Genomic DNA, 67423 nt, shown 5'->3' with positions numbered 1-67423 from the left:
GAAAAACATTGTATCCGTACCATTGAGTAGGGCAGGCAAAGTCTTCCCTCCTATTCACTATACAGTCCACAATGCACCCACTATCTAGAAAGTCAAAAGGCAAAAAGGAGGGAACAAAAAGAAAGAAAATCCTTCCCTTGTGGCCAAAGAGAGAGAGGGCGCAGTTGATGCTACAACTTGCAAACCAAGCAAACCGGTTTCATCCAATATCATCACAACTCCCTTGAGCCCCGACCTTGTTGACCCTACATTTACCACCCTCCCTTTTTACACAAAACCCCCCATCTTTCTTTTCTAATGTTTTCTTTAAAAAAAGATCAAGATAATTTTATTGACGGAACAAAACAATCTGATGATAAGTTAACATGGGACGAACAAATTCAGACAATAAGGTTTAATTTCTTTCAAGCAGCATATTCTTTTTCCACTCAGAGCAATTGAAGCAAACCAAACTCCTATCTCCTTAAATGCACCAAGATCATAATGTGCGAATTACAATCCTCACTATAAAACTTGTTAAAATGAAGTTTTTATTTTTTATTCAAAATGGTCTCTGAAATTGGCGTAACTCGTCACTTGGGTTTCTAAGATTTAAAATCAATAGAAATAGTTTTGTGATTGTTCACCGTCAACCGTTTAAGCTAAAAGCCCAAAATGAATCAACCCAAAGGCATTTCCGTCTGTTGAGAATAAAAAAGGAGTTGAACGCAATTACCGCCCGGGGGAGACCAAAGCCGCATTAATTAAGGTGATAATTTTGGTCACTTTTGGACAGTTGTTTCTCTTCAACTTTGTTCATAAATACCACCCCACCCCCCTCTGCTTTCTCCTCACACCCAAACCCTCCACAGCCGAAAACCCCCACCTCTCTCTCTCTCTCTCTCTCTCTAGAAAACAATGGCCGCCATGGCTCCTCTGCTCTGCATTGTTTCTCTCATGGCACTGGCGAGTACCATTGTAGTCGACGCCAGAATTCCTGGTGTTTACACTGGCGCCGCGTGGCAGGATGCCCATGCTACTTTCTATGGCGGCAGTGATGCCTCTGGAACTATGGGTAAGCCCAAAACATTTCATGACCCCATGCATTTTTCTAAGCATAACATACCATAAAGTTCATTCCTTTTGGATTTACACCCCCAATTTCAAAGACCCACATCAAAATTTCCCAATTTGTTTAACAATATTTTAATTTAGTCCACTCATTTTGATTGCTTTTGTGTGTATATAGGAGGAGCTTGTGGGTACGGAAATCTGTACAGCCAGGGCTACGGAGTGAACACGGCTGCGCTGAGCACGGCTCTCTTTAACAACGGCTTGAGCTGTGGAGCTTGCTTCGAACTCAAGTGCGCAAATCAGCCACAGTGGTGCAAATCTGGCAGTCCCTCCATTTTTGTCACGGCCACAAACTTTTGCCCCCCAAACTTCGCCCAACCCAGCGACAATGGCGGCTGGTGCAACCCGCCTCGCACCCACTTCGATCTCGCCATGCCCATGTTCCTCAAGATCGCTGAGTACCGCGCCGGCATTGTCCCCGTTTCTTACCGCCGGTGAGCTCGCTCTCTCTGTTTCTCTCTATTTTTCTTTTGTTCGAAAATACATTAGCAATGCTTCTTGAATTTTGTCCTCAACTTTTAATTTGGTTCTAAGCCTTTTAATGTTTTAAAACACGAGGATTAAAATTTCTCAAATTTTCTGTCAAATTAAGACTATTTTTGTCCTTTGAAATACGGAAACCTAAAAGTTAATGTGATAAGTTTAACGTCTAATAATCAAATTGAAAGTCGAATGGACAAGTTAGAATTAAATTTGGATCACATTTTTTGTTAGTTTTTCTTATTTGAATGATAAAAACAATCCGTTATTAGTCAAAATTGACAAATTTAAGTTTACTGAACAAATTAACATGTTTTAAAAGATTACGAGAGTTTGAACTAAAGCAGAGATCGTGAGGGTAAATTAGTAAAAATGAAGGTTTTAAGAGTAGGGGGCATTGTTTAATTTTTCCTCTTTTTTGTAAAGTTGTGAATAGCCAATGGACTAAAATGCCCTTTTTTACGCAGAGTGCCATGCCGGAAGCAAGGTGGAATCAGGTTCACAATCAACGGTCACAAGTACTTCAACTTGGTTCTGATCCACAACGTCGCGGGCGCAGGGGATATAGTGAAGGCGTACGTTAAAGGGACGAACACTCCGTGGATGAGCCTGAGCCGCAACTGGGGTCAGAACTGGCAGTCAAACTCAGTCCTGGTTGGACAGTCACTCTCCTTCAGGGTGACAGGCAGTGACCGACGCACCTCCACCTCCTGGAACATCGTCCCTTCCAACTGGCAGTTCGGCCAAACCTTCACCGGCAAGAACTTCAGGGTCTAATTATTCAATTTTCCCGCTTTTTAATACATCTGGTTTCAAAAGAGAGAGTGGGAAAGTAAAAGTATGCTTTGAGGGTGGGGTTAAAGTTAGAACTTTTTTTTTTACTGCTGGTCGGTGGAGGAGTGAAAAAAGCTCAAAGCCAGAAAGTGAAAGTTGTAAGCAGCTGAGGTGGCTGTAAAGGTCGTGTAGCCCGCTGCTTTGGTTATCTGATCATGATTATAATTAATATACTTTAATTTTATAGACCATTAGACACGATCAAGTATTTTTCTGTTTTCTGTTTTTTGCTTTTGATTTTGTTCTGCGTTTTGTGCTTTTCGGTGCGATGCTCTGCAAATTGCAACTTTGCATTTGGGGTGTTGTTTTACCGGCAATCATAGACTTTGAAGGGATGTCTGCCACCAGCGGCGGAATAAGAATAAACATTTTGCCCGATTCGTGTTTGTTTCACATTTCACTCGAGGAGATTTTAGATCAAAATGCCTGATCACGTGTCTTGTTCGATCATTTAATAAAATGTCATTACATCGTCACTTACTTTCATATCGATTTATCTTGACAAATATATTGACACAATATCAAGGAATCAATGTGTTGATCCTAAAAATTACAAAACCTACGTGGCGCGCAGGCCGAGTAACTAATAAGCTAACTACGTCCTTCGGTCGAATGCGGGGCGTGCCAACTCGTCGGCCGAGCCTGGCCAAGGAGTAAAATCTGTTGATGTAGCTTTGAGCGCGTTGCTGACTTCTTTAACTTGCGATTGCGACCGAGGAAGGAACACTCTCGGTCTCTGGGTTCTACAGCCTGAAGACAAGGCTGCTACTTCTGCGGAGTTCACAAATCGTCCGAGCCCGATTCGGTCACTGTGATTATATTCGTGAGAGTATAAGCACGTCGAATCGAGACCAAGGTGTATGGGCACAGGTACTCGAACGTGATATATGTCTTGATGGTAAACGTAGTTCGGCCGTCGGAATGCCGAACCCTGAAACTCACCTGTGAGTATCCAATCATAAAACCACTCGGCAACCAGTACGCCGAGCAATGTAATTCGTAACACCTGACTATGCCGAGAAAGCTTAGTAAGGTGACCTCTGCCAACAAAGGTTCGAAAACCTTCCTCGACCGAGACTTGGATAGATAATCGGTCGGCCTCGACGCAGTGCTGTTTATCCAAACTGAAGATGCTTCTTGGTCGGCTGATTCTGCGGCAGCAGTGCTGTTTATCCAAACTGAAGGTGCTCGCCGGTTGCTTCCACAGTGCTGTTTATCCAAACTGAAGGTGTGTCGGCAAGAAAAAGAAAAGGAAAAATCTCAAGGTGATTGAGAGGTTTTGCGCAGGGCAATTGTATGCTGAGTTGAAGGTCCCTCTCCGTTTGCATGATTTCTTGTATTTATAGTGCCCCATTCCTTGAATCTGACTCCGATTTGGATTGGGAGTCCTTGTCCCACTTCGCCTCTTCCTCGAACAAACCTACTCCCACTGGGATTCTGAATTTTCCTTCTTTTCGGGACTTCATTCCTTGCTGGTCGAGAATCCTAGTTGTACCAGGACTTCCTCGACCTTTCTATTTATCTGGACTTTTTAGGATTTGGCTGACCCTGCCAGCTGGCCCGGGCCTTATTATTCGGCCCATATTATTTGTCATCACCTTGGGCCGAGCGCATCCTGCTGCTCGGCCCAGCAATAATATTTTAGGCCCAAACATTGCCCCCTCGCTTCTGAGGTCGCCGACTGTTAACTCTTGGTCGGGCCTCGACCTTGAAGAAGCGAAAACGTTTATTGCTTTTTGGATTTTACTTCCTTAATGACCGTTATTCCTGCGCATTTATGAGACATGATTGCACTTTCCTCGTTGCCCCCAACGCGTGGCCACGTGTCGATTCTCCGCTGCTCTTAAAACTTTCAATCGTGAGCCTCGAAACCGTGCCCTAACTGGAACGTCTTATCCTCATTAATGCTTTGAAACTGGCGCCGCACGCGATCGTGCGTCCTGGATTTTCGACTCCTCGATCCCCTCTTCGCAGGTTCCCAACATATCCGAAATGATTGGAATCTTTCCGGGTTAAGTTTCCCCCAAAATTAAACCAGTGCTTTTTTAATTCCAGCGCCTTCCGAATTTCAGACGTTTGATATTTATTCTGAAAAGCCTATAAATACCCACTTTTCCACCATTCGCATCTTACTCTTTCAGAAACTCCAAAATCCCAATTCTCTCAGACCTGTTCAAGCCAAAACCCTTCCCGTTCTTCATTCTGCGATTTCTTCACCAGTTTTCCAAACTATCTCCTATCACCTTTCCAAATGGCCTCCTTTATCTCGAAGCTCTCTGACGAGATCAACAAATGCAAAGATTTCATTGATCGGAATGCGATCAAAACACTACGCTTTGAGAATGACATGGCTACCTCTCATCAGATTCTGGGCCCCCTCTTCAGGGATGCAGTGCCGTCGTGTATCACCAATCTTCTCAAAGAGCAATGCCTAACACCCCTGCTCCAGGGGTTCGACTGGTCCAAATGGTGCTTGGCTCGGCCTCAAGGAGCTTGGCCCTCGACCACTACAGCCTGGGCTGCCTGGGTGGATCGAATGAGATCAACCTTCGGTGAGGAATGGAAAGCCCTCGGCATCTATGATGCCATCCTGTTATCGACCATGGAGATTACCATGGATAAGGAGCTGCTTATGGCGGCCTTGACTCTATGGTGCTCGGCCACCAACACCATGGTCCTTCCATTCGGACCCCTCGGCCCTACTATCCTTGACATCTCGGCTATTCTTGGGACTCCACCATCCGGCCTCCCAATTGACGCTGCTCTTTCTGGATGTCCCTCCCTTCTTGACCTGAAGGCACTTTTCGACGAGCGGGCCGTCGAAACGCTCAGCCGAGGAGATCGAGAGCCTTCCAGAGAAGAAGTTCAGAAGCTTCATAAGAACTTCTTCAACTACAACACTCTGATTCTCCACTTTGCCGGCCGAGGCGAGGAGAGTCTCAAGAAGGGAGAACACGAGGCCTTCCTTTTCTATTGGTACAACAAATTTATTTGTTGTACCAAGTCGAACAAGTGCTTGGTCGAGAATATGCCGGTGGCCCAGGCTCTGGCTAGTGGTCATTCTCTGGCGCTCAGCTCGGCTATTTTTGCCAACCTCTTTCGTTGCTTGGCCGAGACGACCATCAACAAGATTGACCCGCACCAGAATGGGCCCCTCTGGGTTTTCCAACTCTGGCTGCAGGTCTATTTCTCCACCCTTCGGCCTGAGGTCCCCGCCTTTCGGCGCTCGGCCGCCCTCGGCCCCCAACTTGCCTCTCGACCGGCTCCTCCTCACCGGGCTGACGAGGTCCTCAAGCACTTTTTCGGCCTTGACGTCCTTTCGGACGACGAGTTCCTGGTGTGCCGGCGCCAGGAGTATCCTGCTTCAATCGGGCTCCCGACGGCAACTTGGGCCGCGGCCGAGGACGCAGGCCTTCGTCAGTCATGGGGGTCAATCGTACTGGCTCGCGACCTTCCCCTTGGTTACGATGCCCGCCGAGCCGGTTGGGAGGTCTACCAGCCTCCCTTTGTCGCCCGACAGCTCGGCTACCTCCAGGGTTGCCCCGTACCCCTGATCGTCTCTCGTTCCCTCCTGAGCCGGGGACGTCTTTCTGGTTCTTCCGAGAGGGAGTGTCGGTCGATGGAGCAAGAGTTTCAGGATCGGTGCAAGAAGTTCCGTCTTCGGCCAACCGTTCCGGAATCCTTGGGCACCGACACATTTGGGGACTGGTGGGACGAGTACACTGGCGACTTCTTCGGTGCCTCGGCCGAAGACGTGGTGAGTAAAGTGTTTGGTGACCGGCCCAGACCAGCGCCCTCGACTCAAACTAAGGAGTCGGTCCAAGGTATATATTGTTGACTAATTACTTTGCTACCCCAGAAACAGAGAAACTCACTTGTACTTGTTACTAATTACTTTGCTATTTCAGGGGGTCGCGGGTCGAAAACGGTCGAGGTGGTCGCCGCGGTGGCAAGGGCAAAGAAGCTTGTGCCCAAGAAGAGGACCCTTGTCACCGAGCGGACGGTCCCTTCCAAACGCCCCCACCGAGAGGCCGAGCCGGCGGAGGAGGCCCATCGCCCTTCTAAACGCGTCAAGAAATTTGCGAAGAAGGGCGACCGGGAAATTCATGTCGTCCCCAGTGACACTACTGGGACGCCTACTCCCGCCGGCTCTCCTTCTGTGCCGGCTGCCCCAGCCGATCCAATCGTTGCACCTGCTGCAGCTTCGGAGCCGGTCGTGGCGCCTGAAACGGGGAAGTCGGCTGCGCCTGCCGAAGCTCCCTCGACTCCAACGGTCGTTTTAGAGGTATAATTCTGCTCCTACTCTTGGTTGGTTAGGTTTCCGGTCGTAATGCTAAATGATCTCTTTTGTTCAGGATGTCGAGAGCGAGAGTGATGAAGTTCCGTTGGAACGCCGTCGTCGACCAGTCAACTCTCCTCCCGTCCATCCTCCTTCGGTCGTCGAGGCGACCGCTCGACCACGTCCTACTGCGGCGGATCGTGGCAAGAGACCTGTTGCCGATCCTGAGGCCACGGCTGAAACGCCGATCCACCCGCAGGACGAAGACCCTCCCATTCCTCCGCAGGAAGTCTCTTCGGCCTTTGTAAGTCTTGCTTTTTTTTTTTTTTTTTTTTTTTTTTTAAACTATTAAATGTCAGGTGCCCGAACACTCATTTCACCGGCAATTTTATGCGCCGAGGGGCGTTGTTTACATTTCTTGGCCGCCATCGTGGCCATCAAATGTAGATGACCTCCACCGGCCGCGTGAATTGCGTAGCGGTCTAAGGCACTGGGCTAGGCCATTAAGTTCCCTGGGTTCGAGCAATGACCCAGAGGGCATGGCCGAAGTCTCTTCTCGGCAGGTCTAAAACACTTCCCTTTTTTATGCATTATATCACGTTTTTCTTTCCTTCACTAAGTTCTCTTTTTATGTGCAGCCGTCGTGGGAAGTGGAGCTTGACGCTCTTCTTCAGAGCACGACCGGTGAGGCCGGCTCCTCTGCAGCTCCGGCCGAATCGGCGGGAGCCACGCCCGCCGAAGTCTTCGTGAAGCTGCACGAAGTCTTGTCTCTGACTGCCTCCCAAGCTCTCCGGTGCAGGGGCCTTGACTCTGTTGGAGAATGTCTTAATGACCTCGCCAGTGGTGGTCACCTGAGCCCGGAGGGCATCTCTTTCCTAACCGACCTCCTGGAGCGGACTCGGCAACACTTTCTTATCTTCGAGCGTGCCCTACAGGCCGAGGACGATTTGAAGGTGGCCAAGGTCGCGCATGAGGCTGGCCAAGTAGAGATGGAGGCTTTCAAGGCAAAGAAAGCAAAGCTGACCGAGTTTGATCGCCAGATCTCTGACCTCCAGCGTCAGATTTCTGACCTTCGACGCCAAAGGTCGGCTGCTGCTTCCGAGCTTGAGAAGGATTTTGAGGCTAACAAGGCTCGGCTGACGGCCTTCGCTGCCGGCGCACGGCGTATCCAGCAACTGCAGTGCAACAAGAAGACGCGGCAGGCTGAGATAATTTTGAGCGAGGCGAAGTGGCTGGAGCTGAAAGCTGCCCTTGAGACTTTCCTCCCCTCGACCCCCTAGGAGTTTAAATCATTGTATTTGTTCTCTTGTAATGATTCTTTTTGTTATCAATACAATGGTTATTTTGCCATCAATACAATGGTCGTTTTGCTGTCAGTATAATGGTCTTACTCTTGCATTTCCCATGTAATTGGGTAGTACTTCTTTAAAAACTTTCCATTAATCGGCAATTTGTGAACTGAACCCGTCCGATCTCGTAAATGATATGCCCCCTTGCCGAGGACTTTGTGAACGATGAATGGCCCTTCCCAATTTGGCGACCACTTACCAAACCTGGGGTCTTTGATTCCAATAGGCAACACAGTTTGCCAAACCAATTCTCCTTCGCCGAACGTTTTTTGTCTTACACGCTGGTTATATGCTCGTTCGGCAATTTTCTTTTGCGCAATCAACAAGTTACCTGCGTCGATTCGACTTTCTTCTAAGTCTTCCAACTCTTGTCGCATCGCTTGACTGTATTCAATACTGCACAAATCATTCTGCTCGATTACTCGCAACGAGCTTATACTCAACTCGACCGGTAACATAGCATCGTGTCCATAAGTTAACGCATAAGGAGTGGTTCCAGTGGCCGACCGGGGTGAAGTTCGGTATGCCCATAATGCTTCATATAACTTTAAATGCCACAAACCAGGTTTCTCTTTTACCATTTTTTCAAGGATGCCGATCAACACTTTGTTGCTTGCCTCGGCCTGTCCGTTTGCCTGTGGGTAGTACGGCGTAGATTGCTCGAGTCGGATATTCAAACTTGCCGCGTATTCCCTAAATCTATCGGCCGTGAATATAGTGCCATTATCAGTTATGATTGTTTCTGGCACGCCGAATCTGGTCACAATATTCTCCTCTACGAAGTTGCATACCTCTTTAGCAGTTAATTCGGCGTATGACCTTGCCTCGACCCACTTAGTGAAATAGTCGGTTGCTACAATTATCCATGCGTGCTTCGCTGCCCCTGATGACGGCGTGATTTTGCCAATTACATCCATTGCCCAACCCCTGAACGGCCATGGTTTAGTAACCGAGTGTAGCAATACGGCCGGGGCTCTTTGCACGGGTCCATGAATTTGGCATGATACGCATCTCCGTGCATATTCGATGCAATCCTTTAATATATTGGGCCAAAAATAACCGTGTCGTCGGAGCAACCAGCGCATCTTTCGTCCAGATTGGTGTGCTCCGCAAATTCCTTCATGTACCTCGGCCATTACTTGGGCAGCCTCGTGTGGGCCGAGGCACAATAGTAGTAAACCATCCTCGCCCTTGCGATATAATTCATTTTGATACGACACATAATTCGTGGTGAGCACCTTCGTTCTTCGGTCGTGTTTCCCATTGGGGTTATCGAGGTACCGTAACATCGTCTTTCTCCAATCATCTGGTTCTACTTCGACGGCACATACTTCCATGGGATCTCCTCGTTCTAGTAGGGATGGGAGCGACATTACCCTTGTACGTATTACGTGTGCGCGTTGGAGAGTTTGCTGATTGATCAAGGCGGGGTACGATCGTTGACCCGTGGTCGCAATTCCCACAATTCGACCTAGTTTGCCCCCCATGAGTTGTGCTCCGGAGGCGATCTGGGCGAGTTCGTCGGCGTCAGTATTGTGAATACGTGAAATGTGTTCAAATGTGATTCGTTCGAATGACTCGGCCAGGTAGGTGGCGACCATGTGATAGGGAGCTAAAGTACAACTCATGCAGCGAAACACGCCGTTCAGCTGGTTAATCACAAGTTCAGAATCACCAAGGACGAGAATGCGGGGGGCCCGCAGATCGTGTAAAACATGGAGGCCGATAATGAGGGCTTCATACTCGGCCTGATTATTGGTGCAGCTGAAATCTAACTTGAGAGAAAAATACCATCGGCAGTGGTCCGGCGACTGAATTGCGATACCGACCCCGGCCGAGGTCGAAGTACTGGAACCATCAAAATGCATAGTCCAATGGTTATCGCGTGTGGTGACGAAACCGATGTCGACGTCGCCTCCCTCAAAACCATAAGGGGATGGGTGTTGTGCCAGGAAGTCGGCGAGGGCTTGTCCCTTGACGGCCTTTTGTGGTACATACTGAAGGCTGAACTCGGATAAGGCGAGTGTCCATTTCCCGATTCGGCCTTTGACCATGGGCCAAGTCAGCATGTAACGAATTACGTCGGTTTGGGCGATGACCTGCGTAACTGTGGGGAGCATGTAATGCCGAAGTTTGGATGCGGCAAAAAACAGCGCTAAGCAAAGTTTTTCGACAGGTGCATAATTAATCTCTGGGGAATTCAGGTTTCGGCTAAGGTAAAAGATAGCTTGTTCACGCCCGACATTATTATCTTGCGCGAGGAGGCAACCAATGGATTCGTCGGCTGCCGAAATGTATAACTTAAGGGGTTTGTTGCGACAAGGTGGAACGAGCACTGGTGGAGTGGAAAGGGCCACCTTGATCTGCGTAAACGCAGTTTGATGCTCTTCGCGCCATTCAAATCGGTCGGTCTCCTTCAGTTTAAGGAGCGTAGAGAATGCCTTCATTTTACCGGCCGAATTGGCGATGAAACGCCGGAGGAAATTTATCTGCCCGAGTAACGACTGGAGCTGTTTCTTTGTCGTCGGAGGTGGGGCGCTGATGATGGCGCGGGCTTTATTTTCATCGACCTCGATGCCACGATGGTGTACCAAAAATCCTAGGAAATTACCGGCCGAAACACCGAAATCACACTTGGCCGGGTTCATCTTGAGGTTGTTTTTGCGCATGCGAAGGAACGCTTGCCTTAGGTCGTCCAGGTGTGTTTGACGACGTTTGGATTTTACGACCACATCATCGATATAAACTTCGACGATTGTACCGATTAAGTCGTGGAAGATCATATTCATGGCTCGTTGGTATGTGGCGCCGGCATTCTTGAGGCCGAAAGGCATGACTACCCATTCGTAAGTACCAAGTGCCCCCGGGCAACGGAAAGCCGTCTTGTGGACGTCAGCTTCGGCGATGAAAATCTGGTTGTAACCCGCATGACCGTCCATAAAAGATAGCAGTTCATGATTAGCTGCGGCATCAATTAATAAATCTGAAATCGGCATCGTATATTCATCCTTGGGAGTAGCCAGATTTAGATTACGGAAATCGATGCAAATGCGAAGGGCACCGTTTTTCTTTAAAACGGGGACGATATTGGCCAACCATTCGACATACCGAGCGGTCCTAATAAACCCGGCTTTCAGAAGCCGAACTAATTCTTCCTTAATGCCGAGTTGTACTTCGTTTGAAAATCGGCGAGGAGGTTGTCGAAAAGGCTTACACCCCTCCTTGATACGTAGCTCATGTTCTACAAGGTTTCGGTCGAGGCCAGGCATTTCATGATAACTCCACGCAAAGCAATCTTTAAACTCATGGAGTAGCTTACGGAGTTCGACCTTCATGGACGGTGGGAGTAACGCACTAATAAATAATGTTCGAGGATCCTCGGCCGTGCCTACGTTAACTTCCTCTAACGGGTCCTTGACTTGAGGTCGATGGTCTTCGAGTTCGGCCGGCGCAGCCTGAACTTTATCGAACGATAGAACGGGGCTGTTATCTGCTTCGGCCAGAAATTCGATCAAATTGATGCCAGAATGTGGTTGCTTGGTAATGGCGTACCAATGGGCCAGCAGACGTTCCATTGTAGACGAAACCGCGGCCTGACGCCGTTCTTGCGTGGTGTGCTCAATCATCGGCACTGATGACCAAGTTCGCCAAGCCAAGTCTCGCCGAATCCTGTTGGACAGTCTCGGCGCCGACCTCAATCACTTTTTGTACCGAAATTCTCGTCGGCCGCCCATCCTCGTTAAGGCCTTGGAGGGTGATGTAGCCGACGTGATCATCATAATAGCGAGCCTGAATCATGTTGGTTTCAAATGGTTGGTTATCGGCTGGGTGGACTACGACCGATTTGCCATCCCAAAAGATGAGGACTTGGTATAGTGAGGAAGGAATGCAACTGGTTTGGTGGATCCAGACGCGGCCAAGTAATGCGTTATAATCGGTCTTGGAATCAATGATAAAGAATGCCGTCATGTGTTGACGGCCGGCAATGCTAACTTCCAACGGGAGCACCCCTTTGGTCTGAGATTTGTCACCAACAAAGCTGCTCATAGTGATTCCTGATGGAATGAGTTCATTATCAGAACGACGTAAGGCCTTCATGACGGATATCGGCATAATGTTGACTGTGGCTCCACAGTCGACAAACACTTTAGAAATGGGAAATCCTTCGATGTGAGCCGTGACGTACAACGGCTTCAGGTGTTGGAGATTAACCGAGGGGGAGCGGGGAAATAGCTCGGCCAAAACGGCTTTAAGGTTGTCCCCGCTCTGGTTTTCTCTATCGTCGTCATTTGCGACGAAGTCTACTTGTGTTGCTTCCTCGGCAACTACGTCCCCGTCCAAGAAACTTGACTGGTGGGTACTCGGTTGGAATTCAGCCGGTAGGACGTGGACCATACTGATCTCCATATGTTCGAGGACCGAAGGGCCCATGGGGTCATGGTCGTCGTCTTCCGGAGAACTATCCTCTGTAGCAGTCGTCGGAAAATCTTCGATCAAACTTTTGAGTTCCTCGGTAAAAGCCGGTATCCGAGACGTGGGAACCAAATCGAGTGCGGGTGAGCCATTTCCTTCGGCGATGTGTACTGCCGAAGATTTTCGTTGGTCCTTTGTTACACGGGCTCGTTCTTCATATGCAATACGGGCGTTTCTTGTGTCTAAATAGGTATCCAATCGTGCTATCCGTTTTTCCTCGTCGGCCGTGAGGCCGAAGAGCGATACAGCCGAGAAGACTTCGAAATGATATCGTAAGTGCTGAAGGTCTTCGAGCGAAAAGGGTAATTCGGCGGCGTCGATATCTGTATAAGGATCGACCTCAAAGCCAAGGACCCGAGCCTCCCGGATATGTTGAAACCTAGCTTTAATGGCTGGATCAGAAGTTTTCTGGATAATTTGCTCGGCATCAGGGCAAGTTAGCGCCAAGTCGAGGGCTTCCTGACATGCCTTGGGGAGTCCGTACAAGTCATTTGCGGAGTACTTCTTATGAAATTCTCGCATGTACTCCATGGATGCACCGAGGAACGGAGGGTGTAAGTTGCGCCGTATTTTGATAAGCGGCTCGCGCGGTGGTAACGGAGAAAGTTTCCTTTCGGCCTCTTTTGTAAAGTACTCTAGACGAGCTCTCGTTTCCCCAGGCCGGAGAAGGATCTTAATACGTTTCTCAGTCTCCTCAATGGTGGTTTCGAAATCAGCCTCCGCTACTTTCTTCCCTTCGGCTAACTCGGTCATGATAGTCGGGGTTGGCCGTTCGCTACTATCTTCCACGGCCTGTTTTGGTTGCCATTGATTGGCCGGGCTGGCCTGTGCTCCTCGTCGCCGAGCCATGCAATCTATCCGTTGACGACGACGTTTTTGGGATTTGGACAGTGCCGTATACAAACCAGTCGGAGAATTGTAACTGTACCAGCGTTGATCCGATGTCCTTGGTGGTTTGAAAGTTTTACGATTGGCCGGTGAGGCCGAACTATTAGCATTGCGCGAGTAATAATCCTCATTGTAGAAAGGTGCGTCGAAATCCAGACGCCGCCTGACCGAGGTCTGGTCTTTCGGCCGTACTTGTGGGCCGAGTCGATCAAACACTTGATGCCGTGGACTTAACCCTGTCGACGATGTTGTAGGGGCCGCAGGTGGTGTTGAAGATATCTTCCTTCCAGGCTCCACTGGTGTTTTACAATGGTCACATAACACCTTCGATCCACAAGTTCCGTCGGATTTTGACCTTGTCATCGGCTCATCGGCGGGTTGCGCCGATTGTTCCGTTGGTGGTGCATTTGAAAAGATATCAAGCTTTAGTCTTGTTTGACCATTTGGTCGACGGATATGCTGCACTGGGACATATTCGGCCTTCCCTTTGTTTTTGGGAAGGTGAGCATCCACCATACCAATCGTTGTTGAAGGGAAAGGATTAACGTCGACCGCCATCTTTTCCGGAAATTTCAACTTTCCTTTTTCAATCCAGCTTTGAATTGTGTCCCGGAACACAACACAATTATTGGTTGCATGCTTATTAGAATTATGATATTTGCAGTATATCTTTCCTTTTAATTCATCGGCCTTAGGGATAGTATGCCCCGGCCGAAGCTTGATGATTTTTGCTGCCAATAATTGGTCGAAAATTGCGTCAGCTTTGGTGATATCAAAAGTGTATACTTTTGATGACTTAGCCGTTTCCTCGGCGGTCAAACGTGTTTTGGCGTCTTTGGTATTTACTTGTGCCAAAGCCTTGCAAACATAGGGTTTGTCTATTATTATCTCAGCTGCATCCACGCTAGCGTACTGAGGGTCTTCACTTTCGGCCGATGCATAGCTCACCGTGGGGTTCTTATACAACGTCCCCCGGGATGGTGACTTTGATATCTTCTCTTCTCGGAGCAGATACTCATATTGTTCGACGTGTTGAGCAAGTTCGTACATATCTCGAATATTTGCCCCCAGAAACTTCTTTTTGTATTCCACGTCTAATCCGTTGAGGGCGATCCTGACGAATTCTACTTCGGGGAGTGGCACTCGGCACCAATTCCTGGCCGATTTAAACCTTGTTAGGTATTCCATTGGAGATTCATCAGATGCTTGAGCCATCCTGGCCAAGGAGGATACGGACATCTCCATCCCTGGCCGATAAAATTGTTCATGGAACTTTTCGACCAACTCTTCCCAACTCTGCACGGAGTTGGGTGGAAGATTAATGTACCAGGCGAAAGCTGAGCCTGTCAGTGAAAAGTTAAACAGTCGTAGTTTGTAAAAATCACTATTGACGTCCCCACACTGCGCTGTGAACCGAGCCACATGTTCTAGTGAGGATAATGATGATTCCCCGGCGAAGAGGCTGAAATCGGGGATCTTAAATCCTCGTGGGTATTCAAACCTTTCCACATAAGCCGGGTACGGGTGAATGAATTTTGGAAACTTCGGCCCTTTTTTTAGGGCCGAATCAATCATTCTCTGGACTTCGGTCACGTTTATGGAGGCGACTTCTTCTCCCTGGCTTGGTCCCTCGGCTCTATTCCCTGGTCCTCTTCTTTCTAAGGGGACTGGTTGTGGCCGAGCGGACCCTCTCTCGGCTGGTATGGGCACATTCGTCGGGAGCTGCCGCGGTTGGCCGACCTGGCCATCTTCGAAAGCTTTACTGACTAGTAGTTCAAGCATTCTGGTCTGTGTATCGCTATTACTACGTATTGCGTCTAGCAAATCATTCATCTTCTGACCAATCGACTGCTCGACCTGACGATATTGTTCATCCAGTCGTCTCCGAAGGAATGTCCTAATTGGTGGATCAGAACCTTCTCCACCATCGTCATCACAATCTTCTACAATCCCTTCCATGAACATTCCAGCTGTTTGATTCGGGACTGTGGGGTTGTAAGGTTGTCCGCCGAGACAGACTTCACTCTCCCGGCGTGTTATACTAGTGGCCTCGGGCGGCGCAATTATGATCGGATTTTTTGTAGAATGCAAATCCTGCCCAAGGCCTTGCACTGGCAAGTCAGTTGTTGACTTTCCCATGGTTGTTTTCTGCTTCGTAGACCGTGTCTCAATGGTCATGAACTCCGAAGGTTTAGCACAATGGTCCCACTGGGCGTGCCAAAATGTTGATCCTAAAAATTACAAAACCTACGTGGCGCGCAGGCCGAGTAACTAATAAGCTAACTACGTCCTTCGGTCGAATGCGGGGCGTGCCAACTCGTCGGCCGAGCCTGGCCGAGGAGTAAAATCTGTTGATGTAGCTTTGAGCGCGTTGCTGACTTCTTTAACTTGCGATTGCGACCGAGGAAGGAACACTCTCGGTCTCTGGGTTCTACAGCCTGAAGACAAGGCTGCTACTTCTGCGGAGTTCACAAATCGTCCGAGCCTGATTCGGTCACTGTGATTATATTCGTGAGAGTATAAGCACGTCGAATCGAGACCAAGGTGTATGGGCACAGGTACTCGAACGTGATATATGTCTTGATGGTAAACGTAGTTCGGCCGTCGGAATGCCGAACCCTGAAACTCACCTGTGAGTATCCAATCATAAAACCACTCGGCAACCAGTACGCCGAGCAATGTAATTCGTAACACCTGACTATGCCGAGAAAGCTTAGTAAGGTGACCTCTGCCAACAAAGGTTCGAAAACCTTCCTCGACCGAGACTTGGATAGATAATCGGTCGGCCTCGACGCAGTGCTGTTTATCCAAACTGAAGATGCTTCTTGGTCGGCTGATTCTGCGGCAGCAGTGCTGTTTATCCAAACTGAAGGTGCTCGCCGGTTGCTTCCACAGTGCTGTTTATCCAAACTGAAGGTGTGTCGGCAGGAAAAAGAAAAGGAAAAATCTCAAGGTGATTGAGAGGTTTTGCGCAGGGCAATTGTATGCTGAGTTGAAGGTCCCTCTCCGTTTGCATGATTTCTTGTATTTATAGTGCCCCATTCCTTGAATCCGACTCCGATTTGGATTGGGAGTCCTTGTCCCACTTCGCCTCTTCCTCGAACAAACCTACTCCCACTGGGATTCTGAATTTTCCTTCTTTTCGGGACTTCATTCCTTGCTGGTCGAGAATCCTAGTTGTACCAGGACTTCCTCGACCTTTCTATTTATCTGGACTTTTTAGGATTTGGCTGACCCTGCCAGCTGGCCCGGGCCTTATTATTCGGCCCATATTATTTGTCATCACCTTGGGCCGAGCGCATCCTGCTGCTCGGCCCAGCAATAATATTTTAGGCCCAAACACAATGCTATCAATAATATCCATGATATGTCGATATTTGATTGTCGGACATGCTACGTGGTCAAGCAGTCTAAGCCAAGTTTCTTTCTTTCACACACCACTAAACTGAAAACTGTTGACTACTTTTCTGCATGCTCTACTATTGTTGGATTCGTTGTGTTGAAGTCTATATAACTTGGTTCCACATCAGGTTGGATTAGGTTCCATAGTCATATAACTTGGTAAATTTTTTAATTCAGTTGATTGCAACTTTCTCAAGTTTTGGAGAGGAACTTAGATGAACGGAGAAGAGCAGTATATCGTGATCGTTCATTGTACATCGTGCAGTCAGTTTTTGTTAAATATTATTTATATTTAATTTTAAATTTTAAATTTTCAAATGATTTTTGACCGCACGATATACGATGAACGGGAACGATCACGGGATCTTTAGAAAAATGATCCGGCTAGGATCCTTTTCCGTCCCAAAGCAATAGATTGAATTGAACCCAATAGTCAGTTCTTACTTCAGTTCCAGATCAATTGTTCATTGTCTTGGGTTTTAAGCCAGCTGAAAATTTCAGCACAATTTTCTCACTTTTCCACACCCTAATGCCGTCCGTTTCATGCAAGTTTTTCTCCATCTTATCATCCACGATTTATCCTTAATAATTATTTTCAAGTCCTTGAATCCTCATGAAGCAAGTCCTTCTATCTCTTGGGGGAATTGTTCTCCTTTGTTTCAGATTTATTATTGTTTAGGTTTTATGATTTGTTTAATAAAACAGGGTTTAGGGTCATTAATCATCATGTTCAAGCAGTCCAGGTCTTTAATCATCATGTCCAATCCAAAACTCAAAAATCAACCAATGATAAAACGTAATATAGAACCCTTAATTAGATAATTATATTTCAATTTTCAATAAAAAAATAACAAATAAAAAACAAAATTTGGAAAAATTAATTGATATATAAGAAAATGTGAGATGGAATTTAGTAGAAAAACGGGACAGAGAGAACCCGCCATCTGTGGATACCATCACTACGGTTGTCTGGCCGCTGCCCGACTCCCACCGAAACGGTGCGAATCGGGCCTTCACTGTAAGCACCATTGGTCTCCGCGAGAAAGCAAATCAAAATCGCTTCCTCTGAAAAACCCAACAAGTGCCATATATTCCCAAAACCCTCAAATCACACACACAAAAAACCCTAAAATTAAAAATTAAAAATTAAAAATTAAAAATCCCTCTGTACCGAAAAAAGGGGGCTGGGGCTGGGGGGGCTCATATCAAGTGTATAGAATTGGATGGCCTGTCATTGCGGGTCGAACCCAATTGGGTACAAAGAGTCGAGGAGCGCAAAAGTTTCGGCAGAGACGCCAAAAGCCTGCAATTCGGATGAAAAGCGGCGGCGAGTGTTCTGCTCTCTCTTTGATCTCCTTGAAACTTCTGACCATTAGGTTTTCCAGCGTCTGTCTGGAGGAACCGCCGCTCAAGCCTCTCTCTTTCTAATCACAGCCCTAATTTTTTTACAGAAGATGTAGGCGATGGAGATCTGAGGCTTTCAGTAGACAGAACGCGAATATATATATAGCACTAGGGTTAATTTTGCAGAGTGGAAAAGGAAAACGGCGTCGTTCTGCATCAGGAAAGTTGGCGCCCTTCAGAAAAGAATTTTCCCATGTTGGGCGACGTCGTTTGCAGCATTCTCTCTCGCGTTCAGTTTGACTGAATTATTATTTTTATTTTACTTTTGTTTGCACTTTATTGTACAACAAAAGATAGGAAGAGGCTCCTCTTTGGATCAACTATGTAAGGATCTTAGGGATTCTCACATCTTAATAGTTTATCGTATATCGTATGGTTAGTTTTTATCAGGTACTATTTGTGTTTAATTTTAAATAGAAAAAAGTTAAATAATTTATTACCACACGATGAATAGCTAAGATATGAGGATCCTAAGATCTCCATAATTTGGATCCGAATGAGATCCAAATCCCAAAAGATAATGATTATTGAACATCAAACTCACGACCTCGAATGCATAACGTGAACGTGAGCTCGGAACCTCGGAATGATTAATTGATGAGTAAACAAGTTCTCCGTTTTTATTTGTACTAACTAAAGGATTGGTACTTTCCTCATTCCTCATTCCTCATTCTTGGGGCGAAGCGAGGGGGCCGTTCCTCCTGAATTTGGTCGAGTCTTTTGGATGGAAGGGATCTTATTCTTAAGGGTGCTCATTGGCAAGTCCTAAGTGGCCAACGGTCCGCCTTTGGAGGGATGTTTGGGTCCCGAATATACCAACTGGTCATCTTATTCCCACTGACGATGGCTCGATGGACTTGGATCAGACTGTTGACTCAATCATTAATCAGGACGCGGGGATTTGGGATTTGAGTCCAATCTCCAATGTTATTTCGACGTTGGATAGAACGGCGATCGAAGGTTCTCTCTCATTTTGGTGACCCTGCGAGACCGGACCACCTTATTTGGCGGACGGAAAGGAATGGAAAGTATACCGTTAAATCGGGATATCGTTGGGTCAACATCCGTAGCGTGTTGCCAATGTTGGAACGGACCCACAAGTTTGGAAGATATATTTGAGGCCTTGTGGAACCTCCCAAGCTGAGGAACTTTTTGTGGCGAAGGGCTCGAGGAGCTATTGCAACCTATCGAAATCTTTTTCGACGTCGTTGCACCTCCTCCCCCACTTGCCCAATTTGGGGCGAGCATGATGAGTCAGTTGAACACCTTCTCCTCATTTGCCCTTGAGTTGAGACTGTGTGGTTTGGAGGTCCCCTAGGTATTTGGGTGGACCGAGCCTCTATCTCTACTTTTGCTGCTTAGCTTCTCCGGATTGGGAGCGTTGACTTCGGGAGTGAGATGGAAAGATCGAGGGCTCTTTCCCTTGTCGTGTTTTCCTGCTTAGCTTCTCCGGGTTGTGCTCTTGCTCGCCAGAGGAATTTCCATCAAATTTTTGTGGAATCGGATTCCAAACTGGTCATCACATCCTTGGTGGCGGGCTTGGAGTGCACTCCTTGAGAAGTTCTTCCTATTCGAAGCTGTGTCCTGGAGTTGGGGAAATCTTTTCAAGTGTGCACCTAGTCTTGGATGTGCAACTCTGTGGGTTGCTAGACCTCCATCCTTGCCCCCCTCGGAGGTTGTAGGTGGCTTGGAAAGTGTTGGATTTGACGTATTCGCCGAGGCCCAGCTGCGTCTTGTATTTCTTTGTCCTCCTTGCTTTCTCAATGTTTGTGGTTGTTAGTCCTTCGTGGCTTTCCTGCACTCTTTGGCTTTTGCCTTGGTTAATGAATTTCCAGTTAACTCCAAAAAAATAAAAAAAATAAAAAAATAAAAAAAGACTACTACATGGTTAGCAATTTATGCGTACGACTGGCTGATAAATTTTTATCAGCTCGTACCCTTTTGCTATTTTCAGCTAGTCATTAACCAACAAAGAAAACTGATTCAAGTACAATCAGATGGAGAAAACCTTGTCTTGTAAGGTGTATACATTTCTCCGCAAGGAGAGCGAAAAACAAGGTGTATACACCCCATTACAGGCTAGTTTTTCTCGACCCGAAGACTTGAAGTCCATGGGACTAGCATCAAGATTCAGGTAGCAATTGATAGACAAAAGCTTGCAGTAGTATTGTACATTGTCAAATACTGATACACCCAAAGTCAGATACCGACAGTTCGCTCTCAGCAACAAATTTTTATGGAGGTGAAGTGATGAAATGGTTCTGTTCCCTGAGAGTTTGAATAATAAGTTGGGTACTGTCCACATACAGACCTTTATTTGAAGTGCAAAGTTCACGAACAACGAAAACAAATACATCTAAAGGCAGAGTCCTCCTTCAGGTTAACCACTTATTCAGCAAATCTGTGTTAGGGAGGATGATCCATTAAGCTGGCCAGAGGGAACTGCAGAAACAGAAATGGAAAATACGCAAATCAATCATCAATTAGACTAATAAATTTATGTCAAATCGTTAGAAAAGCTATTACAAACATCGAATACTGACCTTCAGTATTCCAGCTCCATCCGCCGCTTCTTTGTTTTCCACTGATTCAGAATAAATGTAACACCTTCCTTTAGTGAAGCCCTTCGTCCCTCCTTATAGTTCCACAATTCCGACGTTATGTACCTCCCACTAGGGTTGTATTCATTGATCTCTGTTAAAGCTGATGTTACAGCATTGTACACTTCCTCACCCAGTTCTTTCATCAAATCTTTCAATTTTTCATCCTCAATGGATATAACTTCCTGAACATAAAAACATAAACTAGTGAAAAGGAAGCAAAGGGGACAGCGAGCAAGTGCCAATGATTCACAAGGAAAAGCACTGAGATCCATTAGAATATGATTAAAAGAATTAGACGATTCAATAATAGCATAAGACCCAAATTTATGCGGACATTTTTTTGTATGTGAAATAACGCTGCAAATATCTTTGCTCTCAAGGCAGATTTATCAACAAAAGTAATTGATATATGCTCACATTGTAATGCATAATGCGTTAAGACAGCGGAGAGTCCATTTCCAACCAGAAATTATAAATGACATTAAAACAAAAACCAATTAAGCATGTGAGTGAAGATCATATTTGATGAACATCAGCTACACCACTGGGAAAGGATTTTGCCACCACAATCACATATTTTGCACAACTAGTTTTTTAAGTAACTCACAGGGATAGCCAAACTACTTCAATCTAAGAAATATTTTAATTATGTCAACATATTGGATACTTTTTTCGTCAGATGCTTTCTTGTGCTAAGAAAAACAGCAAAATAACCCGAACACAGAGAAATAATGATATAAGAAAGTACCTTATGTTTCCCATCAACCGTAGTAACTTTGAAAGGATGCCATTCTGGGTCCTTGAGGTATTCTTCCCACAAGGAGCACAGCTCCGTTGCTTTCTCTTCTGCTTCTTCCTCATTATACTTTCTCTTCATTACTTCTTGGAACGGTTTACTGTCAAGCTCACCCATTCTCCTAACACCAATATGTGCACTACTTGATATTTCCTTCAATCCCTGCAGATTAAGAATATTAATAGCTTATCATAAGCATAAGAAACTAAGAACAGAACTTTAAGAAATATCTGATGCACAAAGGGTCATATTCCACATTACAGTACAAAACTGAAGATCCCAATTTCAGTCAAATATCAACCAGTTTTTGCAAACATACAAGTAAGGACACATAATTACATCCTGAATTCTTGTAAGATCATCTGAAATGTCAGACGTCTTTTTTATTATAAAGAATAGTAACTGAGCAACATTTATATTAAAAATCAAACAGAAAAAAACTTACATTAATCAATTCCCTTCGGGCTTCCTGCAGCTCATCATTGCTCTTGCGCTCCTTTACAATTAAAGTTTGATTTAAAGCTTCTAAGTCGTCTAGTGATTCTTCCTTTTCTCTCAAGCCTTTGATCATGTTGTCCACCTTTTTCAGCACTTCAACATCACCGTCATCTCCCATGCGCCTTACAACATTTAAATTCACTCTTAGTTGCTCAATTTCCAATTCAAGAGTTTGCTTTGTATCCAGTTGCTGTTGCAGTTTAATTATTTTATTGTGGAGCTGTTCCTTTTGCCTCTGGATCAAAATGGTTGTCACATACATCAAAGATCTTCTCTGAAATCTATAAATAACATTCAGATCATTTTTAAGCCCTTAAAACTAGCCAACAAACCTTTTGATCTTCGGCCAGTTTCAATAAATTTGCATTAGCCTTCAGTTGCTCCATAGAAGCCAAGTGAAGTGAACTATTTTTAATGGAATTCTACAAGAACAAACAACATCGCTGTTATCAAGTGTTCGAAACCATCCTTCAAGGCTTCAACAACAGTGACTACAAATAAATGCAACTCATGTTGCAATCGAAACGTAACCAAGACAAAAACATCACACACTGTAAAAAAATTAAACACAAGTGCATAAAGCCCAAATTATTCATGATCCGATTTGATGACACTTGAATAGCATGCTAATTTTTAGTAACATTCAACAAACTAGTTTCCATCCCATTAATATTCATAAATTTTATGTAAGAATTGAATCATGAAATCTAAGACAACATGTGCAACAATGAAGCACAAGTTAGTAAACCTTTTCAATCTCCTCAGCAAGCTTCCTACTTTCATCTTCGTTGGCAACCGCACGCTTCTCCATTTCTTCTATGCGGGACTCTAGCTCTTTCTTTTGAGTTTCGAGTTGCAACTTCAGTTTTTCATGGTCGCCAAAAATCCTCTGAAAGTGATCCCGAGCACTTGTTTGTATCTTTTTAATCTCTATCAAAACAAAATGCATGGCATGAATTAAGGTCGCTACAGCATCATACCAGTAGAAAATGATAATGAAATATAATAAACCCAAAATGGTGAAAACCAAGCCACTTTATGCAAATCATACAGCCACTGTACAGCTGCAGAAATAGAATATAAATAGATACTCCGGATTCAACTCTAATGAGGAATCAGAAATGCAAGCCAAAAAAAATATAAACTCATTCTTTCATTTGATAAGTAGCACTCTTCCATTTTTTGAATAAATAAAACTAAATCTTACCTTCATTATAAGTCTGAACGATCTTTTCTTTCTCTGTGATTACGCTCTTAATGGAATTCGTAGTTTCACTACATTTCAGCTCCATCTCTTCCAAGTCTTTGTACTTGACCTCAATGATGTTGTTAAGATTAGTTACTAGTCTATCCTGCTTCCTGGCTTCTTCCTCCGTAATTTCAGAAATTGATTTGAGGTCTCCAATCTTGCGGAGGTGTTCTCCGACAATGTTGGAAGCTTTATAGTCATCTGAACGAGCAACCCAGGCATAAAGTCCAGATTTTTGGTCACTATTAGCCTCCCAGTCCTTTTTTCCATGATGGTCTACATCATAAGCCTTCTCAAATGACATGGCATTAACATAACCAGGCCAATCTTTCCTAAACTCTACAACGGCACTTCCTGAGTGACCCCGATAATTCCATAAAGGGTGCACCCTTAAGGGATTGAATCCCCTCCTTTTTAGCTCATCTCTCAGTTTCGATCCACTTTCTCCGACATATCGCCCATCATTGGCCCGTCTGGTTGGAATATTAACCACAACCCCTGTCCAAGGCCACACCAACTTTTCATCCTGGTCACAATCAATTGGTGGTTCTTCAGCCACAGGTTTAGATGGACCACCTTCAGCTGCTAGATCTTTTTCCAAATATTTCACCACAGCTAAGTGTTTAGCCTTTTCTTCTGTGCTTCTCTTATCTGAAGTACTCTTTCCCACCCCAGAAGCATGTTGGAGAAGTTCCTTGAGAACAAAATCCCGCTTTTTCTTACTCGGGCAGAAAGGGCAAGTGTATCTCCCATCTGAGCTTCTCACACTGTATTTTCCATTCTTCAGCTCTTCATAATATTCTTCTACCTCCTCATCCAGTTCTGTTTCGCTCATATCCGTATCATCTTCAGAGCTATGATCTGCCACGCTCCCCATTTGAACGGTACTTAAAGAGCACTAAACCCTGAAAACGGAAAATACGAAATATCAATGTCACTAGTCATTATTATGTGAATTCGATGATTTTGAATAGTTCATTTTCTGGCAAGATGAACATGTGCAGCCGCGGTTAAAGTGAAAAAGCAAGTGTTTAGTTGCCGCTGTTCAGTTTGGAGAGTTCAGGATACTGTTAATCTAATTTCTTTCGAACTTAACAATATTTGCACTAAAAAACCCAACATAAATGTCCCCAAAACAGTTCATGGAAAAGAAAGGCATATGGGTAAATTTGTTGTTCCCTGAAGCAGAGAATCAAGGGGTTTCAAAATTAACAGCAACTTACAAGTTACAGGTTACAAGCTGAAAGATCGAACCCATAAAAAGAAAGGACATGCATAACCAACATTCAAGATACATGAAGAAATCCCACAAATTAAGGCTTAGGGTTTCACAAGTTTGGCCCATGTACAGTAGTGAAAGCTCTATATATAGAATTCGGGTTCGGTCTCCGCATCATTCCTCATTTCTCTACTGTAAAATCACTCATAAGACAATTTCCAAATTAAAATCCATTTTTACCTTAAAAGAAACATCTTGCTATATGAAACCGCATTGTACACAAAATTCACACAAAGCCCAAAAAATCATAAAAACTCGAAAAGGAAAATCGTCAAAAATTGAAAGAAAACAGTACATAAATAGTGTCCTAATTGTTATTCCTGCAACCAAACACACACACACACACAAATTATACAAGCAGATGCCGCAGATCAGTGAAAACACAGAACAAAACGGAGACTGAAGCTCCAAAACTCGAACCCAAAATTAACAATGCATGCTGTAAATTCAACATTTCAACCAAACAAGCACGTGCATGTAGCGGAACAAGCAAACCCAACAGCGATCAGCTAAATTGTAGAGAGAGAGAGAGATTGACCTGCGGAAATCGGAGCTCCTGAGCTCCAAAATTAGGGTTTGCGGGGGAAGAAGAATTGGGGGCAGGGCCCTGAGAGATTCGCAGCAGCTCAGTGCTCAGAAGAGGCCATAAAACTTAAAAGCGAAAGAGGACATTGGTAATTGGAGCACTGTGGTGTGCGTGACAAGTGAGAACATCGAGAAGGCGACAAATGTATGAAGTTGGAGACGTCAACGACCCTTTGACTGAATCGGGAGTGATGAGATGAGTTGGTAAAAGTTATGAAAGTTGGCGAAAATTTATGGATTTCCGAGATAAAATTTATGGATTCGGGGTAAATTTTGATGGGGTCCCGTGGGGACATGTCTTTTCCAATCTGTTAATTTTCCTGACATGTTTAATTAGCTAGCTCAGGTGGATTTCTCTTTAATCTATGTCATCAGAAATGCAATGCTCTCAAAATGGGATTTTTTTTATAAATTTTATGTATAATGTTTTATAATATTTGTTTGAAAATTATCGTTAAACTTTGAAGTGTCAGATAGTTAATAACATGTCTCATCTTTTTTTTTTCGTTTCTTTTTTCGGGAACAAAATGAGGGTTCCATTTTAGGCCTTAGCATTTCTCTCTATGGCATTTCATTGTTGTTGTTTTACACAATTTTAGAAATAATTTATTTTGATAAAATTTTAGAAATAATTTAATAAAATTATTTAAACCGTCAAATCTAATTTACACAGGTAATTGTTCCGAACAGTTCGGTTTTGAAGATTAAATTTTGGATGTTTCACGGTTATGAATAACCGTTGTGTAAATTTTTCGATTTCAAGTTCAATTATAGTTATTGAGGTATCCACCCCACACTCATACTTGAAACTGAATCGTTTTCATCTTTTAATAAAAATTTATAAATATTTATTATATGGGGAAGCGAATTATCAAATCATATTTTTATTATTATTCATTATGATTTATATGATGCTTATTAATTATTAAATGTATAAATATTTTTATGATAAAGAAGATATTTAATATTATTCATGCATTATATCAATTGTATTAACATCAGTAGTCTATTTTATTTTATTTTTATCTAAAATCCTCTATTTAATTAATTTAAATAGATATACAATATATAATTATTGTAAATTTGTAATGGAAAACCCGTTATTATATGGAAAATCTATTATCCGACGAGTTTAGTTACAAGGAAAACTCGTTTGAGGATTCTACAAATTTTTTATTTTATTTTAACAAATGATATTATCTACATTAAGGGAGTGGGGAAGTAAGCTAAGTTTCACAGTAGGCTAGCAATAATATGATTCAAATTCGTCTTTGAAGAGAATTAAACTTAAGACCTCTCACTTACAAGTGAAGAAGAATATCATTAAACCGTAATACGAAGTGGCGGGAATTCTATGACTTCGGATTTGGATAAACGAGTTTAGATGCAGGGTGGAACGTCCGAGCCCAACCCGCTCTATTGCCATCCATACGTGTATTAGCAATGGAAATGGTGTGGGAAGGATTAAGTGAGCCCCTAATTAGAGCATTTCTAGTAGGGGATGCAAAACCTCTTTCGCATCCCATTTTCATGTCGAATTGAAGTAAATAGTTTTGTTCTAATGACAAAGATGTATGTATAATATATTGGATTCAAAGTTGATTTACTCATTGTTTGTATATAATTATGATGTGTGTAATTTTAGTTTCCGATCAAATGTGATCGTTGCTGTAAAAAAGAGTTCAAGTCATTTATTTTTTTCACAGCGGATGAGAGAGAGCAAGTACTATAGTAAAAAAGATACGTTATGTGCGTTCTAGGTTTGCTGTTTTCTAACTTTGTCAGACAAGTACAAGTAACTCGTGATTGACTCACGCGTTTGACATCTTTGCGTTTCACTTGCAACACATTTTTTCTCTCCTTAATCAGTTTATTAAACCATGCACGTGCGAATTTAACGTCTAGTAGTCAATGTTTGGTTTTTTTACATCGACACACGAGATGTGACCTTTACATACTTAAATTTTCGTGTATTGAAACACTTACGTTGTGGATGGGTGGAGTGCAAATGTTGCTTATAGGTTATTGCTTCTCATATTGGAAGAGTAAATTGTAGTAATGGTCCCTCAACTTTAACAAATTGGAGCAATGGTCTCTCAACTAAAAATCCATAACCATTGGTCCCTCAACTCATCAAAACATGTTACTATGTTTATTTTCGTCAACTTCGTCAGAATTCTGTAAATATGAGTTATATTGGTAGGACCATTGTTACAATTGGGTTAAAGTTGGGGGACCATTGCTCCAATTGGATTAAAGTTGAGAGATCGTTTCTCTAGTTGGATTAAAGTTGATGGACCATTAATACATATGTGACTCATTTTGACGGAAGTTCTAACAGAGTTGACAAAAAGAATCATAGCTGCACGTTTTGATGAGTTGATGGACCAACGGTAATTGATTTTTAGTTGAGGAACCATTGCTACAATTTACTCCATATTAGAAATATAGAGTGAGTGAGAAATATAACATATGACTGACATAGTAACACTTAATATTTATTATAAATGACGTTTAATCGCAGTTGCTAAAAACAATCATGATGTGGATTCGATTGTCACAAATTCCTCCTAACAACTGAGTATTTAACCTAATGACCCTATCACTCTACTAAAAATATAATATAGAATTAGTCCTTGAATTTACACTTTAGGTTTCGCCCCTCAATTAAAATTCGTTAATTAAAATCGGTGAATTTAACAAAATGTGCAACATTAGTCCGTTAGTAAAACTTTTAGCTAACGAAAAAGACTAATACTATACATTTTATTAAATTTGATCTCAATTAATAAATTTTTAGTTGAGAGACGTGGAAATTAAACTAAAGTGCAAGTCAAGAACCAGTTCTAATGTTCACTAAAAAAATTCAATATTTACTGTTTCAGCTGATCGGTTAGGCGCGCATCAACCCGCTAATAAAATTTAACGCGCCGGATCCGACCCATTTGCCAGGTCGCCTTCGCAGACACGCTCACAGAGACGAGTGAGCTTTCAGGAGCACCAGAAAACCGTGGATGAAGATGTTCAATCAATTCGGAGCAACGGCGGAGTCTCTAAGCAAGGCGTCGACAATGGTGTTCCGGATCGGCACCGACGCCCACCTCTACGACGATCCCGACGACGTCAGCATTGCTCCTCTTCTCGACAGCAGTTTCGACTCCGAGAAGTCCGAGGCTCTCAAACGATTGCTCGCTCTCATCGCCCAGGGATTCGAAGTCTCCAATTTCCTCCCTCAGGTCCCTCTCCAACTTCATCACTGTCGAATTCGAATCCGAAAAATTGATATATAATTTGAAAAATCGGAGCAATCAATTTTATAATTTGAATTTCGTTTCGGTTGAATTGGAATCGCAGGTTGTGAAGAACGTAGCGTCGCAGTCGTTGGAAGTGAAGAAGCTCGTTTACTTGTATTTGTTGCATTATGCTCAAATGTAAGCTGAATTCAATACTCTTTGATTTCATTTGAATCTTTACTCAAATTTTGAGCTAATTTTTTTGCTGTTGCTTTCGAAATTTTGATGTTTACTTGAATTCAGGTGTCCGAACGAAGCATTGCTGTCGATTAATTATTTTCAGAAGGATTTAGGGGATCTGAATCCGTTGGTGAGGGCGTGGGCACTAAGAACAATGGTGGGAATCCGGCTACACGTTATTGCACCTTTGGTTCTTGTTGCGGCAGGAAAATGTGCTAGAGATCCGTATGTGTATGTTATAAAATGTGCGGCCGTTGGTGAGGGCGTGGGCACTGAGAACAATGGCGGGAATCCGGCTACACGTTATTGCACCATTGGTTCTTGTTGCGGCAGGAAAATGTGCTAGAGATCCGTATGTGTATGTTAGAAAATGTGCGGCCAATGCGCTTCCTAAGCTGCACAATTTGCGCCTGGAGGAGAATACTGTGGGGATTGAAGAGGTTTGATTTTGGTGTTGTATTTTTAGTTCATATCATTAAGATGTTGATGTTCATTTGATTCAATCATATGATCTGCTGGCTATTCTCTCATATAATGGTCTTCTTTTTCAGATTATTGGAATATTGTTGAATGACTCTTCCCCTTGTGTCGTTGGAGCTGCTGCTGCTGCTTTCTCTTCTGTTTGTCCAAATAATTTGTCACTGATTGGAAGGAATTATAAAAGGTTACGTGAGGTTCTTCCCGATGTGGAAGAATGGGGTAAAATAGTCTTAATTGGAATCCTTTTGAGATATGTAGTTGCAAGACATGGGCTTGTAAAGGAATCCATTATGTTTTCTTTGCATGGAACTTGGAATCATCGATCTGAAAAGGATTGCTCAGATACCAACTCTGCGTTGGATGACAATGGCAACAGTAATGATCTTTATGAGTCTGAATTAACAAATGCTGTGTCCCATTGTTATATTGAAGGACCAGCTGAATATTTATCGCGATTAAGTTTCATGAATAAAGATTCCTCTGAATTTAATTATGCTAGTTTGACATCTGGAAAGAATAATGATGATGTGAAGATCCTGCTGCAATGTACATTGCCATTGTTGTGGAGTAATAATAGTGCAGTTGTACTAGCAGCTGCTGGTGTACATTGGATTATGGCGCCGGTGGAGGATTTGAAAAGAATCGTTAAGCCACTATTGTTCGTCCTAAGATATTCTAATGCCTCAAAATACGTGGTAGTTAACATTTCCTTACAATTTAATTGGTTTGTATGTAACATTGAAGTACTCTTTAATTTATTGATGCATGCACGTGACCGCTTGAACTCATATATTGTTGAGATTTCATAAAAATTCTTTTGTTTACAGTTGGTAAGATGGTGAGGATTGTTGTATTGATTGACCAGTGCAGGTTTTATGTAACATTCAAGTGTTGGCCAAAGCAATTACTTCACTCTTCTCTCCATACTTTGAAGATTTCTTTATATGTGCTTCGGATTCATATCAAATTAAAGCTTTGAAACTGGATATACTGGCTTACATCGCTACAGATTCATCAATTTAATTTATACTCAAAGAATTTCAGGTTTTTTTTTTTTTTTTTTCCTGAAGAAATTATATTTTGCCTTTCCTCTTACGACAGAGACTCATGTATACTAGATTTTTCATACTTTAAGTGCATGTGTGTGGATGGTGTATTTTAAGTTTTTCAGTCCTTATGTTTGATTTATTAGTTGCGTAGTTGGCTTTCAGACTTCACCATGCATCATCGACTTTATTTGAGAATTGCAAACTTTTATGATTGTTAAAATTTATAAAATGAAAGGCATGTAAGCTTTGCTTATTGTTTTTGTTTGTTGCTAGGGTTATATTAGAGACCCAGACAGGAGATTTGCCACTGACACTGTTGCTAGAATTGGAATATGTGCTCAAAGACTTCCAGAAATGTCAAATCCATGCTTGGAGTTTCTATTGGCTTTGACCAGACAGCGTCTGTGACTAACTATCTGTTGTGTGTAGAAGTTGAAAAAACTTTGCTTTTTGATTTCTGAATTATTATCTAATTTTGCAGAACTTACAACAGGTGAGTTTGGGTCTGTGGATGCTGAAGCAGATATATTGATTCAAGCAATAATGTCCATAAAGTCAATCATTCAGCAAGATCCACCCAGTCATGAAAAGGTATTTTCAAAATTTTTGCTGAGTTGCTGCCATTAGATGTGTAGTCAGGGCATATTCGGGATTTACTAGTGTAGTATGCGATTCTTTGTTACCTTGTCTTTCGTTTTTTGGGTTTTTTTGGGCATTTATTAACGGACTTTTATGCCTTTTCAAGGTTATTATTCAATTGGTTTGAAGTTTAACTTCAATAAAGGTGCCTGCTGCGCGTGCTATGGTTGTTTGGATGGTGGGGGAGTATAACTCTTTAGGTGATCTCATCCCAAGTATGTTAGCTACAGTGCTCAAGTATCATGCACGGTGCTTTGCTTCTGAAGAAGTGGAAACAAAGCTTCAGATTTGTAATACCGCTGTTAAGGTACTACTGCATGGTGGTCTTCTCTAAGTAAATGTGGCAAATATCATTATGTTTGTTTCTAAATGTTGAGGTGATCTGTTCTGTAGGTTTTATTGGGGACAAAAGGGAATGGCCTGTTGACAATCAAAATGGTTTTAATCTATGTGTTGGAGCTGGCCCAATGCGACTTAAACTATGATGTTCGTGACCGAGCTCATTTCTTAAAGAAACTTCTTTCAACTTATCTAGATTCTCAAGGTTTGGAGGAGGAAACCAACTGTCTGGCCCAACATAAAGATAGTTCACGTCTCCTGGCAGAAATCTTGTTTGGAAAACAAAAGAAACCAGTGTCCCATGGGCCCATTGATCACCGGTTTTACCTTCCTGTCTCTTAATCGCAGATAGTACTTCGTGCTGCTCCTGGGTATGAACCTCTCCCGAAGCCTTGTAGTTTGCGCAGTGATGGCCCCAGACTGAATGAATTTGGAGAGGCAGTCACTAATGGTGACCAATATGTTACAGACAATGAGGACTCAGCTTCTGAATCTGTGGATGAGGAAGTTGCTTCTAGTTATAGTTCGCAACGTTCTAATGTGGATTCAAGTGGCAGTGATTGCAGTGAAGAAGCTGGTTCTGTTAGTGAAGGTGATGATGATCCTCATCAGTTGATTCAGTTTTCAGATGAAAGGAAAAATGGAGCTTCTCAGTCTGCTTCTGATTTTGGGGAATTATTGTCAAATAGAGCTTTAGAATCATGGTTAGATGACCAACCTGGTTTTTCAAACCCAAATACTTCAGAACAAAGTCAAGTCCGTACATATTCAGCAAGAATCTCCATCGGGGACCTCGGAGGTCAATTTAGACGTAAAAGCTATCCACTCTTGGACCCTGTGAATGGAAATGGCTTAAAGGTTGACTATTCGTTTTCATCTGAGATATCAAGTATCTCTCCTCGATTTATATGTATAGAAGTTTCCTTCAAGAACTGTTCAAAGGAGACCATGTCTGATGTAACTTTGGTTGACGAGGAGGCTGGCACAGGCAAGGATTCTGTGGACCGAGCTTCGTTTTCAGATGAAAGGTAATTTAACTGTACTTGTCTGATATGATGCTAATCTAAATTTCCAGTTTTCTTCTGAATTTATTTTATTTTATTCTTGGATGGATGTTGGTTATGTCAGTTATCATATACCTTTTGTTACAATTATCTTGATACCGCAGCTCTACGATACCTCAAAATAATGAGCCAAATCTGGTTTCTATAGAAGAAATCACTTCTCTGGAACCTGGCCAGACAATGACAAGAAGCATCCAGGTCCGCTTCCATCACCACCTCTTGCCTCTAAAACTGACCTTATATTGTAACGGCAAGAGGCATCCTATTAAATTGCGGCCTGACTTTGGATACTTTGTAAAAGCTCTTCCTATGGATGTTGAAGCCTTTACAAATAAGGGGTCTCAACTGCGTGGAATGTTTGAATGCGTAAGAAGGTAAACTGGCTTGTTTTTCGAATGTCATATAGACAAATTTCTAACTTATTTATCATAGTTTCCAAAACAACCCTTCGCGTTCGGTCTTTTGCTGTGTATTCTATATTGAATGTTGTGTTTTCTTCAACAGGTGCATCTTCACTGATCACATCAAGGAGTTGGACAAGGACAGTTCATTGGTAGAAGACAAATTTCTCGTAATCTGTCGAAGTCTTGCATTGAAGATGCTTAGCAATGCAAATCTTCATCTTGTATCCATTGATTTGCCAGTTGCAGCGAAGCTTGATGATGCAACAGGTTTGTGCTTACGATTCAGCAGCAAGATTTTGAGCACCTCTGTCCCCTGCTTGATAACCGTTACTGTCGAAGGTAGATGTACAGAACCATTGGAAATATCAGTTAAAGTGAACTGTGAAGAAACAGTATTTGGGTTGAATCTTCTGAACAGGATCGTAAATTTCTCAGTTGAGCCCTCTCATGCCCACTTGTAATTATACTTATTCGCGGATTTGTCTCGAATTCATTTTCTTTCGCTCGGAAAGTGTTTTACCTGATTCTCAGCCTGTACCATTTGTAAGCTTTAGGACACAAAAGTTGATGTACTTCAAATCCATCTGAATTGCACAAAAGTTATTAGCTAATCACAAGTTAATTTCTTTGCACGGTAATTAATCGTTAGCATGAGCAAGCTACGTTGCGATTTATCGATGACATTCAAGCTACGCTATGCCATCCTGCAATTCTTGTTATTTTGGCTCACAATGGCAACAAGTACCGGAACTCGGATTCATAAGGTTGGACTTCCACCATTTTGCTTATCGGAGAGTTTGTTTCTCCGTTCAAGCACTCGATTATCTATCTTTTCAGCGAACCAGACCGCGGCAGTTGGCTGTAAATCCATTCCAGCAATGATTCCATACCGTCTGCAAAATTGAGCATGTGCCATTGAAGAAGCTTGGGCACCACAATTTTCTTCTTGCTTGTGACTTCCACTGAAGCTTCCAAGTACTCCAGTTTCGCTCTCTCTAACTCATTGACTATGTCGTCGGAGGTGTAAACCCTTAGCTGCACGCACATCAGAGCTTAATTTCATCAAATTTAGGGAGAAAAATGTTGTGAAATAAAGTAGGGGAGAGCTAGGCACTACTTACTGCCGGTGAGGACCAACTGCCGCGGTAAAGGGCAAATGTGACGCAAGGTTCAGGGTATCCAAGACCATAGGCATGCCTTAGTAGCATTTCCTTCCCATAGGCAGGCCCCTACCCAGTGGGATGTAAATTGATCAGGAAAAAAAACATATGAAAAAAAGAGAGGGTGCAGTTAGAGCTCAAGTTTTGATATCTGTTTCACGTACATGTTTCGATTCAGATGGATGGCGGAGAATGAAATGCTAGCCAGAGTATTCAGCACTCTGCCTCCGACATTCAGAGCAGCCTAGACGAAAACGGGATCATTTAGTCTCAGTATTATCTGAAAACTATAAATCTAAACTCATCTTTTAGCCATCTGCACTCCCAACTGAAAGTTTTACGTTTTTTTCTACGAATACCAGAATTGGTGTACCTTGTTCATAAATGCCAGCAGTTTCTCCTGTGTGGAAGGCAGCCCATGTTCCAGAAATGCCTGAAATTTGGTAAGAAATAGAAGCTCTCCTCCCATTACATATCATTCTCGGATTTTTCGGTCTTTTACTAAACGTTGCTTAAGATCTCTTACAGTACATGCATGATGCAGGCATTGTAGATGTTGATCCAGAACGCCAACTTTTGCTTGTAGGTCAAGAAAGTGAGGTCCACATCACACAGCTGATGCATCAAATTCCTGAATTCACAAAAAAAATGTCATCAAAACCATGCTTTCCAGTTTTGACAATGCTTGTAGGTCAAGTAAGTAATTGACCTCAACTTTTCGATTCCATCAAACACTCAGACAAGCGGCTGACATCGAACCAGCTTATTTGGATAAAGTTCTTATACGGGCCAATGTCCCTGACAGTGCCGGCTAAGTTAGGCAATATGCAGTAAGGGTCGGCATTGGACGAGGCGTTGTAGTTGAAGAAAATTGTGGCTGATGAGGTCTTCGGAATGAGCCCTTTCGAGTTCATGCAGGAGAGAGAAAGCTTTGGGACAACGGATGATCCCTCTTTGTCCAGTGATGTTTGTTACAGTTCAAGAAATATGCATACAAGGCACTTGAGAAGTTCTTCTGAGAGTTCATTTGGTTTCAGATCATTTTCTCCATTGCCCTGGTTCCTGCTTCTCCCACTTACCCTCCTTGACAATTCAGCAGTTTCTCCCGTTCAAACACACAACCAATAATTATTTATTTGTAACGAACGGACACATTGAGAAACGCTCATTTCTACTCAGTAATCTTAAGTTTCGATCCTATTTATTGACACGGGTTGATTGTTTTAGCCTTTTAGAGTGTCGCGATGATTCAATCAACATTAAGATCTAAAACTTGAGGATTCTAGTCTCGGATCGGTTAATCACTTTGGTTACAGGTTTAAGCCTCGGTTACTCTTATAACCTAAGTTGGAAATCGTTCATCCTTTAAGAAAGAATAGACGTCTTGCATACATGATTTTGATGGGGTTGGCATCTAGTAAAATCGGACTGTTGGTAAGTTAAGTGGTTCGATTACTAATGTCGAAAATCTTACAAAATAAAATACAACGTAAGGTAAGTGGTTCGATTACTAATATCACTGAGGCCTTTTCTGTTAAACGAGCAGTTTACCATCGGACTCTGAAATTCCGCCTTGGGATATCTGCTGCAGAACCCACAGATGCTCTTCTATCCTTCAACCTTCTTTCTTTTCTCAAATTTCTCAAAGCTTCCGATCTGCATCTCTCGTCATTTACCACTGACTGGTTTCCCACTCTACACAACAACTGCTTCTGTTGCCCTAATTGCCACATATGCACTTTCCATTCTCTTGTTTGTTCCCTTTCTTTGTACAACCTCAGTTTCAGCTCTTCGACTTTTCTGCCAAGTTGACCTATCTCTTCCTCTACCATTGCAAGCTCCGAAAACAGCTCCTGAACCTGCCATGAAAAATATGTTGATACCAACCTGCCATTGTCAGACTGAATTTAGACCGGCATGTTCATGCAAGAATCAACTTGACCGAACCGGCAGATTCACAGTTTGACAACAGAAGAATACCTGAGCTGGAAGCAAGGACAAAAGACGTGGATGAGACTGAACAGGTCCATGAAGTGCACAATGCAGAAACCTGCCAAGTGTTTGTTCTCCTTCCAACTTTGCCTGCAATTTCTTAACCTGTAAAAACGCACAAGAATTTGACTGTGTCAAGCTAATTATGTGACAAATTCCTAACATGTTACACAAAATTCTACGTCGGAAAAGGGCAAAAAACTTGTATAACCATCATCACCTCTTCCTCAAGATCAAGTCTTCTCTGCTTCTCCTCGTTTCGTTGCATTAGAAAGTCTTCTAATTTCATTGTTTCCAGAAGCAAAGATCACTACTACTAACAGTTTGGAAGTAAAATTTGAGGGCTGCACGCTGCATGAATATTGGAAGTTATACTGTTACTGAGGCACGGAGAGGTGCTTAAAAAGAAAGAGTGAGGTGACGTCGTGGGTGCCATTAATGGTAGGTAGCAAAACAAGAGGGGGAGGTTGAGATTTGAGAAGATTGAGAGGGAAGGAGGAGGGAAAATTGGGAAATTGAAATTCATGAGAAATGAGAATGTGGTGGTGCAAGAATTTTTTTTTCCGCTGACATAATTAGTTATCGAACTTATCACAAATATATATTGTGTACTGTTTTCGTGATGTATATAAGTCAAGACTTATTTTAGCTTAATGGAGGAAAATATTACTTGACCGAAAGCTAATTGACAGGGGTGGAATAATCTTTTAAGATTGTGAATCAGTGATTGTATACAATTGGAATTATTTATCATTATTGTTGTTGTTAGGGAAGTGCATGGCAATCCCATGCTCTCTTTTTTCTACAAATTGAATTTTCATTTAATTTCAACTGCTGGAGGAGGCTGGTGGGGGCGTGAAGTCCATGACAAGAAAAAAAAAATACCAAATTTGGAAAAGCAAAAAAAATCTGCAGAGAATATATTTAACTAGGGCTGGAAAAAAAAACCGAAAATTCGAACATAAACCCCCGAAACTGAAGCATACCAAAAATAGAAAAACATCGAAAGTTTTAGTAAGCATACCAAAAATAGAAAAACATCAAAAAATTTAGTATGGTATTCGGTTTCTTTTGACTTCATTTAGTGGAAAAATATTTTGTTGTTATTCAATTTCTTTTGACCGTTTGTTTGGTAATCCCAAACCGAAGTAATAATGTTTTTAATATAATTTTATATTTAAATAAATTAATAGTGGCCGTTGGATTCGGATGAGATTGGATCTCAATTGTTCGTTTCTCGACCTCACCCTTTGACGATTCTGACCTCACTATTTCTCTCTCGACTCCGACGCCATCTCTCTCTCGACCTCACCACTGCAACTTCTCCGGCTATCAAAACGCCGGCGACACCAGACCATTGACCACAACACCACAACTCAGTTCCAATCACATCTCCAAAATCTGCTACAGTTGGACCGCTGACGAGTGAAGAACTGATGTGCTGCAAATTGATCTGCTTGATATATTGAGGTTAGGTTTCTATGATTTGATGATTTGATTGTTGAATGGTTGCTGCCAAGATTATGGTTGTTGAATTGTTGTTGCTTACTTGCTGCCAACTGTTTTAAATTATGGTCGTTGAATTGTTGTTGCTTGGCGCCAAGATTAGACATCTTGTTTGATTGTGCCATTATGCTTGCCATTGGATTTGCTGCCATTATGCTTGCCATTGGATTTGCTGCCATTAAACTTCTGGTTGCTTGCTTGCTGACATTAGATTGAAAAACTGAACTTCCTGTTGCTTCTTGTCATTGTTGGAGTTTGAGACCCTCTTGTCCCACATTGGTCAATAGTATTTTTTCACAAGCCTTTATATAGGCTTATTCCTTTTTCTTAGCAATTAAAACTTGGACCATTTGGAAATGGATTGAAGGCTTGGGTTGTATGGATTAGGCTTGAATATAATATAACCTAAATACAATTAATATTAATTAATCAAGACAAGGGTCTTGGGCCTTGGAATCTTGGGCCTTGGAATTTAAAATTAATCAGATTCATTAATTTTAATTTTCGGATTAAGTTTTTTAATTAATTTATTAATTAAAAAACGTTTTGATTAAAAGACACAGCTGTTAGAAAGAGTTGTACTTTTTGATTAAAAGATACAGCTATTAGAAAGAGTTGTGTGTTTTCAAATACACTGAACATGTATTTGAAAGAGTGTGAAACAGCCTATATATTTGTAATCACAGTATCCAAGTGAGAATCATCTTTTCTTCCTCCTTATCTTCCGTACAAAATTTCCAGAGAGTAAACACACAAAGCAATTCGCTAGAGTTCTATAATCCAGTGCGGGTTGTAGAATTTGGTAGTTGTATCCTGGTCGAGCATACGTTGTAGAACCACAAGCACAAGAGTGTGACGAAAATACTGTTCGAATGACATAGCTTTTAGGCTAGCCTCTACCTTCTGTGATCAAGTTAGTATCATTGATATTTTTATATTAGTTTATGTATTTATTGTATAATTTCATTCTGCACATCAAGTATATTTGGTAAATAAAATATTAGAATTTCAAGTTCTGTTTATTTCTGTTATTTTTGTTTATTTCTGAATTGTTCTCCAACAGTCATTAGCTAGCTGTTGCTTGTTGTTCCAAATCGAAAATCATGCTTGGTGCCAAAAATACAAGATTAGTGAAACATTATGCTTGCTGCAAAAATTATAGTTATTATTGATTGTTTTAACTTTAATTAATAATATGATATTTATATATGTTAAACTAATGAAAAATACTTGAAAACTTTGAGTTTTAATGATAAGGACAAAATAAATGATAAAGTGAATAGTACCAGGATTGACTTTTTAGTGTAAAAATGTGATTTTTCTTTAAAGTGAACAGTACTTGGAGCTTTTCATTAAAGTTCCCTATTTATATATGTTAAACTGATTATTCTGATATATCATTATGCATTTTTCGAATGAAAGGGTCTAGTAGCCAATCTAGTATATCTAAGGTCTTAGGTAACCGAAAACAAACAAGCCAAATACCTACACTCCCTCAAGCAGAAGGTTGCAAACTTGCAAAGGATGTTGTGGAAAGGAAATTATGGTACAGATCTAACTCCTAATAAGGTTGCTAAAGATGTTTTTGCTCTTCCTAATAGGACCGTTGTTAGTGAGAATGTCTTTAGTCTTGGTGGGTGGGTTGTTGATCCTTTTAGAGTTTCCTTAACATCTACAATGATTGAGACTTTAGTGTGTATTCATAATTCACTTAGGGGAATGAATTTTGTTTCTACAAGGAGCCTACAATTGACAATTTCATATTATACAAGAAACTTAAAGGGTTAGAGAAAAGTAAGTAAAGTATTTAATTTCATGTTTTTATTTTTTATTCAATAGATTGAATTTGCTATATAATAATAATAATAATAATAACAACAACAACAATATACTAATTTGAAATAATTTGCGATTTGTTGTTATATGTAGGGGCGTCTAATTTTGGAGGTGAGTATCTGAATCAAAAGAGAAATGGTAGCTCCTCCATTGCCTCCACCACCTCAAATTCAATGACGCCATTCACTACCTCCACGACCAGCCATTTCAAAATCAAGTGGTAGGGGTCAATCATCTAAATGAGTCAAGCTTATACAAGGAGAAGGGGTCGACCATGTACAAGGGAAAGAGGCCTAAAGGGCCAATACTCATCAACTGCTTGAACTTTGAACTAAGAGTTATCATGACTAAGTTAGTAAATTGATTTCATAACACTCTAAGTTGTGCCAATGTTTTGAAGCAAAGTGGCAAAATCTATAAGAAATTACTAAAAATAAAAGTTGTAGAATTTTGTATGTGAATTGGCAAAAAAAATAAAAAAGAAAAAAGATTCAGAAGCCAAGCAAACTTAGGCTGAAAAGCAACTTAAAATTGGGCTGAAGAACCTTTACCGAATTTCTTTAACCCGAAATAATCAGGTCCGATTTTGGTTTTTTCCCTTCCTAAACCATTCGGTTTAATTTTCGGTAAAGCCCATTTAAGTTCGGTTTCCGAACCAAAACCACCTTTTCTTCTGATTTATATTTTTTTCATTGTGGCCGGCACAGTTATTACGTAAGTGGAGAGAAGTTTTATAATTTAAGTTGTAAATTATTTAACACAAGTATCGCACCACTTGCTATGCCTAGGCCGGAGGAGATGCGGCAAAGGACTAGGGTCATCGAAAATTTAATTTCAAACATAATTTTATTCATCTACAAACAGATTACAGAGTACAACTAACCAGAAAAAAGAGAAACGACATAATACTCGATAAATTCTGCTTCCAAACCTATGAATTTGAGAGATCACAAGGAGGCTCAAGACCCCCCAACAAACAAATACTAAAGTGGAAATAAGCCTAGGCATAGCAACACCAGCCCTTGCTATGCCCCAAAATCCTCTCTAAAGGAGCTTAACTACGGTCATCGTGAGTCCCACAGATCGGGAGTCAGCCCAGATTCAAGCTGAAACTCTACCTTGCTATGCAATCCCATCGGCGGAAGTATTGTTTCTCTATTGATGTGCAGCACTATGCTTCCATCCTCCAAACGTTTGTCCCCCATAATCCTGCTCTACCTGTAAAATGCAGCAAAAAAACCACACACACATCAATCAAACAAGAATTGGTTATGTTGAAAATGTTGTACTAGACTTAAAGGGAAAAAAAATGAAGCGAAAAGAAGTTACCCTCGGAGTGAAAGTTAGACCAACTTTAATCTCCCCACGATAAGTATTATCAGCGCGAACAACGCTATATTTAAGAGGATGTAACTCTGCAGTTCCATTCTGCACTCCCTGTGCCAATAAATCCTTCACATATATCCTGCAAATTAAGACCAAATTTGATCTTCCATATATATCAGTCATAACGAATTAAGGAGAACATATCTATTTTCGGTAATAGATAGGTCTTTGTACCACGTTTCATCCATTCATATTATAACACGTGGATTAGTAACATCACGTGACTTTAAAAAATTCGTGTTTAGGCTGAGATTCATTAATATAAAAACAAAAACGTACTTGTGTATTGATCACAGTAATCTATTGTAATTAAGAATCTGAGCTCTAAATCAAATTATATCTGAAATAATAATATTTTGACTTACGTTGCTTGGCCGATGTAGTCATCAGAAGTGAAGGTGTCTTTGTCCATGATTTTGAGGGTGATCTTATACTGCTCCCCCGACCCTGGATATTCAGCCCTGAATGTAAATTTCTCGTTCCACTCCGGATTACTTCCTTGTTCTGCATCACCATTCCAAATCAGTACATCTACTCTTTGTTGTTTACGCACAACAGAACACGAAAGTTGAAGTTGCCACAATGATTATGTATCATAATGTGAATTTTAATATAACAAGCAAGGCTTTCGTGCCGTGATCATCTGATGTAATTGGTTAATTATATAAGCGTTTACTTGCAGGCCGTGAGTTTATTAAGTACTTCAGCAACTTGGCCACGCCGTTTTAATTAATTACAAGTTAAAAGGGAAGGAGAAAGCTTTGACCAACATATTAATACGCCGATCGGATCAAACAGCGTAGAGTATAGGGGAGATTTGCCATCTAATAGTAATCTATCTGCTCTGGTTGTGCCAGAAAAAGTTTACTGTTAGTTAAGTTCGATGCATTACGCAACAAAGCATAGAATGTATTTGTAAATAAGATTTGAATTTGTTGTTACAAGATTATACCAACAATTGTTCTTATTTAGTTGGCTTGCCTTGTTCTTCCAAAAACTCAAGAAACCAGATTTACGAAAAGCACTTTGTTCAAAGATGTTCGGTGCAAGTGGAGGTGAATTAGAAACTTTAGAAGTTACCTCTCGCGACGCTGCTCTTTTTCTCTTGGCCTTTGTATTGCATCACAACATACGGATCCATACGAGCTGCGAAATCATACTTTGTGTTAGAATACAATCATTCCAGACTCAGAACAACAACAACAACAACCAACAAAAAAGAAGTAATTTTTCATGCAGAAATTGATGCACATGTCTAGCAGAGCCAAAAAGCACTTCTGTAAGCCACCGGCGTTAGCTTAGTGGTGCGGGCGGGTAGGGTGACGGGTTGGAGTAGGCCAGATCTCGTAGCAATAACATAAAAAACAACCACTTCTCCTGGTAAATATGTGTACATTTTAACAGTTGCTACCGAAATTTTTGAAGCAATCCGGAAAATTTCGGGTTTCTTGAAACATGTACAAGTTGATTTTAAATTGTTTGAAGTTTTGAACGTTTCACGAATGAGCTGGAGATGAAAATGCAAATTGTGGAGAGCAAAATGGTTGACTAAATTAAAATAAATAAATAAAATAAAACAGCATTAAGTATTTGAGCATATTGGGAAGAAAACACAAGAAATCAAAATTTTGAAGAACCCCATCAAAGTTTATGAATGCCTTCAACTAATTACGATCTCAAACAAATGAACAAATCATTGAGGTTTAATTTGAACAACATATTGCTAATAAAAGAAAGAAAAGAAAGAGGAGAGAAAATTATACTGAATAAATCGGTGTCTCCGAGGCCCTTTGCGCTCACAAGATTCACCTCCAGTAACCCAACTGCCATCTTTCTCTCTCTAACTCTCTCTCTCTCTCACTTCTGAGAAATGGGAATTTCAATTTCAATGGAATTCTTGTACTAAAGATGAATGCTTTGACGTATTTGTAACGAAGGATTCCAAGTTATGTATAATACTAAAAAGAGGGCAGTGGATTCTTGCACGACGGGCGGTCAACTCAAGGCGCCTATTAACTCAAACCTCAAGTGGATTATGGATACACATTTGAATTTATGGGGAGAAAACAAATAACATACGCTATGGATTTGGCAAAGCGGGTGCACTTTTTTACTCGGACAACCTTGACATTAAAATAAGGGCTTGGTCTCTCCAACCCAAAACATTGACAAGAATACAACTACATCATAATATACTTGATTTTCTCGTTTATATGTAGGTTTAGGGTTATGTTCATGATACATTTGCTTATGGACATAATTAGTTAAAAGTGGTGGACCTATAAAATATTATTGAAGGAGTCAATACGATAGCGCAATTTTTTTTGAACGTAATAGCATATGCCAACATATGCCGAGTGAGTATGTTCAGAGTCTATAGAGGCAATTCGTCAAGCAATTAGAGGGCATATTTCAATGGTATCTCAAATTTCAAATGGAAGCACCAACGGTCCCAAATCTTCCATTGAGGATTTCTAAGCTCGGGGGTCATATGACCCACCTTGTCTCAAAGTAGATCCGCCCCTGGTCAAAGTGACTTACCGAAATTGTGTTTTGCGCTGAAGATTAAACCGCTAACAATAATTTTACTAAAACTATGAAAGTACAATCATGTTTCTGCCAAATCAGTAGTTATACAACCATGTCTCTGTATCTCTCGTGGAGTTGACATGATTTTGTACAACCATATACTTGTATCTCTTGACATGATTCTATACAAGCATGTGTCTGTATCTCTCGTGACGCAACCATGATTCTGTACAACCAGTGCTCGAACAGATGTTCTACTTGATGGAACCAACATTGCCATTTTCAGTTTCGCATTCTTCAAATTTCTTGATTACATAAGCATGCTTCTATCAATTGAGCAGCGGATTTGTCCAGCGTACAAATTAATATTAAGAAACTTTAACGAAAAGCTCATTGTACTGTTCATTTTAACAAAAAAACCATATTTTTAAGACGCATCAAATGAAACCATAGAACTTTGGCGGTCCAAAGAAACCAAACCGAGGTTTTAATTGTTCCAAATGTTCGCACACAAGTCTACTACTCAAGCACATCATACTGATCTTACAAACCCAAAAAATTCAAAAATCTTCCAAACATCATTGAACGAAGTTGATGCATTCACATGACAGCCTTTTTCCTCATCTGCTGCGCGCAGGTGATAACTCAGCAGATCTGGACCTAGATCCAGATGGCGATCTTGATGCTCTATCAGGAGACCTCCAGTGATCTCTTCCGTCCTTGTCTTCGCGCATAGGTTTCCTACAACAGCATAACAAGAACATACGGCCAACATAAAAGATCAGCATTACGTTCGGGTACATGCTAAAAAAAAAATCAACCACTTCATAATAACGGCATCATCCAAAAGATAATGCATATTGAGAGACCTGCAGTATAAGCTAGAAAAGTGAAGCAATTGGAAACTCACTTGTCATACCCATCACCGTTTTCATTTGGTCCAGCAACATTGTCATAACCTGGAGAATAGGGTCTGCGATCACCATCTCGCACCGGTGGAAGATCTCGGGGAGATCTTGGGTTGTCTCGCCGCCTTCTGCTTGGTGAAATAGAGTCGCCTCGGCGTCTTGGAGCAGGAGAATAGGACCTGAGAAAGTTATTTGCCAATGTATCCACCTGGATCAATGGGTGTCCCAAAACTAATATAAAATGAAATCAGGGAAATTCGTCACCTTCAAAGCTTACCTTGAGCGGTACCGACTTCTAGAACCTGATGGATAGCGTGGAGAGCGTGAACGAGAACGTGAACGTCCTGTGACAGACATATCAGATACAGAATGGTGATTAGTGTTTAACAGAAATGGCATCGCAGATTTAACAAACCATTTCTCAGCTGATTTGATTATTCACTTCAGCAATGAATAGGAACCCCAGATTTCCTATGGCCAGAAACAGCAAACCGTAATGAATATTACTTGTACTGTCAGAAGAAACATACCATAATAAGATGATCGTCTTCCACCATGATCTGATGGCTCTCTGAAAAAAAGTAAAACAGGCAATTGGTATTCCAAACATACAGAACCAATTTAATAAGAGAGTGAGAGAGAATAGCAGAAACTACCTAACCCTAGTCCTTTGGCGCATCTCCTCCGGCCTTTTCCTTGTCTCTGCAGCAACAACCACAGATATCTCCCTCCCAGCAAAAATCTTCCCATTCATATGATACTGAGCCTCTGCGGCCTCATAAGAATCCACAAACTGAATAAATGCAAATCCTCGAGGTTCCCTACATAGAAGTTCAAAAAAGCTTAGTACAGTACATAGCAGCAGAAATCAAGAGTGAGCGAAGACGGAAGTATAAAGCAGTGACTTTTCAAATTCAGCATAGTACATTACCACCACAATGTCATTACTCAATATACCTTTCTTCACATATCTTACATCAGCTCTGAAGCACTTCCACCTAAGTGGATGCTGAATTTACGTAAAGCAGGTTAAATCGAAGCTTAGTGGCTGACCTTTTCTTTATAGTCAAGTATGAAAGGCAACTTCAAAACATGCAAGTAACTTGGAAATTCTTCTCATTCTTTAAGAAGCACTTGAAATCAACGTTGGCCACAAATTCTTCACATTCTTGTGATTATAAGAAGCACTTGAAATCAACGTTGTCCTCACCAAACTTCTATTGGATTGTTGTAATTATATAATTTCGCTTCATAAAAAAGAAGATTCTTCATTTGAACATTACTCCTAACTCGCTTGGAGTACCACTATGTTAGGCAACGATAAACAGTAGGCCTTCATCAAATGTGAGGCTTGGACTTGTTTTAACTTCAAAGTTCAAACTTCAAACCAACACAACCCCTGACAAACCAGTTCAAAAATTCACTATGAAAGTGGAAAATAAATATTTAAAAAAAATAGTTTACGAAATTCCACATACATTGCACATTCTAAGGAAGGATGCCAACAACGTAGGAAGTACAGAATCTGAAAGAACTAAAATTTCAAATAGCGTGCTTATCAACCGAGTTTCACTTGCATGAAGTATAAGCACAAAAAGTAAATTGACGTCGACTTCAAACAAACGAATTCATCCATTTGAAGCTTTTATATGATATAGGCAGTGCTCATTCACTTGTCAAACATAGCAAGCTCAGGTTTATTTTCCAAGATTATCACCTACGAAACCATTATCGACACACGAACAAGCATTGACAAAAGTAAAGCTCACCCAGTGTAGTAGTCCTTGGGAATGTAGACATCCCGAACTTCCCCATATCTTTCAAAGGGAGCTCTCAGCTCTTCAGCTCTGCAAAATTAAACAAAACCCCAATTTCAGAAAACAGAACAGTGAAAACCACCAAAAAAATATATATATATCAAACAAAAAAATCCAAACTTTTCGTTCACAGGACCTGCAATCCAGAGGAATGTTCCGGACCAAAAGACTTCCATTATTCTGCTCCTTGCGCCTTCTTGGGGGGCTCCTTCCTCGCCCACCTCCTCCTCCTCCTCCTCCTCCGCCGCCGCCGCCGTAGCTCCTCCTCGGAGGACTATAGTACTGTGGGCTGTACCTCCTCATATCCAACACTACAAAAGTACCCAACTCGATTGGTTTCAAGATCACATAGCACGAAGAAGAAACAACCGTTGGAATTAGGGTTTTGTCAATTTTTCTGATCGGGTGAAGAGATTCAAGAGAAGAAATTACCTGTAAGTTTCCTGAAGACGGTGAATCGTACGAACAACGAGAGAGCTTCGAAGAAATTGTACTTTTTGGATCTGAAATTTCTGAAGAGAGAGACTGTTTCAAACAATCGAATCGCAACCCTGATTTTAAGAGCCGGCTCGCAGCTTCCACTCTTTGGTTCGGACACTCCATCTGATGACGTACTTTGATGGGCCGTTGGGCCGGGTTTTCCCTGACCAGTTTTTTTGAACCTTTATTTCCTTTCGTACAATCATTTACATTCACATATTAAATTTTAGAATAGTGATATTCATATACTTATTTTTACATTTCACATATCTTTTTAAATTTTTCACCGTCGGATTAAATGAATTGAAGAAGATATATTACTATGCGAAGGCAAGTGATTGTTTATTTCTTCACAAATCGTAAGATGTAGTTCACGGGGTATACTTGAAATTGTTCTCTTTTTTTTTCGCTTTCTAGTGTTCTACACTCATTTTCCACTCGTAAATCTTCACTAAGTTTTCAATCATTTGAAGATGTCTTTGATGGTATTTAACTAGAATGGTTCGTCAATCGTCAATGCATGTTCAATTTACATAGGCGCTCCTCAACATCACAACAGTAAAAAATTTTAATCCTTTGGCGGTCCTCCTACTTCTCAAAAAGTGGCCCTTCAAGGTTCTAGATTTCTTTCTCAAATGAAAAAAAAAATCACCAAATTATGCAATTTTATGATGAGCAATGAAAAACCATTCAAGCCATGAGAAGGAGGAGGAAGTGCTATAATCTTGTGCCTTCGCGAGCCGTAGATAACCAACATCGCTGCGTTATCAGAGACGCGGAACATTTCTCCCCAACCATCCGAATCTGTACAGGAGAAAGTTGGTTTCCGCACCAACACACTCCATATAGGGAAAATATCGCTCTACCAGTAGCAAAAGTAGATGATGCAGACCACCTCCAACTTCGAACAACACTTTTAACAAGTTTCTTAGAGATGAAGGGACAAGAACACGCAATGTGTGGCGTACAGCCCACCGCACAGAGGAGCAAACAGTTGACAACGACGTCAACATGCAACTGCAACTGGAGCATCTTCATCAGTTTGTAAGTTATCAGAGTCAACGGGCAAAGGACTCTTCTGGAACTTGTTTCTTAGCTGACCACAAGCTGCATCTGCATCCAAGCCCCTTGTTTGACGTGTGCTGACCGTTACTTTATTGTTCTCCAGAGCAGCTGCAAATGCTTGTACCTGCCAAATGAAATTTTGTCAGAAACCACAACAAATCAGGTGAATCAAAAACCGATTTAAACTAACAAAAAAGCAAATATTGGAGTAAAGAGGTGTTTATGTTTAAAAACAAAATTACATACCGCTTTCTTGGATGGACGTTTATACTCAGAGCCTTCTATTGGATTAAATGGTATCAGGTTCACATGAGAACCTCGTCCCCACTCATGGAGTAGCTCTGCAAGTTCTACTGCGTGGTCTACCGCATCATTGACTCCAGCTACTCAAAATAAAAATCATTGTCAGGTTGTTAAAGTAAGCACACAGGGATCAAAAGAGACAAACATAAATATCCTAAATCTTATTCCAGTACCTAAGAGTGCATACTCAAAGGAAACCCGTCTACCGGTTTCAGTGAAATAGTCCCTGCAATCCCTCATCAGTGCACTCAGAGGGTATGCTTTTGCACTTGGCACAATTGTTTCCCTCAGCTTCTGGTTAGGAGCATGCAGGCTGATGCACAATAGTATGAGAAAAGTTTAGCACTGGTTTAACTTCAGAACTCTTCCCTTTCTTTTTCTTTTTCTGAACAAGCAGTTCAACAAAAATGCCCCAATAAATACGAACAAGTCATTCCCGTTTAAAAATAATATACCTGACAGCCAATGTCGACTGAAGTTTGTGGGATGCCAGCTTTTTAATTGTATTTGGAACCCCCACTGTAGAAATTGTGATCATTCTTTGCCCAATTTGAATATCCTGTAGAAAATAAAGTACCACATAAATAAGCTTTCACTTAGATCATAATGTTAACAATTTTTGCATATTTATAATCATGTCACAAAGTCAAGTTCTTGATTCTATATATAAAACATGGAAATGAAGCCGCTACAAAAAATCACAAGATACAGTTGAAAAGGCACCTTGTTTAAACACTGATGCGCTTCAAGAACCGCCTTCAGGTTCATCATCGGTTCACCCATTCCCATGAACACCACATTAGTCACCCTATGGTTGAAGATTTCCTCAATAGCCAAAACCTGGACAATAGAAGGTATCCTGAATTACAATGTATACTGAGTTTGCTTATGTATTAGCATACAATAATGGTAACCCTTACATAAAATTTCAATTTTGCCTTTGCACAAATGAGATAAACAAGCAAGCATGCAAACAGCCGTTGCTCATAACGGATTTTGAAAATAAGAGCATGGAAAAGACAGTTGATACCTGCTCAACAATTTCATGCCTCTTGAGGTTTCTTGAAAATCCTCCTTTTCCCGTGGCACAAAAAGAGCAACGAAGAGGGCATCCCACCTGTTTCACCCAAATTAATAAGAAATTCTATACGAACTGCACTGCAGTGAACCATGCACAAAACCAATACTAAAACATAACTGCAGGGAAATTTTATTTCAATGGCTAAATCTCATCTCAGAAATCACCTGTGATGAGACACACGCTGTAAGGCGCATCACACCTTTCTCATCTTTAACTGGTATGCCAACAGTTTCAATCAATCTGTTATCCTCCAACTTTATCAACAACTGCAAGCATCAAGGGCACAACTTTTAACCGCTAACCCACAAATTATCTACTGGCAATCAAACGGCCCCCTTTTAAAAACAATCATGATCCATGGGAACCATTCAACTTCGAATCGAGTTATAAAAAGATATCCCAACAAAAAATATTCCATTAAAAAAGTCTCAGAATTATCCAGTAACCATCTTCCAAGAAATTACCTTGACAGTGCCATCAGCAGCAGTGACGCTCTGGTAAATGGGTGACCTCCCAACTTTCCATCCAGCTTCCTCAAGCTCATTTCTGAATGCCAGAGGCACTGCAACACAAAACCCCACAGTAATTTAGCATTGCCCCACAAAACACAAAAAAACCCAGAAAAGAAAAAAAAAAATCTTTTTTTAGAGAGAGAGATGGAGAGAGAAAGTTACCCTGATTGAAATCCTGAATATCTTTAATCTTTCTTTTGTAAATTAGATGATGGAGCTGCTTCCCTCTGTAGCCTTGCTGTAGATAAATTTTCAGAAACAGAAATTCAGTAACTTTCAATTCTGCGCAAACAAACTGGGAGCATTTTGTGCTTGTTTACCTGACTGAAGTCGATTGCGAGCTGCTGGAGCTCCGGTTCCGACAAGCCTAGGAGGACTTGGGGGTCGGCCCGTTTCGCTAGGGAGGGAGCGGTGGTGGTGGTGGTGGAGGTGGTGGTGGACAGGTTCATGCTCGCCGCTGCCATGGCGCGAGTGCGGGCCGCGCGTGCGAGAGGAACGGCGCAGACGCGCTGAATTAGCGATGTTGATGAGGCTGTCATCATTGTGCTGTATTGGGTTTTTGGCTTCGCGCGAGATGAAGAAGATGAAGCAGAGGAAGAAAGAGCGTGGTGTGGCTAAAACCTCAGCGGTTTACTGATATTGGACTTGATATGGGCTTTAGGCCCAAGTTGGATCAAGCCCATAAATTGGGTCTCGACCCCCAACCATGGTAAGAGAAATATTAAAGGTACTCACTTAAAAGTGGAACAATGTCACTTCATGTGTTTTGCATAATATTTTATAATGTTGACAAAAGAGTTGATGTTAAATTATGAGGTGGTAGAGAAGAGTCTCACTCTAAGAGAATCCTCTTAGCATTTCTTAACATGGTAGAGGGTGGCAACGGATCATGATCGAGTTTACGTATTTATGTTTCATGTCAACTGATTAATACGTGAATGATATAAGAATTAATAAAATAATATACTATTATTCATCATATGTAAGAAAATTTGTTTTTTTAGTAACATAATATTAGTTGAACAATGTTAGTTGTGTTTTAATTATGTATTGTATACACTATACACCTTGATTCTTGAACATAACTATGAGAATGATTGTTGAGATCTTAAGAAATTGACAATCACAAGCGATTAGTCTCAGTATTTATATTGTTTTTAACTTAACCACCTATACTTATCATTTATATAAGTATCTTCAATTTCTTTACTTTATTTTATAAGTGATACTGAGAGAGGGAGAATTAAATTTGAAACTTTAGGTGCATTGGTAAAAGTCCTTAGCCAACAGAGCTACAAGTCCTTTGCAATTGTGGAGCTTCAATTAGTAAGTCAAAGTAAAAGGAACAAATGGAGAGCAACATTTTGAAGTGTAGATGTAAAGAATGGCAAATCCTATACCATATGGAAGCCTGGTTAGGTGCTCAAGTTGGATCGAGTCCTTCATGATCGATGCTGAAAAATCCACAATAAAGTTGTGGAGGAATGGCACAAAATAAAGGGCGAGCTACCTATTGTGGGTTTTTTATGCCGACTGCTAAAAAACTGAAACTGTTGAGTCATAAGCGGTAGGCGAGTCCCACATCGACTAGACCAAAAAGAGCGAGCTAGCGTTGGCACTATAAAGCAAGGCAGCCTAGACCAATGAAAAAGCATGGAGCCATTCGTTGAGCACAAAGTGAATTATTATGTCGCCTTTTACTAAAGAATACCGTATGCTTGTCGTTTTAAGTGGCATGCGTTTATTTTTGGAGGGCGCACCTTTGTGGGTGCCCCTAACAATTCTAGTTCATAATGTGTTACCCTGCAGTGTATGCTAAACTATATGAAGTTTGAATCCTACGTAGAGAGTACAGAGGTTCAGAGTGTTCCATGAAACAATTTAATGGTTATATTGGGTTAAAACCTCGATGTTCCTCATATTCCAGGCAGACACAAAAAATGCTTGAGAGAAAAGGAACCAAGAAGAGGGCCATCTCTGAGATTTTGGGGGTCCTGTACAAAATTTATAAAAGCGCCCCTCCTTAAGATAATCTTAAAAAATGTAGGACAATGTATTGACGTTAAAAAACAATCACTTAAATCAAAACAAAGTTTATCATTCATTGATTGCAAGTTTAAAATGTCATTAATAATAAGTAAAAAGAGCTACAAACATAACGTTCACTAAATAATCAAGAGCATTTCAATCTTAAACAACCAAACAAGAAAACCAACTTCAAAAACTCTTTAACTTTAAAGTTTCACTTGAATATGTAACATTATTATATAATAATATTGAAAAAAAATACCATCTTTTAATGGTGTATTATTGGCACTCAAAATATCTTATTGTACTCTAAATTTTTATATTGAGAAAGAAAAAAAATTACGCTTATAAAGAGTGTAAAATGATATTTTAAAATGCTAACAAAATCATTTTTTGAATATATAATTTATTTCGTAACAAAAACAATTTTAAATATAAAATATTATTACATATAAATATTAGATGACAAATTTTAGGAGCCCCTTCAAATTTGGGATCCTATGCAACTGCACCTTTCGCACCCCGTCAACGCCCCCTCTGACCAAGAAGACATTCACAAAACAAAACTGTACAACAATCAACTGTCCGTCTGCAGTTACGTACAATTTTCAATATACACCATCTGCCGCCGCCTTGTTCCTATTTCTTTTCCCTTCCCTTTCCTTTCAGACTGAATCCCCCTCTTCCCTTGAACCAATAAAACTAATGATAAAGCATGCATGAATGATGAATGTCTCATGTAGGGGTGCGGGAAGCGGATGCCCTGGGATGATGGGGAGTTGATGCTCTGTTGACTCCGTTGATACTGCGCCTGCGATGTCTGGGAGCGTGGTTTGAATTTGCATGAGGGTTCGGGCGATGTTGGTTTGGAGAGATACCTGCACCCTCCGAGTCAATGGGTTCCTGAAGTTGCTCCAACGCTTTTACCACGTCATTCATGTTTGGCCTAGACTTGGGTTCAAAAGCTAAGCATCGAATTGCAAGGCTAACTGCTCTGAGGGCTTCATCCAAAGAGTACTGGCCTTCAATACGGAGGTCAAATATTTGGATAAATTTGCGTTTACTTGCAAGGTAAGGTTTGGCCCATTCAACTAAATTGTGTTCTCCCGTTGGCCGGTTCTTGTCCACCGCTCGTCTGCCAGACAATAGTTCGAGCATAACAACCCCAAAGCTATACACGTCACTTTTCGCAGTTAAATGACCTAAAAAAAAGTAAAATAAGGATCAGCAGGGAGCAATCATGCATTCTTGACCATATTTAAGATGAAAATAAAGCATTATGGTAGCTGCAGCACCGATTAAGACGATGAAACATAGGAACGTAGCTCTTATAAAGCAGAAGTGTGACAGGAAAACAAAGTAATCTAAGGAGAACAAATTGTTTCAACACAGCGAAGTGGGGAGCAAGTCAATCATGTATCCAGAAAGTACAGCGAAACTTTCTGCAACTACATGGAGGTGAAACAAATGAACAAGAAAATTAAAACCAAATGCTGGTCATTCATTAGGGGACTGCTGAAGGGAAATCTTCCAGCAAGGCCAGGGTAATATGTAGCAGAGGTTTCAGATGCAACATAGGTACCGAGTAGAAATGAAGTAAATGGGAAATAGACTGGTGTACTACCTACAAAGACTGGATAATCTCATGATCATCGTCTATGACGGAATTAGCCTTTTTTTCTTTCTAATATTGATCGGAGCCTGGCTGTGGTTAGAGCCTAGAACTATTTGGTTAGTGTTATTAAGTGGTCACAATTAGACTGAATTGGTGAATGGTAGATACAAATATTAGGTTGCTTTTGTAATGTGAACTCAATCCTGTTAACTAAACGTACCTGTGGCCATATACTCAGGCGCTGCGTACCCATATGTCCCCATGACTCTTGTTGAGACATGGCTTGTATCATCGGCTGGGCCATCCTTGGCTAGTCCAAAATCAGAAAGCTTGGCATTGTACGTCTGTTGTTTTTCAATTAAAATTTTGTGTCAGAAAGTCTTATACCAGAATTCATCTAGAAGCAATGAAACTCAACAATTAAAAGTCTCACTTACCGAATCAAGCAGGATATTAGCAGTTTTAAAGTCCCGATATATCACTTTTGCCGCGTCACTGTGAAGAAATGCTAGACCCTTAGCAGCACCAAAAGCAATCTTCATACGAAGGTTCCAGGAAAGTGGTTGAAAGTAAGACGCCCCTGTTCCACCAATAACATTTTAATCAATAAGTTATACTTACATAGTTCATATTGAAATATTTGATTTCCTTAGCAATGGCACTGCTTACTCTAAAAGAAAAGGCTAAAAAGTGAAGGAAGTTCATAACTCACTTCTAAATAGATGATTATCCAAGCTTCCACGAGGCATAAATTCATACACCAAAATACGGTGGTCATCCTCTAAGCAGTAACCAACCAACCTTACAAGATTTTCGTGATGCAGCTGCCCAAGGTAGTTGATTTCCGTCTATAGTTCAAGAGGCTCCACAAAGTTAATAAATTATTCTCTGAAAATATTACATATAACGTTATATACATGCAAAAACTATTATGGAGGAAGATTCATTCAGGTTGGTTCAATATATAAGCCTTTTGAACTAAAAACATCCGTTTAGATTTTCAAATATTTGATTGCACCGAAAAATGATCAATCAAATATTCGTAAAGTGCATGTAAGCTAAAGAAGGATAGAAGTAATACTCACCAACCATTCCTTGTGACCCTGGATACCTTCTTGGTTTAGCCTTTTCGCAGCAATAACCAAGCCAGTACCAGCCTTGGCAGCTGTTAATGAATTCTCATCAACCCACCCCTTAAAGACACAACCGAAACCCCCTTCACCCACCACACTATCAGGACGGAAGTTCCTGGTGGCATTTTTCAGTTCGTTAAAGCAGAAGTTCTTCAAATTGGAGGACTGCAGGATCTCACCCTCTGTCCGAGGAGTTGAAGGCACTGAGACAGACGATACCCTGCTATTTGAATGTAAACCTACACATTTCAAATACCATATAACTTATAAATAATGCTCAACATTCAGTCATCATATAAAAGTTCTAAAAATAATCTATAACATCACAATAAAAAAGAGTAGGGCCAAGTTAGTTGCTTCTGTATACAGTACAGAAACTAAAATCTCAATTTTGGCATCGATTAACTTTCAACAACAAAATGGTTAGCTTTTGATGATGCCACAGCTTATGAAGTACAATGGTAATCTAACATGGTGTTCGAGGTTCGGTTCCAAGAGGTCTTGCTTTGAAACCTCTGGTCCCCCACTCCCCAATTGATGGGGAAAACATATAAGCTCCATTAAATCCTAGAAAATAATCCAAAACATAACAACAGAAGGGTGTAATAAAAACCAGCAAGTCCATGCAAATCTGAGTTAAACTCGATCGTAACGAGCTTAAAAGGTTGTGGTTTAAAAAGCTCTAGCCTTTGATATGCCTCTATATAGCAAAAGAAATGGAAGCCAATAAAATTCAAGTTTCTTATTAACTTTGAATAACTTTCTTATTTGGGAGAATCAGAGCAGTAACAATCACAATATCACATAACCCCTGAAGTAGAACCCAACACAGAATTGCTGAAAACAAAAATTCCAAACAAAATCAACTATTTCAGCAAAAACAAAACAGAAAACAGCTAGCTGAGCTGCTATAAGCTCCAGAACTGCATGTTTCATTAATCAAATCCGACCAACTTCAATCAAAGTTCAAAACTTTTAATTAACAGAGTTAATCAGAAACTAATTGATTAAACTTAATTACCATTGTGGAGGGGGCTGTCAGCTTTGATTCTAGAACTTAAGCAAGAACCCATCACTTGAAAACGCCTGAAAAAGAGGTCTTTCCGGACCCAACTGCCAGAAAAGGAGGAAGAAATAGAAACCCAAGTTTGCAACCAAGTTGAAAAGCGCAAGCAAAAGCAGAAGCCCGCGAATCAAAGATGATGTTCTCACCAATCGGTGTGAAAGCTCTCTCAGCTAGGCTTTTTCACAAACACCTAGCTGTCACGAGCACGCAGCAACCCACTAATCGAAAGGCGGAAAAAAATTGACGGAATCAAAGAAAGCCCCTCGTTTTGAACATGGAAGATTTTGGAGGTATATGGGGGTGTTTGGTTGCTGGGAAGGTTCTTTTATTAGACCTTCGGGAAGGAGAAAAGTGGGTTGACATTTCTTTGTCTGCGACTTGGAGAGAGAGAGAGAAGGAGAGAGAGAGATGCCTAATTTGGATAAGCTCCAACACACTTTTCTTTGCCATTTTCCAAATCCAAACCACCACCCCCCCCCCCCCCCCCCCCTCTCTTTCTCCTTCCTCTTTTCTCCTCTCTCTCTCTCTCTCTCTCTCTCTCTCTCTCTCTCACATCGTGCGTTAGGCAGCTTTTGCATGGCTGCACCCACTGCTGTGCGTTTTAAAAAAAAAAACTAATGAAATGGTTTGAAAATTTTGAGTTTAAATGATAAGAATAAAATAAGATAAAATGAAGGGTACCAGGATTGACTTTTTAATATAAAAATGTTATTTTTCGTTAAAGTGAACATTACCGTCGATTTTTCGTTGAAACTTCATATTTAAAAGGAAAAATGAAAGCCAACTCTCTCACTCAGGTTACAGGTTTAATGTTGGTTTAATCATGCTGATGATAATGATTTAACCATGAGAATTATTTTGACCGACGGATCATCAGCTGACTAATAATTACTCTAATATTATTTTTAGGAGAAATTAGGTTCTCATCCTTCATTTTGCTACTCCATTGATTAAAATCATTTTCCTTTTTAATTTTTGATCAAAGTCCTTGGGTATTAATAACATCATTAATTATTTCAATAATAAAATATTTTTTATTTCTAAATATATTCATTTAATGTTAAAAATGTTACAATTAATATATTTATATTTATGACTAAGTATCATATATTTTTAGTTTTAGTTTGTACCCAGTTTTAATTTGTAATTCTTTTTTAACTTGTACCAATTTTCTTTTAAGTTTTAATTTGTACCTATATATTAATTTCTTTTTGTGCCCATATTTTTTAAAGTTTATTTGTGTTTGTACCCATATATTTTTTTATTATTATTTTGCTAAATGGACCCATGCTAATTATATGTACCCATTCATGTAAAAAAAATTTAATCTTAAAATGTACTCATTCTTAAATATACCAATTTGTTATATGTAAAATGTACCTTTTTTTTTTAATATATAAAATCTATTCTATTTTTTTCTAATCCATTTTTAAACTTATATGAGTACATTCTTTTTTCTTTGATTTTAAAATGCATCCATGTCAATTTTAATCGAAGAAATTTACTAATGTCATTAAGCCTAATATCTTCTTCTTTTTTATGATTTTAAAGAATGTACCCATGTTTTGATACAATAAATTTTTTGGCTAATTTTGATGAATGTACCCATGTTTATATATATACACACACAAAATAGTATATTTATATTTTAATATTTTTAATCCCACATATTATGATTTTTTTTAATTTAAAATCTCATTTATATAAACAACTAAAATTTCTCATTTTTAATTTAAAAAATATAGTAACGTACATAGAAATAAATTATCACATTAATTTCAGGGACCTCGAATAAAAATTAAAACCAACAAGATTTCAATCAAAGAATATTCATAGCTAAGGACCGCATCCAAAGTTTCCCTTATTTCTAACTTACATATTATCACATATAACGCGATAAATGTGAGTTTATTATATACAATATCAATATCTAAAGTACTAAAACTACTATTATAAAGTGAAATTTCAACTTTCCCACGTTAGTTTCTTGAAAGCAATTCCAAGCACAATGTTCTAACGACAATTATTTGGATTTTATATAAAAGAAATAATTTCTTCTTAAATATCAATCGCAATGCTATATGCATAAAAACTTCTCTATGTTGAAAAATAAAAGTTTTTTTTTTATGCATTTGACTATGATTTAAAATAAATACGAATGACTTTTTATATAATATATGCGAAATGAGAAATCTTGAAGAGAATCTCTCAAAGTGAGACTTTTATTAGATTCTTTGTCAGCTCACAGTTTAACATTAATTCTAGTGCCAACATTATAAAATATTATGCCGAAAACATAAAGTGACAGAGAATTTATAAAAAATCCACTTTTGAAAATATTCTTAGCATTTCTCATATGAAAGAGTTCTTTGTTGACATCATGGTTTTTGCCTTAAAATGTGCTGTCGCTTGTAGCTGATTAATCATTATAACACAATGAATAAGAAATAAGGAATTTTAACAAAAAGCTCCCGATACTATTTATTTTAACAAAAAACCACATTTTTACACTAAAAAATCAATCATGATATTATTCACTTTACCCTTTATTTTATCTTTATCGTTAAAACTCAAAGTTTTCAAACCTTTTTCATTAGTTTTCTTTAAAAATACTACATGTCTTGCTTTTTTGGTTAGAAAATACAAATTTCTTGCTTTTGAGAGGGTTGAGTGCAATTATCTTGATTAACTAATAATTTAAGTGCGCTTGTCTGATCAGCCGATGTGTCACAGTGGGCCCTCCTTTGAAATAGATATTGTATTTGTACCTTAATTGCTGCGAGGCTTCTTCTATTGGGAATGAGGATCCTAATCCTCTTTCCAAAGATCTTGAGGATTCTTAAATCGTATTCGTTTATTGTATATTGTGCGATTAATTTTTGTCATATACTATTCATATTTAATTTTAAATAAAAGTATTTGAAATAATTTTTTATCGCATGATGTACGATGAATGGACATGATTTGAGGATTTCCAGGATTCTCACAAAGAGGATCTCATTGTTCTATTGGCACCCCGACTCTTAAACAATTCTTAAAACAAAATCTACCCAAAGTAAATGCATGAAAATGACCTTTTTATTAAAATTATTAAAAAAAAATTGAATTTTGTGTAGATTTAATTTGTCTACACTCTATAAGTTAAAGAAATGATGAACAAACATATAAAAGTCCCCATTTCGTACGGTCAGAACAAGTGGGTGGAAATTAGAAAATTAGAAATAAACAGTCAAATATTTGTTTCAATTTTTCTATGGGGTCAATTTATTAGGTTGTCCTAATGTTTAGTAAATTAACCATTCAGCAATATAATATTTTTCAATAAAAAGCTGGCAACTGAAATCTAAATAAACAGCGGCCGTAACTATAACGTTTCTAATGTAACGAAAAAATAAAAGTTGAGACCATTATATAATGAGAGTGGATGAATTTGACGTAGGAAAAAAAAAAGGCAAGAAAATTAGTGATTATTTGAGTTTTTTGATCTTTGGCCTTAGCTTAAAGTTTTGTCTTTCCAAAAGGGTGCAAAAGACATGTTAAATATTGTGATTCAATTTTATATGTACATAATTGTGATTAAAGATTGATTAAAGTCTGTTAATGTTTGGTAATCCTTGACCCCATGCTAATATTATAATTTTTTTTTTTAGTCTTGTACTCACCCAACTACCCTAATCAGATTCTGATCAATATTATCCAAAAGTATCTTTTTTTTGTTGTTGAAAACTTACTGAAAAATTATGATTGGAAAGGTCATAAGCACACAAAATAGGGGTCACATATAGAATATGAGCAACGACATCAACTCACGAGAGATGTGGCTCACGGGCGACTGTCATGCTTTTCCGGACAGAGGCGGTACAACCAGTACCACCGGCCTCATCCATCCATCGTAAGCGAGATTCTTACATACAGTCGAAGATATGCCGTTTTGGCTCTATAACATTCATCATATGATCGTAAAGGAGGGAGTTATATCTTTGAGCACAGCCAACAATCTTTCCAATTGCAAGAAATGCACTAGGCTTAGTCCCCGTGCATAGTTCAGTTCTGTAATGCGTGTAAATCAGTCATAACTATGAGTTGTCGATGTATAGTGATGTTCACTTGCATTAACGACTCACAATCACCTTTTAAACATGATCGACTGAGCCTAGCAATTCCTATTTTGTTTCATTGTAATCACAACATTCATGAATTGTATGAATAATATCTTTGCAAGACTTTGGATCTTGTGAAAGCGCCCTTTTTTCTTTTTCTTTTTGCATTTTTATTGAGTTGTTTACGCCAATTACATCAACCGACTCTTTTGATAGCATTTATCACGTGACCATAGAGAGAGACATATCCTCAAATACAATCGAGAATCTTCCTATTTTAAGATTCTAGGCTCGATCCTCACACATAAATTAGTTCGACAATACCAATGAACCACTGTGAGCATTTGATTTAGACATACATACTCACGAGTTACGTTAGCACTCCCCTTTCATTGTAATTGCAACGTTCGTGCATGCATGCATGAATTTCTTTGGAAGCAGTTGGATCACGTGAAAGCCCGTTTCAAAAGTCAAAACAAAGAGACATAAAAAGAACAAATGTTTCCGTGTCACGTCACTCCAAAATTTGTATAAAGATATTTTTGTTTTGGGGGGGGGGGGGGGGGGGTTTATAAAGATATTTTTGTGGGTGGGGAGAGTAGATTCTCTCCCTTTATTTTTATTTTTTATTTTTTATTTTTTCTCTTCTATTTGAATGGTGTTAGTATCTTATATTAATTTTTTATACAAAAAGAAAGACAAAATAGAGAATGTGAGAAGAGGGTAGGGATGGGCAAAATACACATGGGTTTGGGTGAGTGTGGGTAATGTTCGGCCCAGAGCTTTTCCAAATATACTACGGGCTGCCTGGTGATACTGGGCCGTTCAGTAAGGATAGTCGAGTTCTGTCGCAAAAAAGAATAGTTTGGATGAGCAAAGAGGTCAAAGAAGTCCTAATATAAGGGGTCCTAGTTTAATTTGGATTCTTGACTAGCAATGAATATGGCCTCAAAAAAGGGTAAGTTCAAAGTCCTAATAGGAGTAGAATTGGTCGAAGTGGAGTTAGAAAGGAACAAGAAGTTCCAATCCAGATAGGATCTTGACTCGATCTTAAGGAGGATTTGGTGCTATAAATACAAGACATCATGCAACAATCAAGCCTTCTTGAATTCAACACACAACTGCCCTACGCAAGCCTCTCAAGCAACTTGAGATTTTTCATTTTCTTTTTCCGTCAACACACATTCAGTTTGGATAAACAGCACTGTGAAGGCAACCAGTGACATCTTCAGTTTGGATAAACAGCATTGTTGCCGTAGAATCAGCCGTTCCCGAAGCATCTTCAGTTTGGATAAACAACACTGCGTCGAGGCCGACTGGTTACCTATCCAAGTCTCGGTCGAGAAGGGTTTCCGAATCCTTATTGGCAGAAGTCATCTTATTAGCCTTCACGGGGAAATAAGGTGTTACGAGTTACGACATTCGGCGTATTGAACGCCGAGTGATTTTATGATTGGATACTCACAAGTGAGTTTCAAAGTTCGGCATTCTGACGGCTGAACCATATTTACCATCGAGACATACATCACCTTTGAATATTTGTGTCTATATAGTCTAGTGTCGATTCGACGTGCTTATACTCTTACGAATATAAACAGTTGCAATTACCCAACGGGTAAACGGTTATACGGATATGAACATAAACAGTTATAAGTAAATAACCACAGTTACCCGCCAGCCATAACCGCTGCCCATCCCTTTAGGAGGAGAGAGAATCATAATCTATTTGGGGGCACCACACGGGATAAAATCCTCTCATGGAAGGTGACCTTTTCGGACTCGCAACACAAATGATATTACTAAACTAAAGCAAAGATACACGAAATGATACGAAAATACTATGAGGATCACTAAAATATGAAGTAATTCAAGGACGTGACTGCAAAGGCAAAACGTTATAGTGGAAGCTATCATTCTTACTTAACCGCCAATTACAGTTTGAAACGTATAAGCAAAAGTTCATGTTTGCATTTTTAATGAGTTATTTCAACACGTGTTAAACTGTTATCGGCCACGAGCCAATCAACAATCCAACATGATCGATATGTAGCCTAAGCCTTATGGCCATAAGCATGGAATCATGAAAGCTTTACTCACTCCCTGTTCGTTGGTGGTGCTATTTTTTAGCCCACTCATACTTGGTGCGTTATATAATTTGAGTGAAATAATTTCCGCCGCTCACTCTCCTTTTGCATACTTCTTTTTAGAGGTATTCATCAATTTCCCTCCTGAACTTGTGACCATTGGCCAATTTTCCCCCTTAACTTTAATTTTGGCCAATTTCCCCCGTCAACTCTCAAAATTAGTCAATTTGCACCCTACTGTTAATTATTTATTTATTTATTTTAATTTTCCATCTATTCTTTTCTTAATTTTCAATCTTTCTAATAACTTCCAACAAAGTACTAAAATTAACATAAACTCACCTGCATAATATAGGGTAAAATGTACAAAAACATAATACAATTAGTATGTGATGTGGGTTGATTATAAGAAAAAGTTATGAATCGGGTTTAAAGCATGTAGAAGAAGAAATAATAACAAAAAGAAATAATAATCCTAAACTCATGGATCAGACCTATTTCAATAAAATGGGTTATTCTGAATAAGGAGTCGAAAATTATGAATAGACTAGCCATTTTTTCACTAAGGCTCGATTCTCCGCAATTTACTTGAACTTAGCTTTCACTTTTATAAAGAAAATTGTATTCACATACAAAAAATTTACACATCAATCATTTTCATTATCAATTTTGTATAGTCAAAAATCAAATCAAATTACTCCATACTGATTTATCATGACTAATAATACTATCTATGATAAATTCAAAAATTCTAAATTTTAATCTATTTGTAATAGGATAAATATATAGGAACATGATTAACATACATCTTATTTAGTTTCTTACACACACTTGTTTAATTATGATCAAATTAAAAAATTAACAGTAGGGTGCAAATTGACTAATTATAAAAGTTAAGGAGGGAAATTGACTAATTATGAGAGTTGAGGGGGGAAATTGGCCAAAATTAAAGTTGAGGGGGGAAATTGGCTAATGGTCACAAGTTCAGGGGGGAATTGATGAATACCTCCTTCTCTTTATTGTGAATAGAAGAAAATGAGCGTCCGGAAATCATCACTTCTATATGAGGTGTTACCGCAATTACTCAAGCTTCAATAATTTCATTTTTCTTTCATCAAATAAACTCGAAAATTTGGATCTCGAGAGCGAAAAAAGCAATAACACTTGAGAACATTTATTAATACAGAGAAACCCATATCCAGGTGCTGAACCAAAAAACAAAGACGCATAATTATTTCCTCAAAAAAGTAGGCGTAAAATTGAACGGAAAATATTCGCTACCTCACAGATAAGAGATGTAAAAGTGACACCAGGTCCAACTCTTCAGATAAGAGATGGAAAAGTGGCACTCTTCTTCACCTCCGCAGACTTGATGATGTCAATAAACTCAGGCTGGAGAGAGACACAAATGTAAGAATCCGAGGATAAGCAAACTTTTTTTGACTAGGGATAAGCAAACTTTTTTTGACTAACGAAACTGGGTGAACGCAATAAGTATGCATAACCTACGATCATTACCTTTAGAGAAGCTCCACCAACCAAAAATCCGTCGATATCAGGCTGACCTGCGAGTTCTTTGCTGTTTGCACCGTTCACAGACCCTGAAAAAATTATTCGATTCAGCCAATTGTTGTGAAAGTGAACAGAGAAAGATAAGTTCACTTATCTTTCCCATATGTACAAACACTAGACATGAAAACTGAGTGGACTCCTTAATTCAAATTTCAAACACAAGACATAAAAGAATTCTTGGCAAGAGAACAGAGATATTTATAACTCAAAATGATTTTGGCACATGATAGCCTCCATCCATACAATAGATTAATCCTATCCTCTAGCACCTTTCGAGTTTCGATCTTTCACCCAAGTCAGTCAAGGTAAATTGTGTTTTAAATTAATAAGCATCCATTCTTGCACTATAAGCAGAAAGTTATAATAGAGAAAAGGACGGGACGTACAAGCAGATAAACAACAAAATGATGCGGTAATGGTGTAAAAAGATACCTCCATAAATAATCCGGGTTGATGCAGCAACTTCAGAACTGACGTTTGCTTGAAGCCATTTCCTTAATTCAGAATGCACCTGTTGTATGGAGAAACATTTGTGTGAAACAGACAGGGAGAAATATGTATATATACACACACGCGCGCGCACACACGCGCATATGCATACATGCATATAATGCATGCATAAAATCAGTATATGACCCAGGAAATCCCAGCCGAAAAAGTGGGTTGCTGACAGTTTAGAAAGAATTGCACATTCAAGCAGCGTTTAGTTCAGTTTTATCAGACCTTAAAGACAAAGAAGCTTAAACAATCTCCTCCATCGTGCCCATTTTATTTTCATCTTTTTACAAATAACACTTTTGCCTTGCTCTAACATACACAAACAACATCAATTTCAAACTGAAGCTAATAAACAAAACCACATCCAGATATCAGATAAAGGCATTACTCACTTCCTGAGCCTGAGCTGGAGATGCAACTTTCCCAGTTCCAATGGCCCACACAGGCTCATATGCCAAAACGATATTGGTCCAATCTTTCACTTTCTCTGCAATAGAAAGCATCACTTAAATGAGTACACAAAGAAAATAAAGCAGTCTCACATCAACACACAACAAATATTCTTCACACAAACAGTAGGCCAAGAAACTGGAGTTCTGCTTGCATTATGCACCTGCAATTGCCTTGGTTTGTGCGGCTACAACCTCCACAGTAGTGCCAGCTTCTCGCTGCTCAAGGGTCTCACCGACACAAGCTATTACCTTCAAACCTTGAGAAAGTGCATATGCAACCTTGTCCGCAACAAACTGAAACGAAGTGTGTGATATGAGAAACTATCACGCAATTGTTAATGACAAGCTGATTAGAATTACAGGCGTGGAGAATACCTCATTGGATTCACCCAAAATAAGTCTTCTTTCAGAATGACCAAGAATGACCCAAGGAACCTCGAGATTGACTAGCATCTCAGCACTGAACAACGTACACAAAAAATCAACTTTTAAGCTTACGTTCCAATTGTATTCAAATTTTCTTCTATCTAAAGTATCAACATCTTAACACATCATTAAATCATTAAAACCACACAATCAGCAACATACATTCTCAATTTTCAAAATTCACCAAGTTAAAACCAGATGCCAACGCCGCATTGAAACGAAAGCTAGTAAATCATAAACATACACACCTAACTTCACCAGTGAAGGCACCACCCTTCTTGACCCAGCAGTTTTGTGCCGCGACATGGAAATCGGGCCTCAACAAACTCTTCACCACTGGAATAAACACATACGGTGGGCTAACCACAACCTCTGCGATCATAAAAACCACAGAACAGATTAACACTTTGATAACCCGAACAGATCACTAAATCTCATGAGCTGATTAAAGCATAAAAAGGCTAACAAATCAAATCCAAATCATAAGTAAATAATCGGAGCAATCAACTCACCCACAACATCTTGCGACGGAACCTGTCCCTCATTCAGTATATTGACGATCTTCTTCACCTCATCGAAGGTTCCGTTCTACACACAGATTCAAATTTCAGCTCAGATTAACTAAATCATCACTCGCTTCGATCGAAATCACAGCATAAAACAGATCGGAATTGAAAATTCAAGCATCTGTTTGGCTGATGAGAAAGTATCGGAAAATCGATCGATGGAGACTACGATAAATATTAGGAATCTGATTATTTTCCGTGACTTTCTTTGATTTTCTCAGCAACCAAACAGATTGAAAGAAAAGAACACAGGAGATAACGAATCGCAGAACTCACGCATTTCCAGTTGCCGCCGACGAAGAACTTCCTGCCCATCTTTTCTCGATAATCTCGATAATCTCGAAATCGCACAGCGGATAGTGTGTCTGAGCCTTTCGGATTTTTGGGGTCTGATTTAACTGCGGCTTTTGGGGGTATATGTGGATTCCAGTTGCTCGGGCCCACGTCAAAGAGCGAAATTACGGTTTTGGTCTAGGAATTTGGAATATGCTTTGGCGCATTGACTGGCATATGGGGAAGTGTGAGGGGTAGTTTCGTCTATCTAGTGTGGTATTAAAAGTGACTGTTATGGCCCACGGGTTTTCTTTCCTGTGTGTCACAAGAAGTGGGTGGGTATTTATCGGATTAGGTGGAGCCAAGGCGAGCTGAGTCCATGGGGTTCGGTGTGTGCCACATTCAGATGGAATATGATCATTTCCTGATTCTCTTTGTAGAATCTAAATAATCAATCAATCGTATTCGATTATCGTATATTATACGGTTAGTTTTTGTTAAGTAGCCTAAAAAGATAAGAATGGCAATTGTGACATAGACTAATACTCAATTTGACAATTAGCAATTCAATTGTTATTTCCCTATGAAAGAGGTTAGATAATAAATTTCATACCGATTATACCATAAGGGAAAAAATTGAATGCTTAGATAAAAAAATTTCATCGAGACAATATTAATATAGTAGACCAACGAGAACGTTGAATATAGAAGCGTGGTGGAACTTTCAAATTCAATTGTCTCTAAAAATAGCTTAGTTTTAGGGGTTTTAGATTTCTTTGGCACACTTACCTTACAAATCGATTTTGGTAGTTGACACAAATTCATGAAATTTCTAATGTTGTCCTGACGCCAATCTGCATGCGGGGTGTTTTCTTTTAGGGCATGCCAATTGCGGCAATGCGGCGTATGTAGTTACACCTAACACTCTTTAGTGTCATGCCTACTAGTGTTATATGCATGCGTGGTGTTTTATATTCCTTTGTTTTTATTTGACCATATGTTGATGTTAGATTAGATATCGATAGAATTTGAACCTACGCTGTCATGCAATGTTCAACATCTTTCCACCACTATAATAAAAGGTCACTTGTTGTAACACGGCTCCTAATCGTTTTGTTGGAAATAAGATATACTCTGTGAACTTTGAGATATACTCCTAGTTGGATATATTTATCAATATATTAAGTGTGACTGAGTTAAGTAATATCTATTAGTTTGGTGTTGGATTGTATAGGGTCCTATGCCAAAGACACAAGCTCCGAGACTCCGAGCATGTGACTATATAAGTAAAAGCTCCTAGTCCAACGGTCTAGGCCATGAGTTTGAAACTTCGGAGTTTTTGTTTTTTGTAAGTCGCGTGTTGTGTCTTTGATGCAAGGTATAAAATAAGAGTTGAAGTATACCACGTTGTAATAGAATTTTAAAATTTCGTATATTTACCATTCCGTACTACGGTCTGGTGGTATTCCTCTTCACTTGAAATTGAAAGGTCTTAAATTCAAATCTCGTGGATGGCGAATTCGATACCAAATTAAGCCACACATTATGTGGCTTAGCTGAACTCCTCCTCCCCTTAATGTAAAAATATCGATGTAGTAAAAAAAAAATTACGCATATTTAAGTGAAACCCGTTAAACCCGTTTTTATATTTTTTAACTTGTTTATGAAATTGTTCAAGAAAATGTACCAAATATTATCTTTAATTCTGAAATGAGCAATTTCGTAATGGATTTGGGCCTCCACACCCATCCTTGATCAAAAGGACTTGGGCCTAACTCTTCTAAATCCAAAATTTTAAGTTAGGCCTGATTTAAAGTGATTTGGGCCTGCGAAATCTGCTAATTTAATATCTTCAAATTTTGTTATTTACAATTGTTTTAGGGAATTATTATTAGCACTCCAAAAATCTCATTTGGCACTCCTAACTTTCTATAATTAGAAATAAAAATACACGAGGAGTGTAGAATGAGATTTTTGGAGTGCTAATAACAATTCCCTTGTTTTATTATAAACTATATCTTACATAAAAGACTTGTTTGGAAGTGCTTTAATAATAATTAGCTGTATTAAAGAAAATACTTTTGGATTTCAAAAGCATTTGAATTGCTTCTTGCAATTCCTGCAAGAAGCACATAACTTATATTTCTTGCAAAAAAACACTTCAAGTTCTTTTCCAAAATTCACTTACATTTTTGCTAAGAATTAATACAAAAAATATCTTAAACAAAAATTCTTTTAATCATGTTAAAAGTATTTGCAAACGATCTTAAAGAATGAGGAATAAATGAACCCACGATGCAGTGCGTTGATGAGAAAGAGTGTGATCGTCCATCCGCCGCTTTTGGATTGGTTATT

The 67423-nt window shown here is 40.1% G+C and overlaps 9 protein-coding genes, 1 long non-coding RNA gene, 1 other non-coding gene and 1 pseudogene across 12 annotated transcripts; 4 read left to right on the top strand and 8 right to left on the bottom strand.

The window, feature by feature from the left end:
* The first annotated feature begins 822 nt into the window (after positions 1 to 822).
* LOC137733646 (expansin-A4) lies at positions 823 to 2618 on the top strand. The gene is made up of 3 exons (XM_068472785.2): positions 823 to 1054; positions 1229 to 1547; positions 2061 to 2618. Exons 1-3 carry the CDS (start codon positions 898 to 900, stop codon positions 2368 to 2370), a joined length of 786 nt encoding a protein of 261 aa, XP_068328886.1. The 5' UTR covers positions 823 to 897; the 3' UTR covers positions 2371 to 2618.
* Positions 2619 to 20372: 17754 nt separating this feature from the next.
* Positions 20373 to 25563, bottom strand: LOC137734607 (protein INVOLVED IN DE NOVO 2). The gene is made up of 8 exons (XM_068473846.2): positions 25186 to 25563; positions 23327 to 24273; positions 22868 to 23049; positions 22452 to 22541; positions 22067 to 22354; positions 21574 to 21783; positions 20766 to 21007; positions 20373 to 20664 (listed from the first exon to the last, which is right to left on the bottom strand). Exons 2-7 carry the CDS (start codon positions 24243 to 24245, stop codon positions 20768 to 20770), a joined length of 1929 nt encoding a protein of 642 aa, XP_068329947.1. The 5' UTR covers positions 24246 to 24273; positions 25186 to 25563; the 3' UTR covers positions 20373 to 20664; positions 20766 to 20767.
* A 2536-nt stretch (positions 25564 to 28099) lies between these two features.
* Positions 28100 to 33318, top strand: LOC137735544 (AP3-complex subunit beta-A-like; annotated as a pseudogene). The gene is made up of 11 exons (XR_015964082.1): positions 28100 to 28468; positions 28587 to 28663; positions 28769 to 29145; positions 29257 to 29880; positions 30056 to 30229; positions 30508 to 30634; positions 30716 to 30825; positions 30980 to 31180; positions 31267 to 32240; positions 32381 to 32650; positions 32781 to 33318. The product of XR_015964082.1 is annotated as an AP3-complex subunit beta-A-like (transcript).
* Positions 33319 to 33505: 187 nt separating this feature from the next.
* LOC137733336 (uncharacterized) lies at positions 33506 to 34319 on the bottom strand. Its single transcript, XM_088697434.1, has 4 exons — positions 34200 to 34319; positions 34001 to 34084; positions 33802 to 33909; positions 33506 to 33715 (listed from the first exon to the last, which is right to left on the bottom strand). The coding sequence occupies exons 1-4, from the start codon at positions 34317 to 34319 to the stop codon at positions 33506 to 33508; spliced, it is 522 nt and encodes a 173-aa protein (XP_088553560.1).
* A 988-nt stretch (positions 34320 to 35307) lies between these two features.
* Positions 35308 to 36384, bottom strand: LOC148695939 (ternary complex factor MIP1 leucine-zipper protein). The gene is made up of 3 exons (XM_088696649.1): positions 36053 to 36384; positions 35821 to 35937; positions 35308 to 35699 (listed from the first exon to the last, which is right to left on the bottom strand). Exons 1-3 carry the CDS (start codon positions 36119 to 36121, stop codon positions 35388 to 35390), a joined length of 498 nt encoding a protein of 165 aa, XP_088552775.1. The 5' UTR covers positions 36122 to 36384; the 3' UTR covers positions 35308 to 35387.
* Positions 36385 to 36974: 590 nt separating this feature from the next.
* LOC148695938 (uncharacterized) lies at positions 36975 to 39547 on the top strand. Its single transcript, XR_015964083.1, has 2 exons — positions 36975 to 37302; positions 39268 to 39547. It is a non-coding gene; the product is annotated as an uncharacterized LOC148695938 (long non-coding RNA).
* A 454-nt stretch (positions 39548 to 40001) lies between these two features.
* On the bottom strand, positions 40002 to 42630 carry LOC137735598 (Calcium-dependent lipid-binding (CaLB domain) family protein). Its single transcript, XM_068475028.2, has 5 exons — positions 42324 to 42630; positions 41641 to 41706; positions 40926 to 41064; positions 40504 to 40639; positions 40002 to 40392 (listed from the first exon to the last, which is right to left on the bottom strand). The coding sequence occupies exons 1-5, from the start codon at positions 42388 to 42390 to the stop codon at positions 40330 to 40332; spliced, it is 471 nt and encodes a 156-aa protein (XP_068331129.1). The 5' UTR covers positions 42391 to 42630; the 3' UTR covers positions 40002 to 40329.
* Positions 42631 to 43545: 915 nt separating this feature from the next.
* Positions 43546 to 46434, bottom strand: LOC137734063 (serine/arginine-rich SC35-like splicing factor SCL30). Its single transcript, XM_068473322.2, has 8 exons — positions 46247 to 46434; positions 45951 to 46125; positions 45767 to 45844; positions 44654 to 44818; positions 44528 to 44568; positions 44275 to 44341; positions 44000 to 44176; positions 43546 to 43830 (listed from the first exon to the last, which is right to left on the bottom strand). The coding sequence occupies exons 2-8, from the start codon at positions 46115 to 46117 to the stop codon at positions 43710 to 43712; spliced, it is 816 nt and encodes a 271-aa protein (XP_068329423.1). The 5' UTR covers positions 46118 to 46125; positions 46247 to 46434; the 3' UTR covers positions 43546 to 43709.
* Positions 46435 to 46760: 326 nt separating this feature from the next.
* Positions 46761 to 49875, bottom strand: LOC137734806 (uncharacterized). Its single transcript, XM_068474088.2, has 10 exons — positions 49576 to 49875; positions 49418 to 49493; positions 49208 to 49305; positions 48908 to 49009; positions 48693 to 48779; positions 48386 to 48502; positions 48118 to 48221; positions 47836 to 47975; positions 47606 to 47742; positions 46761 to 47483 (listed from the first exon to the last, which is right to left on the bottom strand). The coding sequence occupies exons 1-10, from the start codon at positions 49795 to 49797 to the stop codon at positions 47301 to 47303; spliced, it is 1266 nt and encodes a 421-aa protein (XP_068330189.1). The 5' UTR covers positions 49798 to 49875; the 3' UTR covers positions 46761 to 47300.
* Positions 49876 to 50912: 1037 nt separating this feature from the next.
* On the top strand, positions 50913 to 51029 carry LOC137735789 (U5 spliceosomal RNA). The gene has a single exon (XR_011068697.1). It is a non-coding gene; the product is annotated as a U5 spliceosomal RNA (small nuclear RNA).
* A 917-nt stretch (positions 51030 to 51946) lies between these two features.
* LOC137734807 (receptor-like cytoplasmic kinase 176) lies at positions 51947 to 55339 on the bottom strand. The gene is made up of 6 exons (XM_068474090.2): positions 55053 to 55339; positions 53984 to 54270; positions 53611 to 53746; positions 53336 to 53478; positions 53119 to 53242; positions 51947 to 52485 (listed from the first exon to the last, which is right to left on the bottom strand). Exons 1-6 carry the CDS (start codon positions 55102 to 55104, stop codon positions 52019 to 52021), a joined length of 1209 nt encoding a protein of 402 aa, XP_068330191.1. The 5' UTR covers positions 55105 to 55339; the 3' UTR covers positions 51947 to 52018.
* A 7032-nt stretch (positions 55340 to 62371) lies between these two features.
* LOC137735160 (triosephosphate isomerase, cytosolic) lies at positions 62372 to 65218 on the bottom strand. Its single transcript, XM_068474554.2, has 9 exons — positions 65072 to 65218; positions 64742 to 64817; positions 64478 to 64601; positions 64179 to 64263; positions 63965 to 64097; positions 63744 to 63838; positions 63286 to 63364; positions 62800 to 62882; positions 62372 to 62673 (listed from the first exon to the last, which is right to left on the bottom strand). Exons 1-9 carry the CDS (start codon positions 65108 to 65110, stop codon positions 62605 to 62607), a joined length of 783 nt encoding a protein of 260 aa, XP_068330655.1. The 5' UTR covers positions 65111 to 65218; the 3' UTR covers positions 62372 to 62604.
* Between the last annotated feature and the right edge of the window lie 2205 nt (positions 65219 to 67423).

Source organism: Pyrus communis, chromosome 7, assembly GCF_041283825.1.
Source record: "Pyrus communis isolate YQ-2024b chromosome 7, ASM4128382v1, whole genome shotgun sequence".
Taxonomy (NCBI): domain Eukaryota; kingdom Viridiplantae; phylum Streptophyta; class Magnoliopsida; order Rosales; family Rosaceae; genus Pyrus; species Pyrus communis.
This window is presented reverse-complemented; position numbering and strand designations above follow the sequence as displayed.

What these genes read in the sequence shown, in the direction of transcription:
- LOC137733646 (XM_068472785.2), top strand. Translation starts at nt 898, where the DNA reads ATGGCCGCCATGGCTCCTCTGCTCTGCATTGTTTCTCTCATGGCACTG. An exon ending in TGATGCCTCTGGAACTATGG is followed by an intron (nt 1,055 to 1,228) that starts GTAAGCCCAAAA and finishes GTGTGTATATAG; the next exon opens with GAGGAGCTTGTGGGTACGGA. An exon ending in GTCCCCGTTTCTTACCGCCG is followed by an intron (nt 1,548 to 2,060) that starts GTGAGCTCGCTC and finishes TTTTTTACGCAG; the next exon opens with AGTGCCATGCCGGAAGCAAG.
- LOC137734607 (XM_068473846.2), bottom strand. Translation starts at nt 24,245, where the DNA reads ATGGGGAGCGTGGCAGATCATAGCTCTGAAGATGATACGGATATGAGC. An exon ending in CCCGAAGGGAATTGATTAAT is followed by an intron (nt 21,784 to 22,066) that starts GTAAGTTTTTTT and finishes CTTAATCTGCAG; the next exon opens with GGATTGAAGGAAATATCAAG. An exon ending in CGGTTGATGGGAAACATAAG is followed by an intron (nt 21,008 to 21,573) that starts GTACTTTCTTAT and finishes TTTTATGTTCAG; the next exon opens with GAAGTTATATCCATTGAGGA.
- LOC137733336 (XM_088697434.1), bottom strand. Translation starts at nt 34,319, where the DNA reads ATGATATGTAATGGGAGGAGAGCTTCTATTTCTTACCAAATTTCAGGC. An exon ending in ATCTGAATCGAAACATGTAC is followed by an intron (nt 33,910 to 34,000) that starts GTGAAACAGATA and finishes CCCACTGGGTAG; the next exon opens with GGGCCTGCCTATGGGAAGGA. An exon ending in GCAGTTGGTCCTCACCGGCA is followed by an intron (nt 33,716 to 33,801) that starts GTAAGTAGTGCC and finishes ATGTGCGTGCAG; the next exon opens with CTAAGGGTTTACACCTCCGA.
- LOC148695939 (XM_088696649.1), bottom strand. Translation starts at nt 36,121, where the DNA reads ATGAAATTAGAAGACTTTCTAATGCAACGAAACGAGGAGAAGCAGAGA. An exon ending in GACTTGATCTTGAGGAAGAG is followed by an intron (nt 35,938 to 36,052) that starts GTGATGATGGTT and finishes GCGTTTTTACAG; the next exon opens with GTTAAGAAATTGCAGGCAAA. An exon ending in TGTCCTTGCTTCCAGCTCAG is followed by an intron (nt 35,700 to 35,820) that starts GTATTCTTCTGT and finishes TTTTCATGGCAG; the next exon opens with GTTCAGGAGCTGTTTTCGGA.
- LOC137735598 (XM_068475028.2), bottom strand. Translation starts at nt 42,390, where the DNA reads ATGGCAGTTGGGTTACTGGAGGTGAATCTTGTGAGCGCAAAGGGCCTC. An exon ending in CGGAGACACCGATTTATTCA is followed by an intron (nt 41,707 to 42,323) that starts GTATAATTTTCT and finishes ATGATTTCGCAG; the next exon opens with CTCGTATGGATCCGTATGTT. An exon ending in AAAGAGCAGCGTCGCGAGAG is followed by an intron (nt 41,065 to 41,640) that starts GTAACTTCTAAA and finishes ATGGTGATGCAG; the next exon opens with AACAAGGAAGTAATCCGGAG.
- LOC137734063 (XM_068473322.2), bottom strand. Translation starts at nt 46,117, where the DNA reads ATGAGGAGGTACAGCCCACAGTACTATAGTCCTCCGAGGAGGAGCTAC. An exon ending in AAGACGATCATCTTATTATG is followed by an intron (nt 44,342 to 44,527) that starts GTATGTTTCTTC and finishes TGTCTGTCACAG; the next exon opens with GACGTTCACGTTCTCGTTCA. An exon ending in AACGGTGATGGGTATGACAA is followed by an intron (nt 43,831 to 43,999) that starts GTGAGTTTCCAA and finishes ATGCTGTTGTAG; the next exon opens with GAAACCTATGCGCGAAGACA.
- LOC137734806 (XM_068474088.2), bottom strand. Translation starts at nt 49,797, where the DNA reads ATGATGACAGCCTCATCAACATCGCTAATTCAGCGCGTCTGCGCCGTT. An exon ending in GGCATGAAATTGTTGAGCAG is followed by an intron (nt 48,503 to 48,692) that starts GTATCAACTGTC and finishes TCTATTGTCCAG; the next exon opens with GTTTTGGCTATTGAGGAAAT. An exon ending in CTTTGAGTATGCACTCTTAG is followed by an intron (nt 47,743 to 47,835) that starts GTACTGGAATAA and finishes TATTTTGAGTAG; the next exon opens with CTGGAGTCAATGATGCGGTA.
- LOC137734807 (XM_068474090.2), bottom strand. Translation starts at nt 55,104, where the DNA reads ATGGGTTCTTGCTTAAGTTCTAGAATCAAAGCTGACAGCCCCCTCCAC. An exon ending in AGGGTCACAAGGAATGGTTG is followed by an intron (nt 53,747 to 53,983) that starts GTGAGTATTACT and finishes CTTGAACTATAG; the next exon opens with ACGGAAATCAACTACCTTGG. An exon ending in GGATAATCATCTATTTAGAA is followed by an intron (nt 53,479 to 53,610) that starts GTGAGTTATGAA and finishes TTGGTGGAACAG; the next exon opens with GGGCGTCTTACTTTCAACCA.
- LOC137735160 (XM_068474554.2), bottom strand. Translation starts at nt 65,110, where the DNA reads ATGGGCAGGAAGTTCTTCGTCGGCGGCAACTGGAAATGC. An exon ending in TCGGCGGCAACTGGAAATGC is followed by an intron (nt 64,818 to 65,071) that starts GTGAGTTCTGCG and finishes ATCTGTGTGTAG; the next exon opens with AACGGAACCTTCGATGAGGT. An exon ending in TTTTGGGTGAATCCAATGAG is followed by an intron (nt 64,098 to 64,178) that starts GTATTCTCCACG and finishes ACTTCGTTTCAG; the next exon opens with TTTGTTGCGGACAAGGTTGC.